Source organism: Silene latifolia, chromosome Y (assembly GCF_048544455.1).
Source record: "Silene latifolia isolate original U9 population chromosome Y, ASM4854445v1, whole genome shotgun sequence".
Taxonomy (NCBI): Eukaryota; Viridiplantae; Streptophyta; class Magnoliopsida; order Caryophyllales; family Caryophyllaceae; genus Silene; species Silene latifolia.
The window spans coordinates 83595444-83667532 of record NC_133538.1 but is presented as its reverse complement, the minus strand read 5'-3'; the positions used below and the strand labels follow the sequence as shown (position 1 = coordinate 83667532).

The window sequence follows — 72089 nt, the reverse complement described above, 5'->3', positions numbered from 1 at the left end:
AGAATTAATGGGATCAAGGAAGGTAATAATAATAATAGAGTTTAGTAGTTCGTATGAAACTCGGGATTCTGGGTGCGGATTTGATGGTGATTATATTGATTACAATGATGGATTGAATGTTGATAATTTGGCCATTTGGGCTATCAAGGGCTTAATTAATAGCCTGTTTGTGGATGATGTGCCGATTTCGAGTTCAGTAGCGACAGTAGAAGATGGCTACGAAATTAACTCGGTTAAGTATTTTTTAAGCTTATAAAGCTTAAATAGCTAAGCACAAGTCAACAACTTCTATCCAAGTCTTGCTATTGCCAGTTTTAAGCTTAAGACGGGTTATACCATTTGTTGATAATTAAGTCTTGCTTAAGACGGGTCATATCACTTGGTGATAATAAAGATAAAACTTTGACATTTACTAGGCAACTTAACATGTGATTTTGTAGGTATTTCACCCGTTTTAAGTTTAAGACTGTCTTAAATGAGAATTTGTGACTTCTAAATATTATTATTATTACTCCTAAATGGAGTGATTTCCAACAAGAATAGTCTTCTATATGTCTAAATAAGAATTTTTGTATGTATGCCCTATTTGTTTAAATACATCTACGGAGTATTAGCTAGACATCTAATGAGCTTTTGTCTCAATTTAATTTGAGTACTCTACCATAACACTTACAAAAAAGAGGTTTTGGTTGTGATTCGTAAAATGTGTTTCAAATATTTAGTGCTCACTGTTGATAATTAATTAGGAGTCATTGGTATTTTGTGTTGAAAAACTAATTGGTCCAATCTTATAGGCAAAGGAGGGAATGAATTATTCATTAAGCATTTGTATTTGAGTGTAAGTTACAAGTATATACTTATAACAAGCCACTCGGAGTAGTATTTATAGACCACTTCCAAGGTACCAATTGGCTAAAAATTAAATTTTGTATTCATATAAGCTTAGAGAGTTAGAGGTTCTACCTAAATGTAATATTTTGAATTATTTTACACAATTACCCGTGTAAGCAGTTAATAGATCCTAAAATCAGTTGTATGCTCTAGAAACCGAGCTATATAATAAAGTTTTCGAGTTTTGTTTTAAAGAAGTCAAGCTATACCATAAAATTTCTGAACTCACTCACTTAAACATAAAAAAAAGTTAACTTTAAGAAAGCTCAAAAAAATTACACATAAGCTCGATGAGATATAACTTGGTTGTATGATGCTATTGTACCACTTAAGGTATAATGTTATTTGTGCGTGTAAGGATGTTTAGTAACACTATATTTATGTGGCTTTTTACGATTAAAAACTACAGTTAAGGAACATAGTTATTATAAAACCGACTTACAAAAGTTGCTCAATTGTACATAATGTTTAAAATCTACTTTATCTAATGGCGGACAGTTTCAGATATAAAATGAATTATTAACTTTGCTTAAGAAAGTTGATGTTGGATCTCAAGAATCAATATGTATAACCTCATCCGCTTATCCAAGAAAGTTTTGCTAATATTCTTCACATTATAGATTAGATTCACCGAAGTTCTACTTCTAACCAATGTGTACGAGAAGTGGGTAAATAGTCGTCCAAAAAAGCCACTTTAACCTAATATCTGAAGTCGCTAATTCAAAGAAACTGTTACGATATTACCCGGGCAACGCCCGGGCATGAAATCTAGTTGTTTCAAGAATTCAGCAACTTTGGGATTTGGGAAAAAAATTAATTGATCTGCTATAGTGTTATGTGTTCGTTTGTGCATGCGAATCTATGTTTGGTTCAATTGTTGACGCACCATATATGATCAGTGATGGGGATGATTGATTAATTATGTAAAGTATGATGCATATGCATGCGTAATTGTGACTTTACGGGCTTGTCTGGAATCTAGGAAATAATTTCGGGGGTAAATTTTAATTGGGTAATAATTATCGGGGAAGTTAATTGATGATAGGTTGGGTAATGATTATTGAGTAGATGTTTTACTCCCTTAATCATTACTCAGGGGGAGGGTGGATAATGTATTACCCTTTTATGAGAGTAATAGATTCAGGAGGTGGATAATTACTCTCATGCCAAACATGGAAAATCCCCTCCTTTTACCCTCAATCCAAGCAAGCCTTAAGAGTTAACATGTTTTCAGTAATTATGATACAGTCTACGGAAGTACGGATACATGTTTTGTTAAGGATTAAGTTCATAGCATGTTCTTTGACATTGCCTTCTCGTGCATTGATACAATGATATTACCTAAAATTGCATTAAGTACATCATGGTTTGGGATAGTAAATCATGGATCTGTTTTGAATTCAGACCTTTAGTCGTGGTTAGTTGTGGTGTGCCATTAGGCAATTTCGTAGCAATTTTGTCTATTAGGTTTGATAAGGTGATTATGATTTGTTCGAAATTTCGGTTGCAATATGGTTATGCGTTTGGTAACTTGACAAGTGAAATATTACTTTATAAGTAATGAATGTCTAATTGAGAGACTATTTATCACTAAAGGTTTAAGTCACTTGTTAATTAAGGACTTGTATTTTCAGATTTAATAATTGGCCAGTCAGATTTATAATAACGGGTCTAATATTTTAGGTTGTTTGATCGACACAATAAGTTGCCAAAGTAACCTCTATTGTATAAGTTGAATGATTTAGAATATTATGACTACAGTGTGTGATTGAGTTTCAGGCGGATAATGGTCAGCCCAAAGGAAGGCTATTATTTGGCCGAAATTCAGTCATGCTTGTGGTGGTAAGTATGTAACAATTGTAAGGTTTCCATGTGAATATTAAGTCGACCCAAAGGAAGGCTTAATGTTTGACAGGAATTTATTGTTAATACTTGATCACTACACCCAGATGACCACTTACAAGTTAATTTTATGTCCAAAGACTAAACTTAATGTTGTGCTAGGTTTCTTGTGATGATGGGGATGCCAATATTGAATCTGAAAATCAAGTTAAAGGAGTGTCATTATTTTTATGACACTCATAAAGATTATGCCCATAAAGTTTTAAGGTGAATAAATTCAATTTTTTGGTCTAGTGTGTGTAGTTCATGCGAATAATGGTCGGCCCAAAAGAAGGCCATTATTTGGCCGAATTGCATATACGTTGGGTAATAAATATGTGATGATTATTTGGATTTTCTTGTGAATATTAAGTCGGCCCAAAGGAAGGCTTGGTATTCGACGTGAGTTTATCGTCAATATTTGATTACAATTACTAAAGAGTAGAGTCTTTAACCAGTTAGTATTTATGTCCAAAGACTAAATATTAATTTTGTAAAGATACTTTAATAATTTAAATTTATTCAAAATATAAGGATATTATTTTGTTCATTTAATTGACATTTATGCTCATTATATCTGTCATATTCGGTTACATTCTTAATTCGGATGAGACTGTTGGAGTATGTCTCCTCAACAATAGTATTATTAAAACTCATGATAAGAATACACAAAGGGATGATTCATTTTTATACGTCAACTGATCAACATTAATCGGTAATGATTGACTGACTAGAGTTTGACATTATTGTCGTTTGACGGTGGTGATCAGTTGAACCCTTAAGGTCACACCTAAAGGACAATTCCCTTAATAGATAAAATTAATTGTATAATGATACAGATTAATTAATTCCTTAAAATTGAACAATTTACATAGGTGAGTAAGAATATGAATCTTATTGTAATTCGATTTAATGAGATTCGTTTTAGTATTAAGAATGTTATATTACTAAAATTTTGTTTTATGAAACAATTAAATTAAGGATGAACGGTTAATTATAATTGCAATATATATGTTGTAGATTATATTAACATGAACCATTTTATTTACTTTTAATTATGAATTACTAGTCAATTGTTGTATATAATTAAATTAATATATGTAATGATATTTAATTGTTAAATATGCATTAATATTATTAATAACATGTCACATGTCACACATTATATGACAATATGACAAAAATAAAATGGACTCCATATTAACCATGGGGCACCAGTTTTATGGGGTAGTTTTAGGTTAAATGGTAAAATTGTTTTTAGTGGTAAACACAATGATTACCTTCTAAACCTAAAACTACACCCTAGTAATTTTGAGAAAAACAATTGATAAAGCAATATGGCATGCATTGGCTCTCTCTCGCCCTCTCCCATGCCACCGCCCCCCCCCCCTCTTTACCCTAATAAGAATTGTTCTTATTTTCCTTCCTCCCTATCTCTCTAAAATTAGTTTTAGAAAAGAAAATTGTTCAAGATCTAATTTATAAATGACTAGAAATAGTAATATAAAATAATATTAGATTAATTTTAAGGTCTCTAATTGATATATCTAATTAATATATATATATATATATATATATATATATATATATATATATATATATATATATATATATATATATATATATATATATATATATATTAGATTTAAGGGGTTGTCTTGGTGCAATTAAGAGGAGGTTCTCATACTATTGAGACAAGGAGGATAATCCATTTATTTTGAGCTCAAGAACAAGTAAGAAAGGTGTTCTTCCTTGTGCCCTTAAAACCGTTTTGAATATTATAAGGAACATTTTCTTTACTTATCTATTTATATATATTGTTAAGCATGCATAAGATCATCATCTAATTAAAAGAGTTATTTAGATCTATAATTAAATGATTTTAATTAGAGGGTATAGTATCCTTTCAGAGACCATTTATTAAATGAATGGTAAGAATGTAAATACTTATTTTGGGCCGCGATAATCTTAACATTACTTTAAGAATAATGTATAATTGCTACTCATAAGGATTAAAGTATCGTGTGGACTCACGTGATTTGAGGAGTAATACATTCAAAATGCATGTTTAGTGATTATATAAGGCGACATTAAGGAAATATTTAAGGGCATTATTTCAGTTAATTCAGTTAATTAAGAAGTTGCAAAAGTCAAACTCAAAGAAATAACAACAAACATAAGGTTAGATTTTTTTTTTAGTCTTCGGTTGTTAGAGTTTGGACACATAAGGAAAATCTAGTACCAGTTTTAACGCTTGGCGTGTCGGTAAAGTTAAGCTTCTCATTCGGTTTGTCTAAGGTTAATTTTTATATCCAATCATGTTTGGTGGGTGAATTTGGTTTTTCCACCCACATAAGTATTGATGCAAGTATAATTGAGATGTTACAAGCCAATTGATGATGAAAGATTCATCTATGTGGGGCATGTCATCATCTAAGTTATTTGAGACAATCAACTAATTTAGTTATCATTAATGACTTGTTCCTTTATTTGAATTTGGAAAAATCATTTTGGTACCACCTTAGGTGGAATTCGGATATTTTTCATATGGGTAAATTTGGTTCTTTGTCCATTGAGAAATAATTAATTTTGTGTTTTCCAAATTCAAATATTGATGAATCCATCATTGTTGATAGCTTTATATAGTTTAGATTTTAGTCTCTTTCAAGTAAGCTTGCATTAAAGTTCAGTGCATATAAAGAATAAGTCAGAAGTGACAATTTCTTTTCAGTATGACAAATTATAAGGAATATTAAGGTTTTGTGTCAAAATGAAATTGTTGGCCCCTTTACTTTGGTTTTTCCATATTTAAGGGGATAAAAACAAATTAAAGGGAGATTAGATATCAAATGATTTCAGGTGTCTTATTATTAACATATATAGATAAGTGAACCATTTTATACTTAAGTATTAATAGTTTAAATTATTGTGTTGATTTGTAGACCGAATTTTTGCATGGATATCTATATCTCATTTGTGAGAAGTTTGAAGTTCTTGACGTTTTTAGTGATGTTTGACTGAGATATATTTGCTCAATAAAGTATTAAAATATGTCATTTTTATCATGTGTAAATATTTTAACAAAATGACTATTCAGGATAACAACGTCAAGGTTATTTTTAAAGAATTGCTAGAGATGTTCGATCTTTTATTTGATATTACACCATATGCGGATTCCTACTATGGATGGTATAGTATGTAAGCAAACAAGATCTTAAGAGTTGGTAAGGAGTCTGATTATTCACACTCTTTTCCATATTACTCCGGTAATAAGTTTTTAAGATTGCAGCTATCTTTGGATAAAGTTCTAACAATAGCATTGACAATTTAATCATAGTGTAAATAATGTACACATCTAGTATGTCCAGCTAATTAAGGTTGAAGTTAAAAGTCATAAGGTTAATAGTTGGACTTAAGGATAGTCAATGACTATTTTTGTTGGATAATACTTAAGGGTTAAGGGTAATAAAGTCATAATCCCGCTATTAGGTTGTTTGAGACGGAAATTATGGGGTTATTTGAGGATATTGAGTTTGAGTGGGAGAAAAGGTTATGGACATTGTCTTAAATCTCCTTGTACATGATCGATCATAAGATCAATTCGGTAGAACAAACTCAAATACCTCACGAACCAATTTGTTAGATGACCCACTTAATAAGAATAAATGCAACTACATTAATTACATTGTTCCTATATGGATAAAATGGGTAACAATGTAATGAAGGACTAAAAGTTGCAATACGAGTTAGATAATGGAATGGTAGAGATGATTTAATCGCGTTTTGCCACACCATTGAAGGTCCTAACTCATATAAGTGGATTGATGCCATAAAGAAAATAAGTCATTTGATGAATAATGATATTTGGACTTTGTTCCATTACCTAAAGTTGTGAAATATATTGGTTTCAAATATTCATTTGTTACCAAGAAGGGTGTAAAAGATCATCGTGTCGGTATTGACTATAAGGACTTTTTGGCATATTCGTTTTTTTTTTGGTTATATTGGATGAATGTTAAAGGTTTGTTTTCCAATGGTGACATTGATGAAACTATTCAGTGCGGTAACTAGAACTTTGATTCAGTAGATTCAAAGTAGATTTTCTGCAATAAGGGAATTCACCCAATAAAGCTCAAGTAAGGTTTTCCGTCATAAAGATTACAAATCTGTCATGCTGTCATCTTACTTGCTTTAGATGAATATGGTAGATGATTGTAGATACTCAAGATCAAGTAGGAGTAAGTAAATATTTCTAGTTAATACCTTTTCAGTAAAGGAGACAAATTAGTCTCAAATGCCCTAAAGGAAATATTTAGAAAATACAGTAATGCTTAAACTTATGTGATTCAAGAAATATTTCACGTGGCTAAGCAATGTGGTATATATTTAGTTTGTACGTATTCAGATATCGCGTACATCCTGAGTTTATTTGATAGATATTAAGGTGATACAGATTAGGATCTTGGAACCACTAAGGGCAGCCAAATATATTGTTTGTTATTTATATTCGGAACAAAACATTATTAATAGGAGATCGATTCAGGTTGAGATTATTCAGTACTTCGACTCCTAGTTGGTTATAAACATTTTTCTTGAGGTTGCGAATTCGGTACGGTATTGAAAGACCACTTAAGTAATTTATGACAAATGTGCATTCTAATAACTTTACAAGTGATGTATTGTTTAAGAAACAATTCAGAGTGAAAAGTTGTCACTTATACATGTTGATACAAACTCCATTTTGCGGATCCCCTTACTAAGGAATTACCACCCACGGTCTTTCTTGAGCTCATTGCTCAAATGGATGTGTCGGTTTTAAGGAAATTCAGTTTAAGTGGGAGTTTGTCATGTTAGACACATTAAAGTTTACGGTTATTAAGTTCTGCAGAAATAATGTTTTCGGTTTACGGTTTCACTCTGTGTAATTTTTTGTTGATCTCGATCACTAAGGTGGACCAGTTGGAAATATGCATATAAGGATCACATTTGGATGCTATTTTCATGCTGCACTCCCATGATCGATTCATGTCATTGGTTATATTGACATATGTGACCATTGAGGGTCCTGCTGCGACAAACTGGAGCAAAGGCCGCTTTGATCCTATGTTGGTGTGATTGATGGACCGAATTGCTTAAGACGGTTGGATGTTTGATAGCATTTTTGAGCTCATAAGGTTATATTGTAAATACAATTATCAGATGTCACACACTCACACATATACGAATGTATTTGGCCCAAGTGGGAGATTGTAAGAAATATGGGCCTAATACAATAATATATGTAGACAAATTATTAATTCGGTAATAATTGTATTTATGCGCTATCAGTTAAGGTTAGCTAAAATATAAAGTGATCCACTATGGTGTATTAAATATGGGCTTATTTACGTCTTAAAAAGTATAGGCATGTCTTTTATCTAAGTGTAGATACCCATTAGGTTTGTTAATGCATGATGGGCGTATTAGACTAAGGAGACTATATATAAGTCACCTGGGTTATGGTCCCTGGTAGCACACAATAACCTAATTTCCTCGCATCCCATCAGTAGAGAGATCCCTATTGGTATGTGTGTCTACTAGAAGACCTAATCCGAAGACCGTCCCTCCAGGCGGTTCATCCCAACCATTCGTCATGTAATCAGGTACGCTTCCGCTCTACAGTTTATACCAAGTAATTTAGTATGAAGTTTATGGTCTCTATTCGGATTAATTCTAACATAACAGACTATATGTTTTCATTTTATTTTACGACTAAAGTGCTCATATTAAAAGTTACCGAGTATTACATTTCCAAATTGCGGTTGTCACATTTATTTTGACCATAAGAGAGTACAAATGTCACCATTTGTATTCATGTTAACACCCGCTCTTTTCGTATAATAGCTTTAAAAATATTTTGAATTACTTAATTTAATTAATTTTATTTTTAAGCATAATTTTTATAAAGGTTATACTTTTAAAGCTTAGTTTATATAAAAATATTTATTTTAGTCGGATAGTAATAATAGTGATAATAATAATAATAAATTCCGTCTTAAGTTATAGTAGACTTGAGACGTATTTCCGTCTAGCAAAAGATCGTCACATTTCTCTTGTGAGACTAGTTTAACCCGGACCAATCACAAGTCGACAACACACTCACCTATCTTTTTACACATCACTAAAATAATCTTTTTTCCCTCACTCACACACTCTTACAACCGGCCACTTACTTCCCTCCTCCTTTCTATTTTTTCGAACAGACAACAACAACACAGAGTACACAACAAACATGGAAGCTCCATTGATACTCATCCTTCAACCTTATATTTCTCCTTCATTTCTCGACCGTTTTCTTTGATTTTTGCGCCATTCTCTTCCCCTTTCCGTTCTTCAACTTTCTAGGTAAGAAAGTTCCACTCTTGTGGAGGTTTCGAAATCCGTCACCTTATGAAAGTTTTGATTTTTAGCTTTAGTATTACGTTTTCTTGCTTTAGGTGAAGAATTTGAAGACACGGAGGGAGACTCTTATATTGTGGACCATTCACTTGAAGATTAGAGAGCTTTCGAGGTAACGGTGATAGGTTACTCGACAAAGTGTCGAAATTTCGTCCCTTATCTCGGTTTTATACTCCTATTTGTCTTAAAGTTTGGTTCTTTATGCTTCCCTCATATGTGTGGTTGAATATGTGGATTTTTTTAGTCTTTTTACATGCTTGTTTGAAGTAGTTTTCATAGCTTGTTTTCCTCCATGAAGTTTTGGGTATGGTGGACGTTTTGGCCGAGTAGATTTCCGTCTCAAAAGACGGGTGGAATGGCCTGTTTTCACGGTTTTCTTGAGCATTGTTGGGGTAAATTTAGTGGTTGTTTTTCATGTGTTAGTTATGCTTTGTTTCCGTCTCAACCTTGCTTTCATTTCCGTCTTCATTTAGATTCGAATGGACTGTTTTGAACTCTATTTTGGAGCCGGGAATGGCGGCCTTTAGAGCTGAAATGTGGTACGATTTTTGTGGTCTTTCGGGACTGTTTTGAGCTTTCTTGATACATGTCAAATTCATCTTGTTGTTACTTATAAATTCCGTCTTGGTTATGTTTAATAACTTGTGTTAAAATGTCTCGATATGGTCCGTGTTTGGCATGGTTTTTGTGGCTATTTATGGGTTGTTTGGCAGTCGTGGAAGAGTGGTTGTGTGGACTGTTTATGGGCTGTTATTGGTGGATAAGGTGGTGTATGTAGGTGGTTGCTATAGGTAGTAATATCGATGTGAATTCCCGTCTCAAACATGCTCATGAACTTGTCTTGTTATTTATATGTATGGTTGCATTGAGTAAGTGGTTGTTGTAATGTGTTGAACCGTCTTTGTAGTGGTGTGGGCCACGGTGGGGCTGACTGTAGGGGCTGGCAGGGGGCCTGGCTGGGTGGCCGTGAGTTGGCAGTATGGCCACGGCCTGGCCGTTGCTAGGGTGGACACGGGTTGGGTAGTTTGGTTAACCACCTTGTTCCTCTTCTTCCTTCATTTTATGTTTTTATATGTTTTATAAGTTGGGCTTGTATGCATTTTGTAGTTGTTGGGCCAACCCAATATCATGTTATAAACTTATGAATGACCCATTTGTAGTTAGTTACATTTCATCTCGTATTTTACATAACGTAAATTATTCATTACCGCTTGTTATATTTTATTTAAATGACATGTATATTTATGAAATAAAATGCTTATCAATATAATACAAGTATGAAAGATTTATTATAAATAATTAATTGTGAGGAGTCGTATTTTCGTGAAAATGTCATAATGCTATCTTACATGCTTGATTTACCTTTATGCCTACTTGTGCCGTTCTGCCAAGTACGGGTTTATCTCATTTTCTTCCGCCTCTTTCGGGCCGTTCTGCCGAATGTGGGTACTCGACTTCCGTTCTATCGATCGAGTCTTGGATGCGGACTGTTCTGCCGCATGTCGAATCGGGAACCGTTCTGTCCCGAGAGTCTGGCCAGATTTAGACTAGGACCGTGTTACTATGATCATTAGGGTCGTCCTACCAGGTAAAATTATATTTAATGAGTGTAGTAAAGGTCTTGCATTATTTGGATGCTTGCATTGGTCATATCTCCTTGAAATACGTGCTCGTGGCTAAGTGATCGTGTTTACTCTCTTTATTATCCTTCTTCATTTATTTATTGTTGTTTATGCCTTACCTACTTGTTTACTTCATCATTTCTCCTTATCTTTGTTGTCTTAAACATGTATGATCCCATGTTTAGTTATGATTCAAGTCACTCATATCTTGTTTAATGTGCTTTTCTATTTATATTCTTTGTTATGTTAGTTTCGAAATTTTATGGCTGGGAGAACCTTGAGTTATTTCCCACTAACTATGGCTTTCATGTTTACATAAATGACAGGTTTGTGAAGATGCATATGTGGGGTATAGACGTGTGAGCTAGCGAGTACCTTGGACTAGTAGATTACTTATTTACCATTTAAACTCACCTTTTTCGTCTTGTCATTCGAGGGATATATTTTCCCCACTTTTTGACTATCTTATTTGTATGAACCTAAGTTTTTATTTTCGCAGACTCTTTTTTCGTTGAATGTTAGTGACTCCCGCATGTTAAGCCTTATCGTCTATTAAATAAAAGTTTTAAAATTTCCTCATTTTCTGCTTCTATATTTATTGGTTTTACCTTCCGCTTTATCGCGAGGCGTCACACGTATGCTATCATTTTAAGACTAAGGTGGTCACATTAAAAGTTATTACATTTTCAGACTAAGGTGGTCACATTTTTATGAGCATAAAAGAGCATATAATGTTACCATATCAGAGCATATTGTTAGCATTTGAGATTATATATATAGTTTTAATTAAATGTTAACAATTTCGGGTTAAATGGTAACATAACACAAATTTAACAAAGAAGACTAATATGTGACCACTTAAATAGTAAATTACTACAAAACTATTTTTCAGCTAATTTGCACACTATCCATCCCGTTTCATTGTCAAATAGTACTATCTGACCCGTCTTCAGCTTGTGACGGATAGTGCATGTCTTCAATGAGAATTTATGTTAATTTTATACGGATTAGTGTAATACCCGGATCTTTTGAAACTTCCAAAAGGAACCTTGGGATGAGTGATAGGACTTTAGGCTTGACGAGAGACTACTTGTGAGTTGTGAGTGAGGTAATGGTTGTGCACGCAGTGGGCCAAGTATGACCTATACTAGACCACATGTGAGTATGCTAGACCGAGTGAAGGGTGCAGTGGACCGAGTAGGTGGCACTCAGTCGAGTACGGGCAGGACTCGATCGAGTGAGTGGAACTTGGCCAAGTGGTGTGACACTCGACCGAGTGCACTGTGTCAGATCTAAGCTTGGATTTAAAGATTTTCCACCCTTCTCCTTCCTTTTTTCACCTTGTAAGTAAGATCTACCCTTTTTCTCGTTCTCTTATGAACCCTAACTTGGGGGGAGGGGGGTGATCGGCTTATTAATTAGTAGTTATTAGTACTAACGTGGGTAATAAAAGGGTATTAATAAGGAAAAACCTATACACCAGTTCGTTATGGAGTATATAAAGAATTAAAAAGAAAGCAGTTACTGCCGATGGTAAGCCCCCCAAAGGGTATTAATAAGGAAGAACCTATACACTACCCTTCTCCTTCCTCTTTTCACCTTGTAAGTAAGATCTACCCTTTTTCTCTTTTCTCTCTAAAAACCCTATGTAATACTACGGTTTTATGAGTCTCTGGGTACTCTATCGAGTGGGCCTTACTCTGTCGAGTAAGGGTGTTTTAGTTTTTAGAAAAGTATTATGCCTGTAGGATACTCGATCGAGCATCCTGGGTACTCGATCAAGTAAGTGGCACTCGATCGAGTACGTCAGCTACTCGATCGAGTAGCTTGGTTTACGGATAATGTTTTGTCGGGTTTTGTTAATAATGCGAATTAGTATATAAACCTTTCCGTCACTTTCATAATACACTTTTATCAAACCTAATTACTTCAAAAGAGATTTCAATCTACGTACTTCGCATCTTTCGCATTATTGACAAATCCCGGAGCTTGAGAGGTCAGAATTCATCATCCTTTACATTCTTGTGATCCTTGCGTCGAGGGTAAGATCTACGTACCGATTTTATAGTATTTTATTAAGTTTGTTTAAACCCTAATTTGGGGGTTTCGTTAGTTTTTATGATTGTTAGTAATTATGTGATCATATGTTAGGAGGAGGATTCGTAGAGGAGGCTTTTTGATAACAGATGTTGAGATCGTCTGATTGTATTGCATTCCAGGTAGGGTTTCCCTACTCAGTATTAGTCACATGATGTGTTGGTTGTGCTTTGTGATTGTTGAGTTTTATCGTACAAGTATTGTGACAGTTGTTGGGTTTGATTGCTGATTAGTAGTTGTGTGTGATTGTATCTGTTTGTGTTCTTCGGGGTGCGTCCCTGGCTGAGTGGAGTCACTTGCGGGAGTGGCTTCACGCCCATGATTCGCCTTCTGTGGAACCCGCCACAGAAGGGATGTTCACATTAATGGATTTGGGTTTATCGCTCGACGGAGATGAGCGGGGCTTAGGTGGGAACGGCTGCGGTCCCCCATTGGCGGCGAGGAGTAACCTGTTGCGATGAGTACTCTGGCAGGGCTACACACTTTAGTGTGTAGTCAGTATGGTGGAGTTGGTGATGGAGTTTGGAGTATATCTGTGACGATTGAGCTGTATTGTGTGTTGTTTTGTTAAGTTATGTAAATTGTGTGATTAGTACTGACCCCGTTTAATTGTTTTAAAAACTGTGGTGATCCATTCGGGGATGGTGATGGTGAGCAGTTGTTGAGCAGGTATGAGTCGAGATACATGGGATAGCTGGGATGTGTAGCCATCAGATGATAGAGTCTTCCGCTGTAGTTTTGATAGTTTCTTTAGACAGTGTTTTGGGATCATGTAAACCGTATTTTGGCAGTTGGTTTTGGATTGTATTTACTCACTTAAACTTTATACTATTTAAATGTTGTTTCTTTATTATCTTTGATTATCATTGCCTCGGAAAACCGAGATGGTGGCAGCTTTATATCTGAGTGGTCCTGGTAAGGCACTTGGAGTATGGGGGTGTCACAAAGTGGTATCAGAGCGACGATCCTGAAACCTGTAACTAATGAATCTAATGAACATAGGGAGTCAATTAAAATGAATCCGGGGTAAAGGTTGTAGGAGCTAATGCAAAGACTTGGGAGACGTCCTAAAGTCTTGAACTCGCCCTACAATTTTGAACCGGTCACATGGGGGGGGGTATATGTCGAGTCCTATGTGTTGTCTTTTGGTTTGTGATGCGTGTCCTAAATATTATATTTTACACCCTCTTTTACACACATTTCAGAGCTCAATTATGTAGTTTATGCTACTATTTTCCCTATTTCCGTCTACTTTCGTGTTTTTGTGTAATATTGCAGAAATGTGAAGAATCCAGCGGAAATCGAGCCGAATCCGTCCCCGAGTACTTGGCATATTATTTGACATGAAGTATTTACTCAAGAAACAAATTTGGTGCGCGTTTCAAGGTCTGAAAGATAGATTTGCGAGAGTTTCAGAAGCGGATTACCGACTATAGTGGTCTATAGACTGACCTACGCGGTCTATAGTGTCGAATCTTTGAGCAGTCTGCAGGAAAGAGGAGCAGTCGATCGACTGATGCCTTGGGTCGATCGACCAGAGCACGATTATTAGAAGCTTCTATACAACGCATCTTAGTCGATCGACTGGTCTTTGTGGTCGATCGACCGCTATTTTAATCTGACGCAAATTACAAGGACGAGAAGTTAGAAGCCCAATTGTAATTAGGTTTTAAGAATAAGAATCACGCTATATTCTTATATAACGTGAACCCTATGTTTCAGAACAGGCATCGGGTTATTCTAGGGAATTAATTAGGGTTCATCACACAAAAAAGGTTGAATTTTGATTATTCCATTAGTTTAGAATAATTTTCGTCAATAAAGTTTACTTTTTGCATTTGGTTTTGGTCTTTACTCTTCAATTCTTCTTTGCGGTATTCTTCTGTTCCTTTGTTCAATTTTGTTGCTTTAATTTTTCCAAAGTTTAGAATTGCTAGTTTAGATTTCCCAAAGCCAAATTCTCGTTTCATGTTAGTTATTTATTTAGTTAATTTAATTATGAATTCGATTGCTTTATCTGTTAATTTTATTGCTGTTATTATCACCATCATGAGTAGGTAAATCCTTTGTGTTAAGATGTAGGGGACCTGTAGTGTAGGCGGCGTAGATTTCGTAGACCTGAGTCGCGTCATGGTCGATTTTGCCTTTACAGTCGATCGACCGACTCGTGAGATCGGCTCCGTTTTAATTAATTTAATTGCTATATTTGACGAATAGAGTGCACACGACTAGTTGAATGCTTAGGAATTGACCGACCCGATAGATCGAAAGATGGGGAGGGAAATAGACTACTTAATTAAGACGACTAAATTAATAAGATCGAGAGATAAGTTAATTTAGGCTTTTAAATCACTTTTCAGGGCGAGAGTTAGTACTAGTGATATTAGGGACCCGTAGCTAGATCGAAAGATGCTACCTGTTAAGAATGGACCGAGAGGACTTCTTATTTTCCCGTCTTACGTGATTATTTCAGACTTACTTAGGATCTATAGTCGAAACTACGGTGAACCGACTATCTTAGCATCCTTTTAATATTTGTTTTCATCTGTTTTCATCTATTGCTCATTTATTTGTTTCAAGTTTAATTTTAATTTGATTGCCTTTAGTTATAGAATTGTTCAAATCAAACCCCCCTCACAACTGTTACTTTAGACTAAAATTAGACAACTATTAATTGCATCGCCTCTCTGTGGTTCGACCCTGACTGCCACTAGCTATAGTTGTAGTTTGGATTATAAATTAATCTTTGATACTCCACGACGGTATCAAATTTTGGCGCCGTTGCCCGGGAGGCAATTGTTTAATTTTTAGTTTTTTTTATTTTAGTCTTTTTCTTGGTTTAAGGGACATATGTTCCTTAAACTATTCTCATATTCTACTTGTAGTTTCTTCTTATGCGCAGGTCACAGGGTGGTGAATTACGACCGTTAGATCCTGAGATCGAAAGGACTTTGCGTGAGTTGAGACGATCATCTAGAGTATTGCCGACAGAGGAAGAGCTTAGTACTCTGTCCAGTTACTACGAAAACGAGTTATTTGAGGAGGATCCACCTTTGTCTCCTATTTCTACTTCTTCAGCTGAGACCGTTACATCTCCGGATATGGCCGAAGAAGCAAGTATAGCCAGTCACTCCGAGCCAAAAGCTGAGAATCTCTATAAGGGATTCGCGTTGCCAGCCGAGACGGAAAGAAAATTTGAAGCAAAACCGTCCTACATCAACTTGGTTGAAAAAAACCAATTTGGGGGAGCTGCGAATGAAGATGCAGCTAAACATATGGAGATATTCATTGACTACTGTTGTTCCATACCCCCACCAGCAGGTGTGACCCAGGACTAGATAAAGGAGACGATGTTCATATTCTCGCTCCGTGATGCCGCTAGGGAGTGGTACCGAGATCTGGATCGAGCTGCTAATGAGATTACCAATTGGAATTCGCTGGCTCTAGCATTTTATAAGAAATATTTCTCTACATCGAAGACCAATGCGATTAGAGCTCAGATCACAAGCTTTAAACAAGGTCCTGATGAAGATTTTCATGAGGCATGGGTCCGTTTCAAGAAGCTGGTGCGATCTATTCCACACCATGGGTTTGAGAAATGGTTTCTGTGCAACCAGTTCTATAATGGTCTTTATGATGATCAGAGAGCTGTCCTAGATGCTGCTGCTAATGGGAGATTTCAAGAAAATAGCGGTGAGACAAAAGGGTGGAAAATCATCGATGACCTAGCCACCCATAAAGCTGAGCATGGGAATTCTAGAGGAAATCAGAGAAGATCAGCTGAATCTCCTGCTGTAGCTGCAATAGAGGCTCTTACTGCGAGATTTGACAAGCTAGATTTTGGGGGATCCCAAAAAGGTGGGATATATAAAGTTAATGCTGTTTCAGACGGTCCATTTACTTGCAAAAGATATGGAGGAGAGGGACATGTTTCGGAGTTTTGTACTAGTTCGAATGGAACATGTGCTGCCTTTCAACACTTAGGCAGACTGGTACTTATCCCGATCCCTTTATTGTCCACCCCAATTTGAGGTGGACTAACCAGAATGTCCTTAATCCAGGTCCACAGCAGCAGCAGCAAAGCTATGTGCCTCCTCATAAGTAGCAGCAATATCAAAAGCCTCCCTATGTGCCTCGGCAGCAGCAATTTTAAGGTTCTGATATTTCTGAATTGAAAAACATGGTTCAGAATTTGTCGGGTTTGCTGCAAAAGGAGTTTCTAGCTAGAGAGACTTCTACAAAAATGTTGGAGAGTCAAATTGCCCAATTGGCAAGCAAAAGTGCAACTAGAGCTCCGGGGCATTTACCGTCGCAGCCAAATAAAAAAGAGACTCTAAATGCGATTACTTTGAGGAGTGGCTCTACCCTTGATGGGCCCGCTATGGTCGAAGATGTTACCGGAAAAGATGGGGCAGAACCGAGTAAGAAAAAGGCTGGAATGAACAATAGCAAGAAAAAGACGATCAGCAGGTACATCAGTCGATCGACTGACATACCTGGTCGATCGACCAGCTCGGGTAAAAGTGAAGCTTCTGGTCCTGCGGAAGCCAGTCGATCGACTGACTTACATGGTCGATTGACTGAAGGTGCTGCTGATTGTGAACCTTTTCGTCCTCCAATGCCAGATAACTTGAGGGACTAATTATTTTGGGGTACGACGACTCCGAAATTATCGAGGCAAGATCCAAATGCTGATGGGTCAGTTCCGGTTCCAAAGTATGACCCTACGACGGTTAATGGTTCATTCCTGAGACGGTCTGAAGAAGGTTCGAGTTACAACAAGGACAAAGTAGTGGATTTTCAGCCTAAGTCCACTAATGCCGGTATGAGAGACCTAGAGGAGAGGGCTAAGTTGCTTCTTACAGCCCCATACCCAGAGAGATTGGTGCCGACAAAGGAACAGGTATCGTTTAACAAGTTTGAAAATGTTATTCGTAGTTTAAATGTGCAAGTTCCTTTCTTAGAATTAGTTAATCAAGTGCCTGCTTACATGAAATTTACGAAGCAACTGTTGTCTAAAAAGAAGTCACTTGATACTGTGCAATCTGTCGCACTAACTGAGGAGTCATGTTCCTATTTGACTCACACTGCTCCACATAAGTTAGAAGACCCATGCAGTTTTTTAGTCCCATGTAATATTGGCACCTTTTCTATTGAGAAGGCCTTGTGTGACCTAAGGGCCAGTATTAGTGTTATGCCTTTGAGTCTTGCTAAGAAATTGAAATTGACTAGGTTTGCAGTTACTAATATGACTGTACAGATGGCTGATAGTTCTGCGGTCCAGCCTATAGGAGTCTTAGAGGACATTCCTGTGCAAATAGGAAAGTTCTTTTTCCCAGTTGACTTCGTTGTGCTAGATATACTCGAGGATGCTCACATCCCTATCATTTTGGGTAGACCATTTCGCACACCGTCGGGTGCGATTATAGATGTTGGCTCGGGGACATTGACCTTTAAGGTGGGGAAACAGTCCATTGTTTTTGCCCAGACCTATAAGAAGAAGGCTGCTATGTACCCAGTAACTTGCAATGTAGCTAAATCTTATGTTGTGTTGCCTGATATGTCTGCCTCTATGCCTATTTCTGCTATAACACCTCCGCCCCAGTTTGGGAGCAAATTGGAGGAAGATCCCTCTGTTTTGACTGTTGCAGGGGCTGGTTTGGGGGCACCTCGGCTTGAGAGAGTGGGAATCACAGGTTGCTCCAGTTGTGAAGGAGCCAATCGTTCAAAGAGGCGGTCTTGGATGTCTTAGCTATGGCACATATGAGGAGCCAGTCAAGGTGACGGAGTCCGATTTGGATTTTGACAAGCCAGACGAGGTCATTGATTCGGAAGATGTTAGAGATGTTGATCCGTTGAGTTCTGCGGATATCGGAGTTGTTAGGAGTGCAGCTGAGGAGGTGAGCACTGTAGAGGCTACTTCTTGTAGCCAGAAGCCGAGCAAGTGGGCCATTCCGTGGCTAATCTTGATCAACTATTAGTTGATTAAGACTTTTTGAAAAAAAAGCAACATTTTTTTTGTTAGACTTTTTATTGCTTTGGTGTGCGCGAGACTTCGCTTTAATAAGTTTGCTTAGGATTTAAAGACTTTATACTATTACTTTGGGTTTTGTGCAATTTTGGGCGCGTTATTATGTGTATTTGCAGGTTCTTCTACCATATTAGCTCAATTTATTGAGCTAATTCGAAGAAATCGGAAACTTACAGCAGGTATCTCGGTCGATCAACTGGCTTGCGTGGTCGATCGACTGTGTCGCGACTCCAGGGGCTTCTGTTCCTGTCACCCTGGTCGATCGACTGGCTGGTATGATCGATCGACCGCCATCGCTGTTGTACCTGTTCACGACCATTCCCCTGTTGTGTTTGGTCGATTTGCGGAGTTAAGGGAGTTTTTTCTCCACTTTATTCTCCGATTCATTTCTATTTTCTTCTGTTTTTTTTTATTTTGCACATAATTTTGCGTTTCGTAAATTGCTTTCTCGGAATTACGCGCGGTACTTTCGTTTCTTTTCAGGTACTTATGGTAGCACTGTTGGCTACTGAAACCTCCTAGATCACGCTGGTTTGGAGAGGTTTCCTGCTGCGCTTAAAGTCTTGTGAGTTTCCGAGTCCTTCTTTTATGCCAATTTTAGTTATAATTCCGCAAAATTCCAATTTCCTTTGCTTATCTTTCTTATATGATTTCGCACAATGGGGACATTGTGTGATTTGGTTTGGGGAAGGGTTTTGCATTGCATTCATTCTGTTTTGCATTCACGTTTACATTTTTGTCTTGCATTGTTGTTTATTTTCCTCTTATATACAGAAAATCAAAAAAAATTGAAAATTTTCAAAAAGTAAAAAAAAAAATATCATGTTTATTTTAGCATATAGGTTGAGTCGAAACGGTAGTAGTTCAATGATGACATTGCATTTGCATTTGTTTATGCCTAAGCCGTGCTCATTAACATGTTATTAGTAGAATCATATATGCATAGTCTACGAGTTTTCGTTAATTTATTCGCTGAATCTTGAGACTTGACTTAGATTTTTGGCAAACTACATCATTTTCTGAGGTTTAGAGCTTATAACTGGTGACATTCATGACCAGTTTATTTAAGATGTGAGTAGTTATTCCTTATAAGGCATGTTACATAAATTTGCATAAATATGAACTTGATCTACTTAATACCCGTATGCATTCGGTTTATGGTTTGTTGACACATGTTGTAGAGGTCCCATTTTCTCATTTTACCCATAAACCTCACATAGCCAAATTGCCTTCTGTCCCATAAGCTACATACTATATTTAACCTACCTTATCTGAGCTAGTATTGGTAGTTGTGGGAATGTGTTTATTACATTTTGGTTATATTGCTCTTTATGAGAAGTTTGGTGGAATGTTGAAAAGGAGGAAAGAAAGAAAAAAAAAGAAATGGAAAAAAAAGAGAAAAAAAAATGAAAAGCAAGTTCGACCTTTGGTCGGTCGACTGGACTCATGGGTCGATCGACCGTGAACAGCAGAAGAGGAAGAAAAAAATCAAAATCGCATAATTCAAAGTCTTTATTAGATGGAGATTTTTGCTCCCATGTTGTATTTGTATCTTATGGGGAGTTGACTAATTGTGGAAATTGTGAGATTAGTGCTTGATATTTAACACCGCTTTATCATTTAATCTTGAGCTGAAGTTGGAATATTTTATAGTTTGGTTTTCAGTAGTTACTAGCTTGGCTTTAACTCCTCATATCCGAATTTATCTTAGCCCCTTCTTACCCATTACCTCACATATCCATATTTACCTCGGCATGTGTCATGGTCATTTGTTGGTTGGAATGCATATGTACGGTTGTAGAGATCATTTTCATATTAGATTGCAGGTATGTTCTTATAGGTCGTAGTTATGTGAGTGTCATTACATTATTACTTCTTTCTATCTTTTACATATATTCACCTGTGCTTATGTGTGATTTGAGCGACCCGTGAGAGTCCATAATGATAAGTCTTTATAGTTGACGGTTCAGCAGTTTTTAACGACTACATAACTCGTTTGCATGATTCATATTGCTAATTGATTGTTAGTTGTTGCATTAAACTGGTTTAGGCTTTGCAGTTTGCATTTCGCTCTGAGATTGAAATCATTCCATTAGGTCCTAGGGTCGAGTCTAGTTCTTGCTTGGGGACAAGCAAGGGTTTGGTTTGGGGAAGTTTGATGCGTGTCCTAAATATGATGTTTTACACCCTCTTTTACACGCATTTCAGAGCTCAATTATGTAGTTTATGCTACTATTTTCCCAATTTCCGTCTACTTTCGTGTTTTTGTGTAATATTGCAGAAATGTGAAGAATCTAGCGGAAATCGAGCCGAATCCGTCCCCGAGTACTTGGCATATTATTTGACATAAAGTATTTACTCAAGAAACGAATTTGGTGCGCGTTTCAAGTCCTGAAAGATAGATTTGCGAGAGATTCAGAAGCGGATTACCGGCTACAGTGGTCTATAGACTGACCTACGCGATCTATAGACTGTCAGAATGCTGAACAGAAGTCTGCAGGAAAGAGGAGCAGTCGATCGACTGATGCCTTGAGTCGATCGACCAGAGCACGATTATCAGAAGCTTCTGTACAGCGCATCTTAGTCGATCGACATTGAAGATGAGTACAACATTTCATCCTGCGACAGACGGTCAGACTGAGAGAACAATCAAGACTCTTGAGGATATGTTACGAGCTTGTGTGATGGATTTTGGTGGTAGCTGGGAGTAGAGATTAGATTTGATTGAGGTTTCTTACAACAACAACTACCACACCAGTATTGGCATGGCACCGTTTGAGGCTTTATATGGGAGGAGATAACGGAGTCCGATTTGTTGGGACGACAGTGCTGAGGCAGTGGTTCTAGGACCAGAAATGGTTGAGCAGATTAAGATGATCAGAGAAAGGATGAGAGCGGCTCAGGATAGGCAAAAGAGTTATGCAGATCTACATCGCCGGGATATAGAGTTTCAGGTTGGGGACAAGGTTCTTCTGAAAGTGTCTCCTATGCGTGGGGTTATGAGATTTGGGAAGTAAGGCAAGTTGAGTCAGAAGTTCATAGGACCTTATGAGATCTTAGACCGGGTTGGAGAGGTTGCTTATCGTTTGGCTTTACCAGCTGCGTTGGAGAGAGTGCATAATGTGTTTCATGTATCTCAGCTGCGGAAGTATGTGAGTGATCTGTCACATGTGTTGGAGGTAGAGAGCATAGAGCTAGATGAGTCCTTGTTTTATCTTGAGGTGCCTAAGCAGATTCTTGACCGGAAAGTTAGGAAGACTAGGAGGGGTGAGACAGTTTTGCTTAAGATCCTTTTGTCTAATCATGAGGTAGAGGAAGCTACATGGGAGGCAGAGGAGGCCATGAGAGAGTGTTACCCTTTCCTTTTTGATCAGGTATGTATGGTTACGGGGACGTAACCTTGTTTCTTTTAGGGGGGTAGGAGATGATCGCAAAGAGTTTTACACCCTTTTTGTGTTGTGTCGGTATGTTTTGTAGTGGTTTGAGTCGGGTTGAGTTTGGTTGGTAGCATGTTTTTATGTCGAGTTTTATGTTAGTTGTTGTGTCGGGAGTGTGGTGGTATGTTTTGTTTTGTTGTGATTTGAACTTCGGGGACGAAGTTCTTTTTAAGGAGGGAAGACTGTAATACTACGGTTTTATGAGTCTCTGGGTACTCTATCGAGTGGGCCTTACTCTGTCCAGTAAGGGTGTTTTGGTTTTTAGAAAAGTATTCTGCCTGTAGGATACTCGATCGAGCATCCTGGGTACTCGATCGAGTAAGTGGCACTCGATCGAGTACGTCAGCTACTCGATCGAGTAGCTCGGTTTACGGGTAATGTTTTATCGGGTTTTGTTAATAATGCGAATTAGTATATAAACCTTTCCGTCACTTTCATAATACACTTTTATCAAACCTAATTACTTCAAAAGAGATTTCAACCTACGTACTTCGCATCTTTCGCATTATTGACAAATCCCGGAGCTTGAGAGGTCAGAATTCATCATCCTTTACATTCTTGTGATCCTTGCGTCGAGGGTAAGATCTACGTACCGATTTTATAGTATTTTATTAAGTTTGTTTAAACCCTAATTTCGGGGGTTTGGGGGTTTTGTTAGTTTTTATGATTGTTAGTAATTATGTGATCATATGTTAGGAGGAGGATTCGTAGAGGAGGCTTTTTGATAACAACTATTGAGATCATCTGATTGTATTGCATTCCAGGTAGGGTTTCCCTACTCAGTATTAGTCACATGATGTGTTGGTTGTGCTATGTGATTGTTGAGTTTTATCGTACGAGTATTGTGACAGTTGTTGGGTTTGATTGCTGATTAGTAGTTGTGTGTGATTGTATCTGTCTGTGTTCTTCGGGGTGCGTCCCTGGCTGAGTGGAGTCACTTGCGGGAGTGGCTTCACACCCATGATTCGCCTTCTGTGGAACCCGCCACAGAAGGGATGTGCACATTAATGGATTTGGGTTTATCGCTCGACGGAGATGAGCGGGGCTTAGGTGGGAACGGCTGCGGTCCCCCACTGGCAGCGAGGAGTAACCTGTTGCGATGGGTACTCTGGCAGGGCTACACACTTTAGGGTGTAGTCAGTATGGTGGAGTTGGTGATAGAGTTCGGAGTATATCTCTGACGATTGAGGTGTGTTGTGTGTTGTTTTGTTGAATTATGTAAATTGTGTGATTAGTACTGACCCCGTTTAATTGTTTTAAAAACTGTGGTGATCCATTCGGGGATGGTGAGCAGTTATTGAGCAGGTATGAGTCGAGATACATGGGATAGCTGGGATGTGTCGCCACCAGATGATAGAGTCTTCCGCTGTAGTTTTGATAGTTTCTTTAGACAGTGTTTTGAGATCATGTAAACCGTATTTTAGCAGTTGGTTTTGGATTGTATTTACTCACTTAAAATTTATACTATTTAAATGTTGTTTCTTTATTGTCTTTGATTATCATTGTCTCGGGAAACCGAGATGGTGACAGCTTTATACCTGAGTGGTCCTGGTAAGTGATACCCGTCGTGAGGTGTCAAAAATAAATTTATAATTTCCAACTACAACTATAGCTAGCGGCAGTCAGGTCGAACCACAGAGAGGCAGACGTAAATTCTAGTTGTTTAAATTCAGTCTAAGGTAACAATAAGATGGGGGGTTTGATTGGATTGGTCTATAGCTAATGAGCGATAAAATAAAGTAAACTAAGCAAATAGATGAAATCAAATATAAAAAGAGGTACTAGGATGGTTGGTTCGTTATAGCTTGGCGACAAAGATACTAAACAGTCTAAATCGAACACAAGTGAGGCGGGAAACAAGAGGTCCTCTCGGTCCACTCTTAACAAATAGCATCTTTCGATCTCGCTATAGGTCCCTAATATCACTAATACTGACTCTCGTCCTGAAAAGTGACTAACGGTCTAAACTCTACCTATCTTTCGATCTCAGCACAGTTTAGTCATCTTAATTGGTGATCTAACAACTTTCCCTATCTTTCGATCTAATGGGTCAGTCATAAATTAAGCATCTAACTGGTCGCATGCATTCGATTCGTTAAATACATCATTAAAATCAATTAAAACGAAAGGTAACCTCACGTGGTCAGTCGATCGACCGGGTAAGGCAGTCGATCGACTGACACGCGATTCAGTCCAATTTAATACTACGCCGCCTACGCCATAATTTCCCTACATCCTAGCACAAACTATTTAGCTACTCATGCTGAAGGTGATAACAACAATAAAACTAGGGCATAAAAGTACTGAATTCATAATTAAAGCGGTAAGACAAACAATTAACATGCAACAATAAAATAGTTTCGGGAATCTAACTAGCAATTCTATACTAATAACGAAATAGAAGTGAATTGAAATAGGGCAGAAGAATACCGAGAATAGCCGAAGAACGATTAAGAACAAGAGCGAAAATTCCAATGCTAAATAATATTCCAAACCCTAATCAAACTCAATGTTACTGTGTAAAACTTAATGTAAAAACTTGATAAAAATCGGATCCCTAAAACTGGTGTTCTAAGTTACGTTATATAGCAAACATACGTAACTTTTATTTCCAAAACCTAAACTCAATGGGCTTGCGCTTCCTCGGTCTTTTAATTCTCGCAGGATAGCAGATTGGTCGATCGACTGACCATGGCGGTCGATCGACTGATCTTCAGTATACAGTAGCTTCTGGAACCCGCAGGTTGGTCGATCGGCTGATGGGAGTGGTCGATCGACTGCTTGAGCTGCTACTTGACTTCTATAATCTCGTGGATTTGTCTTTTGGGCCTTGAATTGCGCACCAAGCTCGTTCCTCGGGTGAATACTTCACGTCATATGCAATGCGAGGATACTCGGGGATGATTTAGCTCGATTTCATTTGGATTCTTCACATTTACGCAATAATGTACAAAAATACTAAGTAGACGGAAATAGGGAGAAATGTAGCATAAACTATATAAATGAGCTCTGAAATGCGTGTAAAATGGGATGTAAAACATCATATAAAAGACACGCATCAAACTTCCCCAAACCAAACCCTTGCTTGTCCCCAAGCAAGAACTAGACTCGATCTAAGGACCTAATGGAACGAGTTCAATCTCAGAGCAAAATGCAACATGTAAAGCCTAAACCAATTTAGTGCACAACCAACAATCAATTAGCAAATGAATCATGCAAACGAGTTATGGAGCCGTTAAAACTACTGAACCGTCAACTGTAGAGACTTATCAAATTGGACTCTCACGGGTCGCTCAAATCACTCATAAGCACAGGTGAATATATAAGAGGATAGAAAGAATTGGTTTTGTAAAGACTCTCACCTAACTACGACCTATAAGAACATGCCTGCAATATAATATGAAAGCAATCTCTACAACCGTACATACGCATTCCAACCAACAAGAGACCATGACACATGCCGAGGTATATATGTGGATATGTGAGGTAAGGGTAAGAAGTGGCAAAACATTTATGGAAAAGTGGAGGTACAGGTAATCAAGCTAGTACCGAAACGGAACCATATGGCAACATCCAACTTCTTGCTCAAAAACAAATGAAACGGTGCTATAGCAAGCACAAATCTCACAATCTCCAGGTATAAAAGTAATCAACTAACTCCCCATAAAATATGAATAACACATGGGAGCAAAAATCGCCAAAAGATAAAGGCTTGAATTATGCGAATTGATTCTTTCTCTTTTTCTCGAACCTTAGTCGATCGACCAAAAGGGGCAGTCGCTCGACTGCACGAACAGTACATAACTCTTTTTTTTTTCGAATCATTTTTCATTTTTTTCTTTCTTTCCTGCTTTTCATCTTTCCAATAACGTCTCAACAGAGCATATGCCACCAAAAATGAGTAACAACCCCAAGAACACAGACTACTAGCTTGACAAAGGACAGGCTAAATGTAGGATGTAGTGAATGGGACAAAAAGGGATATTTTTGGCAGTGTGGAGTTCATGGGCAAAAAATGAGAAAAGGAAACCTCTACCACATATGTCAACTAACCACAGACCGAATGCATACAGGTATTAAGCAGATTAAGTTCATATTTATGCACATTTATGTAACATGTCTTATAAGGAGTACTACTCACATTCCTAAAAAAACTGGTCATAGATGTCACCAGTTATAGGCTCTAAATCTCAGAAATATGATGTAGTTTGCCAATTTTCAAAGTCAAGTTTCAAGTCCAGCAAATAATTAACGAAAACTCGTAGATATGCACTTATACGATTCTACTAATAACATGTTAATCAAGCAAGGCTCAGGCAAAACAGGTGCAAAATGCAATATCATCCTTGAAATACTACCGTTCCGACTCGACTTATATGCTAAAATAAACGTGCATTTTATGGAAATTTTTGAAATTTTTCAATTTTTTTTGAATTTCGTATATATATAAAATGAAATGAACAATGCAAAACAGAATGTAAACGTGAATGCAAGCGAATGATATGTGACGCAAAACCCTTCCCTAAACCAAATCACACAATGTCCCCATTGTGCAAAATCATGTAATGAAGAAAAGAGAAATGGGAATTTGCGGGAAAATAAATAAAAAAGACATGAAGTGAAAATCGGGAACTTACAAGACTTTAAGCGCAGCAAAGGAAACCTCCCCAAACCAGCGTGAGCTAGGAGGTTTCAGTAGCCAGCAGTGCTACTAAAAGGTACCTGAAAGACAAATAAAACCCACGCATAAAATCGAGAAGACAATTTTTGAAGCGGTAAAATTGTGAACAATTGAGAAAATTAGAAGAAATAAATAATTGGACGGAAAATAAAGTGGAGTAGAAAACTCCCTTAAGTCCGCATATCGACCAAACACAGCAGGGGAGAGGTCGTGAATAGGTACAGCAGCGTCCTTGGTCGATCGACTAAGGACGGCAGTCGATCGACCAATGTGTCAGGAACAATAGCTCCTAGAAAGTGCAACTCAGTCGATCGACCAATGTAGCCAGTCGATCGACTGAAAATACTGATGTATTCCTTATTTCTTCGTATTTGCTCAATAACTTGAGCTAATGAGGTCTAAAAACCTGCAAGTGCGCAATAATACACGCCCAAAATTGCGCAAAACCCAGAATAAAGTCTCAAACGCATAAAATCCTAAGCAAGCAAAATAAAATGCGAAGTTTCGCGCACACAAAAGCAATAAAAAGTGTCTAACAAAAGCAAATAAAATGTTTGGAAAACATGTGATCAACTAGTAGTTGATCAAGAACGGCCACGGAATGGCCCACTTTGTCGGCTTCTGACAACTAGAGGTAGCCTCAACGGTGCTTATCTTAGCAGCTGCACCCTTCTTAGCTTCCACGTCCGTTTGGCTCAACGGATCAACACTTACATCATCTCCCCAGTCAATGACCTCTTCTTGCTTATCAAAGTCCAAGTCGGACTTCCGTGCCTTGACCGGTTCGTCATCAACTACCTCATCAATGCCATAGCTAAGGCAACCAAGACCTCCTCTTTGAATGATCGGCCTCTTTACAGCTAGAGTGACCTGCAGCTCTTTCTTCCCCAAACCAGCTCCTGCATTATCAGAAATAGACAAATCTTCCTCCAATTTGCTCCCAATCTGGGGCGGAGGGGTTACAACAGGAATAGAGATAGGTAAATCAGGAAGCACAAAGTACGATTTCTTGTCAGAAACCGTGTTACAAGTCACATGCCACATGGGGTCCTTTTTCTTAGCCGGTTGAGCAAAAACAATAGAATGCTTGCCCACTTTAAAAGTCAGGGTTCCTAGACCGACATCTATGACTGCACCAGCAGTGTGCAGAAATGGCCTACCCAAAATAATGGGAATATGGGCATCCTCAGGCATGTCAAGTACCACGAAGTCGACGGGGAAGAAAAACTTCCCTATTTGGACAGGGATGTCCTCTAAGATTCCTATTGGCTGGACCGCAGATCGGTCAGCCATCTGTACTGTCATATCTATCTCTGCGAACCTAGTCAATTTGAGCTTCCTAGCTAGACTCAAAGGCATGACGCTTATACTAGCTCCTAAGTCACATAATGCCTTCTCAATAGAGAAGGTACCTATATTGCAAGGAACAGAAAAGCTACCCGGGTCCTCTAGCTTGTGAGGTGCAGTGTGAGACAAGTAAGAGCATGACTCTTTAGTTAATGCGACAGTATGAACATGTTCAAGTGACTTTTTCTTAGACAAGAGTTGTTTCATGAATTTAGTGTAGGCTGGCACTTGATTAACTAACTCAAGGAAGGGTACTTGTACATTCAAGCTACGAATAACTTTTTCAAACTTACCTTGAAAGATACTGTTCCTTTGTCGGCACTAGTCTCTCCAGGATATGGGGCTGTAAGAAGTACCTTAGCCCTCTCCTCTAAGTTGCGCATGCCGGCATCCGTGGACTTAGGGTGGAAGTCCACTGCTTTCTCCTTGTTAAAGCTCGAACCCTCCTCAGACCGTCTCATATGTGAGCCATTAACCGTCATCGGATCGAACTTCGAAATCGGGACGGACCCATCAGCACTCGGGTCTGGTCCTAACACTTTCGGAGTTGTCGTGCCCCGAAACAAATGGTCCCTTAAGTTATCGGGCATCGGAGGACGAACAATCTCGCTATCGCCAGATGATCTTGGTCGATCGACCACTATCCTCGATCGATCGACCGAGGTGTACGATTCTAGAAGTTTGTTGTAACCCGCGTATCGGTCGATCGACCAGGTGTATCGATCGATCCGATATACCGTAGACGCCTTTTTCTTTGAATTATTCGTTACAGCTTTCTTTTGACTCGGATCCGCCTCATTCTTTTCAACAGCGTCCTCGATCATGGAAGGCCCCTCCAGGGTGGACCCACTCCTCAACGTGATGGCGTTTAGGGTCTTCTTTTGGTCGGTTTGAGTCGGTAAGTGTCCCGGAGCTCGAGTGGTACTCTTACTAGCCAATTGAGCAATTTGGCTCTCTAGTAGCTTCATCCCGGCCTCTCTTGCTTGGGACTCTTTCAAAGAACAAGTTCTTGAACTCGACAAAATCGAGAACCATGGGATTGTTGTTTTCTTTGCGCGCACATAAGGAGGTTTTTGATATTGTTGTTGCTTTTGATGAGGGGGCACATAGGGTTTCCGGGCTGCGGAGGTGGAGTTGGATTTAGGACATTCGGCTACTCCACCTCGGGTTGGGATGAACATTAGGCTCATAGTAGGTGTTTGTCTGCCTATAATGTTGAAAGGCAAAGACAAGACTCAAAGGGACTAGGACAATTCTTGAAACGTGTCCCTCGGCTCCGCACCTTTCACTGCACGAAAGGACCGTCGACACAACATTTACTTGGTAAATACCCCCTTTGAAGCTCCTCCTAGTTCATACTTGTCAAATCTCGCAGTGAGAGCTTCAAGTGCGGCTACAGAAGGAGATTCAGCGCTCCTCCTTTGATTCCTCCTCGGAATTCCCATACTCGACCTTGTGGGTGGCTAGATCATCAATGATCTTCCACCCCTTGGTTTCTCCCAAATTCTCAAAAATCGGTCACTCGGTGGCAGCATCCAAAATAGCCCTCTCGATCGTCATACAACCCATTATAGAACTGATTGCACAAGCTCCATTTTTCGAACCCATGGTGCGGTATGGTTCGCACCAACTTCTTAAAACGGACCCATGCTTCGTGAAAGTTCTCGTCCGGCCCTTGTTTAAAGCTCGTGATTTGAGCTCTAATTGCATTGGTCTTTGAGGCAGAAAAATACTTCTTGTAGAATGCCAAAGCCAATGAATTCCAATCGGTGATTCCATGAACGGCTCGGTCGGATCTCTATACCATTCCTTAAAGCATCACGAAGGGAGAAGATAAACATAGTCTCCTTGATCTGGTCTTGGGTCACGCCGGTTGGTGGGGGTATGGAACAGTAGTAATCAATAAATGTCTCCATATGCTTATTTGCATCTTCATTTGCGGCTCCCGAATGGTTTCTCTCAACCATATTAATGTATGAAGGCTTTGGTTCGAACTTCTGTCATCTCCGGTAATTCGAACCCCTTATATAAATTTGCAATTGTCGGCTCGAATGACTAGCTATACTCGCTTCCTCGACCATGATGGAATTTACGGAGAAGTGACTGTCTCGGCTGAAGAAGTGGAAACGGGTGAAGAATGTGGATCTTCCTCGAACAGCTCATTCTCGTGATAGCATGACAGAGTACTCAGCTCTTCCTCTGTCGGTAATACCCTTTGTGATCGTCTCAACTCGCGCAAAGATTTCTCTATCTCAGGATTGAATGGTACTAGTTCACCACCCTGTGACCTGCGCATAAGAGGAAACTACAAAAAGAATATAAGAAAAGTTTAAGAAACAGAAGTCCTTTAAACTAAGAAAGACTAAAAATAAAACAACTAAAAATTAGAACTATTGCCTCCCCGGCAACGGCGCCAAAATTTGACACCCGTCGTGAGGTGTCAAAAATAAATTTATAATTTCCAACTACAACTATAGCTAGAGGCAGTCGGGTCGAACCACAGAGAGGCAGACGTAAATTCTAGTTGTTTAAATTCAGTCTAAGGTAACAATAAGGTGGGGGGTTTGATTGGATTGGTCTATAGCTAATGAGCGATAAAATAAAGTAAACTAAGCAAATAGATGAAATCAAATATAAAAGGAGATACTAGGATGGTCGGTTCGTTATAGTTTCGGAGGCAGCATACTAAACAGGTCTAAATCGAACACAAGTGAGGCGGGAAACAAGAGGTCCTCTCGGTCCACTCTTAACAAATAGCATCTTTCGATCTCGCTATAGGTCCCTAATATCACTAATACTGACTCTCGTCCTGAAAAGTGACTAACGGTCTAAACTCTACCTATCTTTCGATCTCAGCACAGTTTAGTCATCTTAATTGGTGATCTAACAACTTTCCCTATCTTTCGATCTAATGGGTCAGTCATAAATTAAGCATCTAACTGGTCGCATGCATTCGATTCGTTAAATACATCATTAAAATCAATTAAAACGAAAGGTAACCTCACGTGGCCAGTCAATCGACCGGGTAAGGCAGTCGATCGACTGACACGCGATTCAGTCCAATTTAATACTACGCCGCCTACGCCATAATTTCCCTACATCCTAGCACAAACTATTTAGCTACTCGTGCTGAAGGTGATAACAACAATAAAACTAGGGCATAAAAGTACTGAATTCATAATTAAAGCGGTAAGACAAACAATTAACATGCAACAATAAAATAGTTTCGGGAATCTAACTAGCAATTCTATACTAATAACGAAATAGAAGTGAATTGAAATAGGGCAGAAGAATACCGAGAATAGCCGAAGAACGATTAAGAACAAGAGCGAAAATTCCAATGCTAAATAATATTCCAAACCCTAATCAAACTCAATGTTACTGTGTAAAACTTAATGTAAAAACTTGATAAAAATCGGATCCCTAAAACTGGTGTTCTAAGTTACGTTATATAGCAAACATACGTAACTTTTATTTCCAAAACCTAAACTCAATGGGCTTGCGCTTCCTCGGTCTTTTAATTCTCGTCTGGGATAGCAGATTGGTCGATCGACTGAGCATGGCGGTCGATCGTCTGATCTTCAGTATACAGTAGCTTCTGGAACCCGCAGGTTGGTCGATCGACTGATGGGAGTGGTCGATCGACTGCTTGAGCTGCTACTTGACTTCTATAATCTCGTGGATTTGTCTTTTGGGCCTTGAATTGCGCACCAAGCTCGTTCCTCGGGTGAATACTTCACGTCATATGCAATGCAGGATACTCGGGGACGGATTTAGCTCGATTTCCATTGGATTCTTCACATTTCTGCAATAATGTACAAAAATACGGAAGTAGACGGAAATAGGGAGAAATGTAGCATAAACTATATAAATGAGCTCTGAAATGCGTGTAAAATGGGATGTAAAACATCATATAAAAGACACGCATCAGTAAGGCACTTGGAGTATGGGGGTGTCACACCCTAGCCTTCAATCAATCAAATCTGGGGCTTCCATCGACTATTGACCGATGGTAAGCCCCCCAAAATAGTTTTATTTATCAATTTTTAGTATGAAACTTTATGAATTAATCCATAAAAGTCTCCTTTTTGGTGAGATCCGTTGTTCGTCTCTATTTTCGGAGTTCTTTCAGTCCTTGTCTTTCTAGGTTTTAATTCTATTGGAAATATAGATAAGAGCGTCTTGGTCGTTCCTCATACGGTGAAGATGGGGAAGATCGGTTTCGTAATGGATTGTTATATGGTATTACATATGTTGTCGATTTGTTAGTTGCACTCAATTTGGTCAGATGAAATCGTCTCTCGTCAAGGCTCAAGATTCTATGATCCTCTTGTGAAAAGCTGTTTGTCGCGACATGATAGAGTATGTGCTTTGCTGCAATTCAAGTTTACAGATCTTTCTTTGAACGAGATTTTATTTTATTTGGTTCTAGTTGAGTTGTATCCGGTCAAATTTGACACACGTTGTAGATGTCGTATGACTATTTATTAATGAATTAATCCTTTCTTTCAAAATAAAAAGGGTATTAATAAGGGGTTATGTATTATATAAGAGTATAGGATGTATTGTGATGGTTATTATGTGATTTATGTAGGATGCGACGGCTTTATGAGACAAAATCATGTTTGTATCGAGTTGCTTATGGAGTTTGCTAAAAGGTAGGGTTTTCCTACTCGGTTTTGGTAATATGAATGCTTAATTAAGTGTCCATTGTCATTGTTTTCATGGTTGAGGTAGTAATGCATCATATTATGATATTGGGAATTGTTGCCAGTCTCATGTTGTTGTCGGAATTGCATTACAGCATGATAATGAGATATGTTGACTTAAAGAGTCGAAATATTTATGAAAATTGTTGTTCATGACATATTTGGGATTGTGTCTCATGAGGAGTCGCATAATTGGCTTGTTGTGTTGCATATTCCATACATGTGATTATTGTGTATGTTGGAGGATGTGGTGGAGTTGTGATTGTGATACACAGTTGTTGAGGAGGCGTAAGGCAGTTCAGGAGACCATCTTATGCATGGGTTGCCTCTTGGAGCTTCCCATTCCAAGAGGGACGTGCACATTTATGACTTGAGTACAGAGGGGCTCGTGTGGTGTCACGACGCCTGACAGGCAGGGGCGGAGCCAGGATTGAAAATTTGGGGTAGCAAAAGTAGCGTGAAGCCGTGAACACAATAACAACATAGAATTTTTTTATAAACATTTTTTTATTGTCAATAAGAACTACACTTTCAATTTGAAAATACGAAAAAATGTTTTCGTGATAATTGACGTGGTTGTTGTTGACGGGAATGACTATGCCTCAAATCCTAGGTAGTTAAGACCTTTCATCAAGTATTTGTTTTGCGAGAACAATTCGTATGACCATTAAACGTAACTAATAGAAAAATGATACAACATGTAATAGACTAATACGTAATAATTTATATAATCTAATGAGTTGAGAATTTTTTTTTTAGGGAAATGGAGTTGGGAATTAGAAAATAGGATATTAGGAGAGATATTATTTAGGTTAACAGATAATGTCGGTACCATATACAACTCAGCACGTGAAAAAAATTGTTTATTGTAGGAGTTGAACCCGCATCCCCTGAGAGATGTACTTGTACTTTACCACTAGACCATGTACATCCTGATACTACCTTAGAAACGTATTATTTATTTATCCTTTGACAGTTATCAGGGATTTATGGAGTAGCAAAATTTCATCTTCTTAGTCAAATTTTCGGGGTTTGGGAGCCGCTACCCCATGCTACTAGGTAGCTACGCCTCTGCTGACAGGGGTCCGGTTAGTGCCCGAGCTCGGTACCACGGACATGTCACGAGTGTCTGTTTTACGGGCTGCGGTCCAGTTATTTGGTGGGCGGTGCTGCAGTGCTGCGGTGCCATTATCGGGATATACGGAGATGGAGATTGTGCCTCACGTGTTCATCATTGTCTTGCATATTCGTATTCATATGTCATTGCATAAGTATTTGTATTATCGAACTGAAGTGTGTTGGTTGTGTGTAATTGTCGCCTACTTTAATTGGGATGACCTGTGATGAACCATATTATATTTCCGGTCATATGAGGAGCAGTTTGAGTACAGATTTTGATTTGGTAGCGAACGGGATCACGGGCCGAGACACGGAGTTGGAGTCGAGTGCATAGTCGTATTGTAGTCGGTATAGTTGTAATAGTGTTCATGTGTAGAAATCACTTGTATTATTCATTTATTGATTATTATGTAATTCATTAAACATGTTATTTATATAAAATGTTACTTAATTGCAGTTCCGATTCACTTACTCGGGAAACCGAGATGGTGACACCTCCCGATTGCCTTGGCGAGGTAAGAAATGGGTGTTACAAGGACTATTAAGACGATAAAGCTCTCATTTTTATTTCTTATAAGTAATCATACGTAAACACCGTGACGCTAAATATATTCATTTTGAATCAATTACTTTCTAATTTTCTTTTACCGTCGTTTTGAAAAAAGTTCCAACATTAGACACTGATCGAAAACTCAGAAAATACGGATTATATAGTAATGTTCAAAATAGTATTCGTTACAAGAGAAAAAATTCCTCTCTCTCTAAAAACCCTAGCCTCAATTAGTTATACGCGGGACTTCCATTGATTATAAATCGATGGTAAGCCCCAAAAGTATTTTATATTTCAATCAATAGTATGTAGTGTTAGAATTATTAATCTCATTAATTAACATATTCATATATGTGTTATTTTAATTTAGTCATAAAATTAAAACTAGATCTTATGCATGCAAACTAAAAAAACAAGAGAAGAAATCGTCTTTCTTACTTTGGGATTTCGGATTAAAGAGCACAAGTAAGATCTCCTTCTTACTTGTTCTTGAGCTTTCCTTAAAATGGATGAACAAAGGATCCAAAGTAGAATCCCTCCCAAAAGTGAATACCCAAAGAAATCCCTTAATAACTAATATTATTTGTACTAGAAATAATACAAGTCTCACTTAAAGATTGACACAAAATAAATTTGTTCTCTCTTGTGTATTTCGGCCAAGAGAGGAATGATTTGGGAGATTTTATTTCTCTAAGTTTTTACAATGTGTAGAGAGTAGAAATAATTTCTAACACACTAGAAATTATAATATGAGGTAATGAATAATTAAAGAGAAAACATTGGTATTTCTCTAGTAAGAAAATCGGTTAGGGTATGGGTAATGAGGGAGTCAATGCATAAAAAAATTGTTCTTCTCAAAAGCTAGGTTTGCATGGCTACTAGTTAGATCTAATTATTGTGTTTTCCACTTAAGATAAAAACACAATATAAATCTTATACTCCCTCCGTTATTTCGGCACACCTAAAATAAAATGGGTAGTCCATTTTATTTTGTCACTTGTCAATTTTGTCACATGTAACATATTACATGACATGTCACAATGTAATGTATTTTTAACATATTAAAAATCAACATACTCATAAAATATGTCATTTACAAAATCGACTAGTAATTCGTAATTATTTGTACCAAAACGGTTTATCAAATTATAAATTACAACGTCTTGTATTTATAATAAATTATTCATTCAATTTCGATTTCAATTGTTTCGTAAACAATAATTTTATCCAAGTAATAAAACAATTCGATTACTTATACCGTATCTAATATAATCGAATTACAATAAGACACATTAATCTCACTCACAAATCATCCGTCAATTTTAAGCAATTTAATTAACTCGTATCGGCATACGATTAATCAAATAATCAATTAAGGGTATTTCCCTATAGGTATGACCTAAGGGGATCAACTGATCACCACCGTCGCACGACAGTAATGTCAAACTCTAGTCAGTCAATCATTACCGATATGTGTGGACCAGTTGACTTGTAAAATATTACATCTCACATGTATTCTTAAAAATGAGATTTAAACATGTGATCATCATGATCAACAGTTATGATCGCATTATTGTCGGAGGACACATATTCCAACATGTAGATCTATCTTCTATTCAATAAAAGTCTTCCTTTTGGTGAGAATCGTTTTTAAGTCCCTTATTTCGGGGTTTTTAGATTTATTCGTGGGTTTAGTCTCATCAGTAATATAGTCAAGAGTAGTTCGTTGATGGTTCGTAGCGTGTTCTTTCAAAGGGTACAAATGATTTGTCAACGATCTTTGGAACCAGTCGGAGATAAATTTTATCTCATAAATCAAACGAAGGATTCCCTCAAAAGCTACATGAAGATAGCGATAATAAGACGAGTCGAATTGTCAGATGATATTTTGAGATCCCTAGTTTATAAGAATTTTTTTTTTTTGGTTCCCATTAGATTTGTTTTTGATTATATCTATTCTTTGTAAGTGCCGTATGACGTTCTATTAATGAATTGTTCTTTTCTTTTAAAAAAAATAGTTTTCGTTACAAGCTGAAAACGGGCCAAATATAGTCATTTTAATGACAAACTGCTATAGCCTAAAAAATTACTCATGTAACATTTTATCTAAAAATTGTTACATTTTTCACCTTAAACGAGTCATATTTTACCTGTCTTTACCTTGTGAAGAGATGTTCCCCGTCTTTACCAAGACTTGTTTTTTTTTTTTTTATTATTGATAAGGTAAGAAAACTAGGTTGATCCTCTAGGGTAGGAACAACCTATCTCATCCTTTCGAATGAGTGAGGTAAGTTGAAGCCACCGGCTTTCAAACCACTTTGAAAGAGTTGGACATGAATGTCCAATAGAAGCCATGAAATCAGCACTTTACGAAAACAATGTTTAATTATCATTTCATCGAAGAAATGAAGGTGTAATTTTACATACTTGATAATACTATAGATTTTCCAAGGAATTTATCAAGTAATACAAAATGAGTTAATAACATACTCCCTCTTATTCGCTATAATGTTCCCTCTTTTCCGAAACGGATTATTCAAGTAATGTTTCTCCTTTCCTTTTTTTGGTAACTTTTACTCTTATTTTATTCATCTATCTTCTATCACCAAACCCCACACAATTCTTTTACTCCTATTTTATTACTTTTCTTAATGTTTTGGCCCCACAATTTCTTATCTAACTCCTAATAATTTATCTTTCTCTCCTAACACCAACCCCACAAATGTCCTTACAAATGTCCTTAATTAATTTTTAATAATATTCCTTAAATATCGTACCAAAGATAAAGGGGAACATTATAAAAAATTAGAGGAAGTATAAATTATCACTCTCCACACATAATTTTGAGATTACTAAATCTTTAGCGAGACTTGTTGGCGGACAAGTAGTGACTAGTGAGACTAGTAAGTAGTCAACTGTCCAAAAGAAATAAACGGTATTAAGGGGAAAAATCGACCAAATATTATGAATGTAAGAATATTGTCCCTATTTAGAAAAGTCGTATTTTATGCACGTAAACGATGATCTCTTTCAAACTTATACACTGTCTTTAAGATTGAAGGGTAGATTCAAGAAAGCAACACCTATCTAAGTATCTATCTATACTGATTTTTCTGGGTTGTATTTTTACTGAAATACCCAGAAAAGATTTGATCAAAAAGTAGAGAAGAAGAGATTTTGGAGAAAAAAACAACAACAATGGGGGATTCAAAAACAGTGCATTCTCCTTTGGTTACTTATGTTTCAATGTTGTCACTTCTCACTCTTTGTCCTCCCTTTGTCATTCTTCTGTAAGTAACTAAGTATTGCCACTTCTGTTTTTTTTTTTGTTTATTGCACCGTACTTGTGTTAGGCGGTTTTACACAAATTTATCGTAAAATGGGATTTTTTAGTAACCACTATTACCCACTAATAGGGTTGTGATTGGATCCGTTTTACAACTATAATAGTGTATAGACTAACTCTTTATGTGTGATTGTTGGTTTATTGAGTATTTATGTGGGTTGGTGATGCAAATTAAGTTTGATTTTTTATTGGTTTGGATGAATTTGATCTGAGATATGTTTGGTTTAGAACTTTAGATATTAATTGGCAATTTGATTTATGGGATTTGGGTGTTTGGCTAGTGATTAAAGTTAGTATCTTGGAATAGTGGGTCTCTCTTAAGACCGTCTTGAATATGAAATTGATCGGATAACATTTGGAGTATCTCTTGGACTGACTAATTGATGTTCATTACTAATAAGGTATATGGGGTGTTTTTATCTGTTTTACGCTTACAACCGTGTTAAATATGGATTTGTGATCTCGGAATCTTATTGATGGGGTTTGGTGTTGGTCAATCTACAACTTGTTTTTAAAGTATATAATTTTGTTTGGAAGTCTTGAGGGAATTTGTCAATGCAAGTTATAGTGGAGTTTTATGCTCCACTAATCAAATTTATTTAGAAGTTTAAACAGTTGAAGTATTTGTTTATTTCCTACGAGTTTGTTTATTTGTTGTTGTGTACTCCTTGTGAATTTTGGTCTCATGTGCGTTGAAAACACGTAATTTAGCATGACGGCAGCTTTGAATCTTGTTGATGAAGACATGAAATCTAGTAAGAATACTAGGTGGGACGAGATAAAAGTGCAGAAATATTACGATCCACGAAGATGCGTAATTTGTCCATGTGCACAGTACAAACTGATATTTTTGTGATTTTATGAATAGGAAGTATCTAATGATGTCAACTATTAATGTTTTGTCATCTGATGAACACCTAGAAACTATGTTACACTCAGACTCGGCTTCTAAGTGCATGTGTATCATAGAGTCGGACTCTTGTAAGCTACTGCCAGCGATCTTTATTATGTAGAAAAATTGGTGTGTAAATTCCTTGAAAGTCATATTCCGTCATATCTACTTTTTTGCAATACTTCACTCTTGTAACTTGCAAGCCTTTGGAAAGTTCTTGGACGCTTGGATCTAGAAGCAATGAATCATCTTTCAGCTGATAGGCCAGGAATATATGTTTTGGCGAAGGAATAGGGCAACATTACATAGGGACTGTGCCACCGTGGCGAGTGACTAATGAAAAAAATAAATTCATTCAGCGTCTCACAATGGTGACGGATTCTAATTTCCTAAGTGCTGAAAACTGAAAAGTACTATATTGTTATGTGAAAATTATTATGGTTACTTTAATCTATATGCTCTACCTGAAGTTAATAGAATCTGAGATGCTATGCTGGTTTTTTACAACACACCTAAGTTACAATTTTTCGTCCAATGCAGATGGTATACAATGGTGCATGCCGATGGTTCCGTCTTACAAACATGGCAAACCTTGAGGGAGCATGGGATACAAGGTTTTAATGACATATGGCCAAAACCCTCAGTTACTGCGTGCAAAATCATCTTTTGTTATGGAGCTTTTGAGGCGGCCCTTCTGCTACTCTTACCAGGGAAGAGAGTAGAAGGCCCTATATCTCCCAAAGGAAATCGTCCTATCTATAAGGTCTGCCATATGCACGGCTTGATATCGGCATTCTTTTCATTTTCGTTATGTACAGATATTTCTGTATGAAATTGTTTCTTCTTATGCTACCAGATTTATTTCTGGTTGATCATGTGTAGCAGATACTGAAATAATGTTGATCTTGGTTCTATTGCAGGCAAATGGCATTGCAGCCTTCGTTATCACGTTGGCCACTTACATTGGGCTTTGGTGGTGAGTACACGGACTAATCTATCTATTATCAGCTTCTTGTATTATCCTTGTACATCAATTAAATAGTTTGAATGTTTTGAACGTGCCAAAATAGTGCAGTATCTTTGTTAACGATTGTTGGTGTAAAGTGCAAGGAGAAATCAGAAGTTGGGTGCTCTGAGTTCCTGTGTATGAACATGTCAATTGTCATTATTGCGTGGTGTTTTAAAATCAAAAGTATTAACATGTCAAGGAGAAATCAGAAGTTGGGTGCTCTGAGTTCCTGTGTATGAACATGTCAATTGTCATTGTTGCGTGGTGTTTTAAAATCAAAAGTATTATCTCCATCCCAGGTTTACCATTTGACTTGTGGTCAACCATTATCAACTTTGTTGTGAGAAAATTGTTAAGGTTTGCGTTGTTTGACCACTTATTTCAAATGGGCGCAATGTAAATGTGATGGAGGGGGTTCCTTATTTGATCTAACTGGTTAATGCTCTCTGCAGCGTTCATGCTTTGATGTACCATAAAATGGATGTTAACTGTTAAAATTATTCTTAAGATTTGTCCATTTCTGTAGAGTTATACTACGCCCAATTTTGTGTAGATTCTGGGTGCAGGACATAGCTTCATATCTTGTTTTTTTTTTGAACCAGCTAAGCAAAGTCAAATATTATGCACCAGCTGCCCCCCTCTTTCTTCTCGCACACATTTTTACTTGAAAGTGAACTTCACATCCTTGTAATTTTTTCTGCTGTACTATACGTTTTTGCGTTTCTTTGCATTACAATATAGCTGTCAGTTGATGCAATGAGATATCCCTCTTATTTAGCTATTTTCACTATTTGCCAGAACCCTTGAGGCGCTAGGGTAATAATGTTATTGTGTACTCCTATGCTGGGCGTTTCCATTAAGAATTATGATGGATGTCATTCTCTGTATGAAGATTTTTTTTTTTTTTTTTTTTTTTTTTTTTTTTTTTTTTTTTTTTTTTTTTTTTTTTACATTTTTCCGTGTTTTCTGTGAACTTTCATGCTTATGAACATATTTTCTTTGAATGAAAGGCTACATGTAATATCAGGATGAACTATAGTGTTTACCTAATTTGTTGATCTGGTTTCAGGTTTAATATATTCAATCCAGCCATTGTGTATGATCATTTGGGCAAGATTTTCTCGACACTTATATTTGGAAGCTTCATCTTCTGCATTTTCTTGTACATAAAAGTGCGAGTTACCTAAGAATTCAATTGACCATTGGTTTCCTTCTTATACAAAGTTACAAACCATGTTTGTGGTTCAAACTTCTAACACAATATTGGTCTGCATGCAGGGGCATGTTGCACCGTCCTCCACCGATTCTGGTTCTTCTGGCAACTTCATTATCGATTTCTATTGGGTGAGTTTCATTGAACCACATAGTAGAAGCATGTACGCAACTGTAGTCCGTAGAGTTCATTTCCTATAGCCTATCAAGCCTTGCTCATAATGGTTGCACCTCTTAACAGGGGATGGAGCTCTATCCACGAATTGGTAAGAACTTTGATATAAAAGTTTTCACAAACTGCAGATTCGGGATGATGTCCTGGGCAGTTCTTGCTTTGACCTACTGCTTTAAGCAGGTTACTCGCTTTTCATAATTTGATTATCAACGTGTATACTTGAATTCTGCCATCTATCTATCCAATACATTTAGGAATTTGAATGCGGCCTAGAAGTTTCTTTTAGATGATCTGGTTATTGTAGTCCAGAATAGGAGTAAGTGAGTAACCTTATAAATAGCATGAAACATAGTCGGGGCTAGACTATATGCTAGATCATTTGGTAAAGAAATTGCTGTTTGATTCTATGAGTATTTAAGGTTGAGGCTTTATTATAGAAGTACAATGGTGGTTTATTCATTTCAGTTTTATTGAAAACTTTTCTTAACGAATTGAAACAGCTATATAATATCCTTGTTCACATCATGATCCCTAATATTCTTTATTTTTGGCTAGAAACTCGAGTCCAGCCTAACTATGTCTAGTGTAACTAGTTTGCGCTACAGCCATGAAGTCATGTTCTTCTGCGAGTTATCTATTGTTTCTGTCTACAGAGATGATATGGAAACTGTAGATTGAAGCCTAACGCTTAGGTTAACATTCTTTGCTGAAAATAGTTACGAGAATTCAAATAATATAGTGGATATATGTAGTGACTTGTGACGGCCGGGGTCGTGGTCAACATTTACATAAAAGGGCAGCATCTAACAGAGCTTTTAGTGCTCCTTAAATTCTCTTACCTTGCTATTGACTCGGTAGAAGCAGAGAAGGGTGACCATCACCATTAGATAGTAAGGAGAGGACTCTGGTAAGTAGGTAGAGTGAAGACCTGACGAGAGATCTGATGTTCTCCTGGAGCTTGGTTCATCAATTTTTGAGAGATCGATAGGGATTACGAGTCTTGTTACGACTACGACTAGACTAACTTCATGGTTGTCATTAGTCAAAATTGTATTAACTTCCATTGGTCAACATTTTTGTTTTTTTGTATAGGCCTATTTAATCGCATTGATGTATTTTTTGTTGGGAAGTGCTAGGGCGACACCGGGTCTTACTGAGTTTGTGTAACACCCTAATTAAATTAATAAAAAAATTATAATTAATAATATAATTTATTTATTTAACAAAAAATTTAAAAGGGCAAGGATGTACTTTACAATTAAAATTAATTTTTAATTCTATGAAGATGTGATCGTCTTTGATAAATACTACTCCGTACATCATCTTTACGGGCTGTGGGATTTGGAGATACAATTATTTATGCATTTGCTTCAACATAATTTATTTCCAAAAATCAGTGTACATAATACTATAGCTTCATGCATAGAGTTAATCACCATAATTTCATGCCATTGGAAACGTATGGTACCTTCATCTTGTTATCATCAAGCTAATAACATGTTCTATAAATTTTTTGTATCATTGTCATCATCCATCATTGTGATTCTTCAAGCCTCGTTTATAATTTACATTGCTAACCATGAAAATTATAAGTACCATATTAACATAAACTTGCAAGTATTATATAAATATTTTTTCTCTGAGTAAATATTCCTCAAGTAATTTTAGTGATCAATGATGATCAATAATTTTACTCAACTAAATCATACCTAAATCCCTCCTAAAAATTTGCATCAAATCTTGGTGGTGGTTACTTTGATTATTTAATCAACACAAAAATATGAATTTCCTATAATACCCTTTATCTTTATGTAAATGATTAAACTGAAAATATTAACGAATTTACGTTTATACCCTAGGTGTTACTCAAACTCAGTAACACCTGGTGTCGCTATATCGTTTTCCTTTTTTGTTTAAGTAAGCAACTTTATCTTGGTACTGATACCTCGCTCTTTTATTTTCATGCAATTGCAACAGTATGACCTTTATGGTAAGGTTGCTGATTCCATGGCAATAAATGCTATCTTAATGATTGCATACGTCGCAAAGTTCTTTTGGTGGGAAGATGGATATTGGAATACCATGGACATTGCTCATGACCGAGGTTTGCTACCTTTGTGCTTTGCTTCTTTTTTGTTTCATGAGATTATTAGTTTGCTTTACATTGTTTGTTTAGTGTCTCTATGTAGGATTGTAGTGTCTCTAACTTTTTAGGCCATGCATGTTGGGATTGAGATCATGGTATCCAATATCGGCTGTAATGTATCGGCATTTTCGTAAAGGATTTTCAACTTTACAACAACAACAACAACAACAACATCAGAGCCTTAATCCCAAAATGATTTGGGGTCGGCTGACATGAATCATCCTTTCGAACCGTCCATGGGTTAACGCACGCCTCAAAATGCGAATAAAAAGAGAAGATGAAAAACAAAAGGGAAGAACAAAATGATTTTCAACTTTCCATGACAATATTTTCCAGATTATGAAGAATTGCTAAAAATAGTAGAATTTAAATGATAGTAATGATATAGCCGATATTTGACCGATAGTAGGCTATTAATGCGGATACTAGACAAATCCAATCTGAAAATAGGTTAGGCCTAGTTTGCATGGTCATATGAATTATGAATGCTGATGAAAGTGGCAAGATATTATGATTGCTATTGGAGCAATAGTGTCTTGCAGTCTTGCTTCTCGGTTTCTTGTCCCATCACATTATAACCAATTAACCACGGAAGGTTCTTACGACTTTTTGATATATTTATGATAGATTAGTTCTGTAGTCTGAACCTATCTTGTGATTTCTGAAATTGATTTTGGCAGCTGGCTTCTACATTTGCTGGGGTTGTCTGGCATGGCTTCCGTCTATTTATACTTCTTCAGGCATGTATCTGGTTAAACACCCTGTGCATCTCGGAACCCAAGTAAGTTCCTCGTTAAGTCATTGGGATTGTCTTATTGTAAAAACCTGGGAATGGCAGCAGAAGTAACTGAAAAATATATCTCACATTATCGTGTTTTAAAGCAGACATTATTTCGGTTCCTCTGAGGCCTAACATTCTGATTACTGCTTCAGCTTTCAGTTTCCATTCTCGTGGCTGGAATCTTGTGCATTTTTATCAATTACGACTGCGATAGACAAAGACAGGAATTCCGTAGGACGAATGGCAAATGCTTAGTTTGGGGAAAAGCTCCATCTAAGGTGCTCCACATATCTTGGCTTCCCTTGTTTTTTCTCCATTTACTTTATTTTCCATGTTAAGTAATTCATGTACAGTAATGGTATATATTGAAAATCTCGTACAGATTGTAGCCTCGTATACTACAACGTCCGGAGAGACCAAAAACAGCCTTCTATTGACATCAGGCTGGTGAGTCTTATATTGTACTTCCTCCCGTAATCTCATTTATAGTGTCCCCATTTGACCTTGCTGGTCTAAAGATGTCAACTTTGACTAGAGTTAGGTTAGTGGGTCATAAATTAGAAAAAAGTAAATATAGTTCTGTGAATATGTAGCAACGGAATTATTTCGTAAAGAGAAGTAGCAAAGATTGATCAAATGAATTAATTCATTACTGTGTTTATAACTTTATATGACCTATCTTATCTGTTTGATTTACATTCATTCTCAGGTGGGGTTTGTCTCGACATTTTCATTACCTCCCTGAAATTTTGGCCGCTTTTTTCTGGACAGTCCCAGTTCTTTTTAATCATGTAAGGCAAATTTAAAGGATTTGTTTTTCCTTTTTTTTTTTGTGCGTGGTGGTTTGATTTTATCCCCCTCAAAACTGTCCTGATTTTGCCATTTCTCTCTATCTTTATGTATTTCAAGTGTTGTGTTGTGCTTACTTTCTACAGTTTCTTCCCTACTTTTACCTGATCTTCCTCACCATCCTCCTTGTTGACCGAGCTAAAAGGGATGATGATCGATGCCGATCCAAGTAAGTCAATGGACAGTGCATTGCTTTACCTGCGTTGTATAAGACGCTATGACAATTATTGTTTAACTGTCTTACAGAAAACCTAATTTTGTACTCATTTAATTAACTGATTAGGTTGATCACTAAATTACTACTATGCCGGTGTGACAAACTGACAATAAGTTATTGTTAAAACCGTCTTACACAAAACCTAAAATGAGTACTCGTTTCATTAAATATGATTTGGTGATCGCTAAATGAGTACTTGGCTGGTGCGACAATAAGTTATTGTTAGGCCATCTTGCCAAAAAAAACTACGTAAAAGTGTACTTGTTTTCAAAACCGAGAGTTTCATTGTCGCAATTTCCCAAAGAATCTCCGTAATAGACATGTTTCATGTCTATAAACCGCTAATATGAAGGGTGACTGTTTGCAGGTATGGCAAGTATTGGAAATTATACTGCACGAAGGTTCCTTACAGGATCATACCGGGAATCTACTGAGAGTTCCCTTTTGTACGATCAAAAGTCTTTTCTGTTCATACTCGTCTAGTTTGCGCAGCTTCTTATGGAACACGATAGTTGTATCATGGACGATGCTGTATTTTGCTGGATGTAGAGTCCCAACAGTTGTAGACTTGTAGCCGTTTTGTACAGTTTATTTATAGCAACATAACTATAAGAAGTGAATATGAAGAGAATGTTTGATTATATTTGCCTGAGTGTTTCCAACGTAGCATACAACCCTTTTATACATATTGTACATTAGGTTAGCTAAGATCCAGAGGATCTTCTATACTAGAAATTAGCAACTACCTATCAACTAAAGGCTAAAGAATAGGTAACAATATACAACCATATTGACTAAATAACTAAAGAATATTTACATATTTTAATACCCTCCCTTAGTCGAAGCGGGAGGAGGACGAATGCTGAGACTAGACCGGAAGTCATCAAATAAGAACTTGGGTAGGCCTTTAGTAAATATATCCGCAAACTGATAACGAGACGGAACATGAAGCACTTTAACCTGGCCAAGAGCAACCTTTTCCCGGACAAAATGAATATCAATTTCAATGTATTTCGTGCGTTGGTGATTGACCGGGTTCCCCGATAAATATATGGCCGAGACATTGTCGCAATAAACGATGGTGGATTTTTGTAATGGACATTTAAGTTCAAGTAGCATGTAACCAACAAGACTCGGCAACGACAGTAGCTACACCACGGTATTCGGCTTCAGCACTAGAGCGCGAGACGGTTGCTTGTCTCTTAGAAGACCAAGAAATTAAATTATTACCCAAGTATACACAGTACCCGGATGTCGAGCGCCGGGAATCCGGACAACCACTCCAATCGGCATCAGTATATGCAATGAGAGACGAAGTGGATGACACGGATAAATGTAGCCCATAATGAGACATACCTCGGATGTAGCGAATGATTCGTTTTAGGGCACCGAGGTGAGCTTCGCGAGGGTCATGCATATGCAAGCAAACTTGTTGGACAGCATACGATATGTCAGGCCGGGTAAAAGTCAAGTACTGAAGAGCACCGGCCAAGCTGCGGAAAAGAGTCGGGTCCGTGACTGGTGGACCAGCTTCGGCGCTTAGCTTGGAGCTGGTGTCGACGGGAGTTTGTGCAGGTTTACAGTTAGACATATGTGCCCGGCGAACAATATCCTCTGCATACTTAGTTTGTTGAAGGAAAAGTCCCTGATCATGTCGTATAGCAGCCACACCGAGAAAAATATTAATTGGGTCGAGGTCGGTCATTGCAAATTCAGCGCGAAATAGGGCCATTATTTTGTCGCGGAGAGCAATGGTAGACGTGGTTAAAATAATGTCGTCAACATATAGAAGCAAGTAGGCCATGTTAGCACAGTCGCAAAAAATAAATAATGAGTTATCGGTTTTACTATTAATAAACCCAATGGAAGAGGCATAAGTAGCAAACCGATGGTACCATGCACGAGGCGCTTGTTTGAGGCCGTAAAGGGACTTCTTGAAGAGACACACATGATCGGGCCGATTTCGGTCCTTAAAACCGGGTGGCTGGTGCATATATACCGTTTCGGCTAGGTGTCCATGTAGAAAGGCATTTTTTACATCAAGCTGATGAATGGGCCATTTTTTGGACACGACAAGACTAAGGACGGCACGGATAGTGGCGGGCTTGACCACGGGACTAAAAGTCTCGTCACAATCTACTCCCACCTGTTGAGACCTGCCATTGACAACAAGCCGAGCTTTGTATCGCTCCAAATCACCATTAGCTTTAAATTTATGTTTGAACAACCAAAGACACCTCGTTATATTGACATTGGGAGGTCGAGGCACAAGAACCCATGTCTTATTCTTAATGAGGGCATCATATTCATCGTGCATAGCGTGATTCCAATTAGGGTCATTAAGAGCAAGGATATGACTCTTGGGGACGGGTGATAAAGGGGTTGTCGAACATAGATTAAATTGGTGTTTGGGTTTAAAGATGTCATGTTGGGCTCGGGTGGTCATCTGTGGTGATAGTGTAGGTATGGTCGAAGCAGGGGTGCTGGCGGTAGAGGAGGAGCTGCTGTCAGGCGAGGCAGAGCGGCTGTTTGGCGAGGCAGGGCTGTTGTCCCCAGCCGTGGTATTGTTGGGAACAGGGGACACGGGACTACGAGGGGTGTTTGGGGGGATAGTCTGGATTGTGGGACCGGGTGTGTGTGGCGGAGGGCTGGCTATTTGGTGAAGAATATAAGGCGATGTGTCATTAGTGAGAAATTGATAAGAAGAAACGGGCAATTTGTCTTTTGTAGCAAAGGGAAAATGTCGACTCATCAAATGTCACATGCCAAGCTATAATGACTTTATTAGTAGCCAAGTCCAAACATTTGTAACCACGGTGAGATGCCGGATAGCCGAGAAACACGCACGGGGTAGCTCGTGGGTCAAGCTTGTGGATGGATGTGGATGGTTTGTGAGGGTAGCAAAGGCAACCGAAGGTCCTAAGGTGAGTATATGAAGGGACACGATGGTACAGACTCGAGGTAGGGGAGTTGTATTTGTTGGCTTTGCTTGGTAAAATATTATGAATGTAGGTAGCCATGGCTAAGGCATGATGCCACATTGAGGGGGGCATATGGGCGTGAATGAGGAGAGTTCGCACTATGTTATTTATAGTTCGGATTTTGCGCTCCGCCTTCCCATTTTGAGGTGATGTATGGGGGCATGAGAATCGAAATAACATGCCTTTAGACTCAAAAAATTTTTGGAGAGGGGAGTTATTGTATTCACGGCCATTATCGCACTGAAGGGTTTTAATAGCAACATTAAATTGGGTTTTAACCATGTTATAAAATGTGGTGAAAACATGACATACATTTGATTTATTGGTGAGGGGAAATGTCCACAAAAAATTAGTGTAGTCATCAATAAATAAAATGTAATAACGATGGTTAAGAGAACTCAAAACGGGAGAGGTCCAAAGATCCGTATGCAAAATATCAAAGGGAGCAAATGTTTGAGACAAAGACGAAGAAAAAGGTAATTTAATGTGCTTCCCTAATTGACAAGAATTGCAAATAGAAAACTTATTCATAGGACGACAAGGTAAGCTGTTTTGAGTACATAGAGAATTAAAAACGTCGGGGCCCGGATGACCTAGTCGTCCGTGCCATGTAGTAGGCGACACAGCGGTGTAGGCTTGTGGGTGTGAGGCATGGTTCGTGGCTGGGTGTGACGCATGAAGAGGGTAGAGGTCCCCCGTGCTATTGCTTCTCAAAATCGGCATCCCCGTCTTGAGATCCTTCACAGTAAAACCAAATGGGTCAAACTCGACGGAAACATGGTTATCGACAGTGAATTTTCTAACAGACACCAAGTTTTTAATTAAATTTGGCACATGGAGTATGTTATTTAACACGAGGGGCGGGTGAGGGGATGCAAGAGTCATAGCACCATAACCAATAATTGGAATCATGTCACCATTACCGACTACAATATGACGATTTTTACTCAAAGAAGAATAAGAAGAAAGGTTACCATTATTGGATGTCATGTGCGACGACGCACCTGTGTCCATATAATAGTTGTCATCCGGCTGCTGAAGTCCGAGTGATTGCATCATTGCAGCTATATCCGTCGGAACAAAGGCTCCTGGAACATTAGCATTACTCGGTTGCGCAATGAATGCCTGTCCTTGCTGGTTTGGTCGAGGCCCAAGGATACCCTGTTGGGACCGAGAGGTAGCACCAGGCCACCCGACAGTGGGGTAAGGGCACGGGGGCGCGGTCCAGCCTTGTGGTGGCGTTGACGGCCGCGAATTGAAAGGCACCCAAGTCCACGTTCCCTGCTGCTGCTGCTGTTTATTTCGATTATTGTTGTTGCGACCACTGTTATTATAGTTTCCATTGTTGCTGTTCTTTCCAAATTTCTGGCCGCGATTATTACGCCCTCCTTTACCGCGATAGTTGTTCGAGTTCGAATTCCCACCACTTTTAGAATTATTGGAGTTGGTTTGGGAATTAGAACCCGCCTCTTTGGAAGTGTCAGACGCCATGAGAGCGGTGTCCGCGGCAGGAGCAGCGAGAATCTTTTGGTTGTTTTCCTCAAGAGCGAGCATCGACCGAGCTTTGTAGAAGGGCGGCAAGGGATCAGCTTGTTGAATGATGGTGGCGATCCCCTTGAACCCTTCTGAGACATGGGTAACCAATTGAAGGACAAGACGACTTTCGGAGACGGGGGAACCAACATTAGCGAGTTGGTCAACAATCATTTTAAGGGCTTGGCAATACGACGACACATTCGGAAAATTATCCATGTGGGTGTTGGTAAACTTTTGTTCCAACATAACTGCCCGAGTGTGTTTGTTATCATTGAAGATGTCCTTGAGACGATCCCACGCGGCTTGAGCAGTAGAGCCGGGTTCGAGTATCGTGTGAAGGAGATCGACCGAGATAGTGCTATATATCCATTGCTTAACAATGGCGTCAAGACGGGTCCAAGTCGCATCTTTATTGACCACGGTATCCTTTGGTGGGACGACATGATCAAGTACATCGAAGGCACTGGCCGTGTTTAGAAATAACTCTGCCCAAGACGCGTAATGAACATTTTCCGTCTCGAGGGTAATTTGCACATAATTTTTGATGTTGGATACAGAATAAGCGGGATGAAAAGAGGGTTTGGAGGATTGGGGTATGTCGTTCACCATGATTGCTGTGAGGAGGCAAGTAAAACAGAGGAGATGAGCGGAAGAGAAGAAGATCGAGATAGGGCTGATACCATATAAGAAGTGAATATGAAGAGAATGTTTGATTATATTTGCCTGAGTGTTTCCAACGTAGCATACAACCCTTTTATACATATTGTACATTAGGTTAGCTAAGATCCAGAGGATCTTCTATACTAGAAATTAGCAACTACCTATCAACTAAAGGCTAAAGAATAGGTAACAATATACAACCATATTGACTAAATAACTAAAGAATATTTACATATTCTAATAATAACCCAATCTGAGATGACGTTACTTTGCATACTTAGATGAGCGATTGCATGGTTTAAGCGTCATGTATGTAAGACAGTTGAAGCAAGTCGATTTTTTATATGTTGCTCTTTTGCAACAAATGCGCGACCTTCTAAGTTACACTTAGAGACTAAAACCCTATACAGGATATTAGGTGATTGAATTCTCTATCATGTTGCTTCGGTTGGATTTTGACTATCATTTAATGATGTTTGGGACATGAAGGATGTTATTCAACGTGAGATGTTGATTAGGTGGGGGAAGAGTCATAGCACCACGACCGACAATAGGAATCAAACTACCATTACCGACTACTATGTGATGATTTTTACTTAATCGAGAATAAGAAGAGAGGTTAGCATTATTGGATGTCATGTGTGACGACGCACCAGTGTCCATATAATAGGTGTCATCCGGTTGTTGAAGCGATAACGATTGCATCACCGCTGCAATATCAGTGGGAACAAACGCTCCCTGAGTCGCACCAGCAGTTCCTGGTTGAGCAATAAATGCTTGAGCAGAACGAGGGCCAAGAATACCTGGTGAGCGCGAGGTTGTGGGAGCGGTCCAGCCGGATGTGGGGCATGGGCAAGGCGACATAGTCCATCCTTGCTGCTGTGGCGCCTGCCATGGAGACAGGGGAACCCAAGTCTAAGTACCTGATTGTTGATGTCCATTGCCGCCGCTATTTTTACCACCCGAGTTCTGATTGGAGGAGCCACCACCATTGTTGCGACCGCGATTGTTCCTGCGATTGTTACGATTACCCTTCCCCTTATTAGAATTGGACTATCCATCTTTGGAATGAGAGGAGGTGGATCGTGAGTCAGAGTCAGGGGAGTGTGTCTGGACATGAAGGGCCGTCGCCGACGAACTCGAGGAGGTTTGTGCTCGGCGTTTTCTTCGAGAGAAAGCATGGAGCGAGCTTTGTAAAACGATGGGAGAGGGTCGCTCTGTTGAATAATAGAAGGGATCCCATCAAACCCATCAGAAACTTTGGTAACCAGTTGAAGGACAAGACGGGTTTCAGAGACCGGAGCACCAACATTAGCAAGTTGGTCCGCGATCATTTTGAGTGCCTGACAATATGACGATACATCGGGATAATTGTCCATATGGATACTGGTGAATTGCTACTCCAACAGGACTGCCCGAGAATGTTGATTATCAACGAATATATCCTTGAGACGGTTCCACGCTGCTTGTGCCGAGGCTCCAGGTTCAAGAATGGTATAAAAAAGATCAAGAGAGATAGTACTGTAAATCCATTGTTTGACAATGGCGTCGAGACGGTTCCACTGAGCGTCTTTGGTGATCACAGCATCCTTTGATGGTTCGATGTGATCAATGACATCAAACGCTCGAGCAGTGTTAAGGAATAGTTCTACCCAAGACGCATAGTGGACATTCTCAAATTCGAGGGTGATTTGAACGTAGTTTTTGATGTTGGAGACGGAGTAGGCAGGGTGAAAGGAAGAATTTTTCTGAGGAGTATCGTTTGTCATGGCTGTGATTGAAGGGAAGAAGAAGAGAAGAAGAGGCGGAAGAGTGTTGAGAAAAGGATCGAAGTTAGGGGTGATACCATATAAGAAAGAGATTTTCCCTTGAATAAATTCATTGTCAGGCTACCAATATATACATATGATATCCTAGAATTAGTCAACTAATTACACAAATCTTGCCGTGTATAACTCCTAGGATCAAGCTAATGAAGACTAAAATAAGGCTAAGGAAATATGCTAAATATATGCAAAAATATATTTACCAAAATACAATAAACAGAATATATGGTAGTATATTCTAATATATCATGATACAAAATCGAGACATACTGCCTTTGAATATCTGATACCAGAACATTTTGAAAGAGCGTTTTTCAAATTTGACTTATATAAAAAGGGTAATATCGCTAAATTCAATAAGTCATATTAAATCATCTTCTATGAAAAACTAATCTAATAAACATTCTCTCATTTTCACCATAATCTTCTTACTCAGACTTTTTGTTACTGAATTTGCGACTCTATTTTCATAAATTTTGTAGTGTTCTTTGATGTTTTAAGGATAAGATAGTGTTGTTATACATACAGGGGCGGAACCAGGGGTAGGCTACTTGGGCTAAAGCCCGAGTAGTTTCTGAGGAGGAAAAAAATATATACTGTTTGAATAAGTAGGGAATCACTAGTAGCCCTGTGTTTTGGTGGTATTTTACTTGGTTTTCACACAATCACCCCAGGTTCGATTTTCCATAAAGAATATTTTTTCCCATTTCTTTACAGAGTGTTTTTGTTTGTGATTATTTTGTACATCTGTTGTTCTTTCTTTTATTTTTTGTTTCCCATCAATTATCAACCATTTTAAGGCTATAACAGGTGAGATATGAGATGAAAAATGTTAATTATATACTTTTCTCATGATAAAAACGGTACGGAGTATACAATTTTCAAAATTTATCTCATAATTTAAAAAATATGTACATTCTTTTGGAAGGGAATATGAGTACATTATTTTAATTTAATTTCACTAAAATTGTTTACAAGCACAATTTTAATAGTTCTCTATCAAAATTGTTAGAATAATTATAAATTAGCTCAATTCAACATAAGTATTATAATATCGATGATAGTTAATAGCTTGTACTTATTAGTGGCTGTTTATATTTGGCTCAAAGGCTAGAAAACTGATACGTAAAATGTATATCCATAAAACCTTTTTATAAGTATTGACTTACGTACCAAGCCTATATTGTACTATTGTATTACAAATCTCGGGAGAATAATAGCATTTTGTATATTATAAAATTTAGCCCTAGATAGACGGAATTCCTGGTTCCGCCCCTGTATACATAGCTATCAAGTATCAACCACACGTATCTGTTCTTCATTTCCTTACCATGTCTTCATTCCTTGACAAAACACCCATTAAACACACATCTCAGTCTCCCCAACTTACCAAAACCGAGACTATGGCGGAATTCAGTCATTTTGGCATCACTCCCAGCAAGGGACAGGGTGATAGACTTTGGCAAATACAAAGGCCGAATGCTCGGAACGCTTCCCTCAACTTACCTTAAATGGGTTTCTAATAATCTCAGAGCTAGGGACTTTGAGGAGTGGGCCCACCTAGCTGATCAGGTTCTCCAAGACCCGGTTTATAATGACCATGTCGAGTGGGAGTATGCTGATAAGCTACTGAATCGCAATGTGTCAGGCTTGAATTCTAAGTCTGTACGCCCGGTTGACGAGTTGCTTGAATTGAGTCAGAGGTTTGGGTGGGATAATGAGGATAAAGCTGGCTGAGGACGGGTTGATTTTCAGATGCTTGGGACGTCGAAAGGCGTGAGGATTCCGAGAATTAAGGAAGGGAGTAAACCTGCAGAGGTTCGAGATTCTGGTAAAAAGAATGACGTAAAGTTGAGTGTTGAAGAAACGAGAAATGAGAGGCGAGAGAGGTTGAGAATGAGGAGAAGTGTAAGAAATGTGGACGACAGTACGTGGGGTTACAATGTAGGCGAGGAAGAAGGGAGAAAAGGCGGTGCTGAAAGCCGTGCTGGTGGAGAGGTGCCGGGTGTTTATAATCCGTTTCCAGGAAGAGAGACGTTTCTTAAAAAGGTTCTCAATCGGAGAAAAATCCGGTAATGTATTCATATGGTGTATCAATTTGTAGTAGAGAGAAAAGAAAAGTACTCCCTCCTATTTCCTTATATCTTCCCCTTTCTTTTGGGCACAAAAATTAAGAAAGGCGAAGGAAGAAGGAATAAGGTAGAATAAAGTATTGTAAAAAAAAGTTGTGAAATTTATAGGTGAGAGAAAATAATAAAGAATGGATAAAGTAATGAGAGTGTTTGATTTTTTTAGGAGAGAGAAATTAATAAAAAATGAATGAAACTTACCAAAAAATGTGTGAAAAAAGAAAGAGGGAAGATAATAGGAAATTGGAGGGAATAGTATTTAATGTCCGGGTTGTGAAACGTAGCTGACGTTTTATAAAGAATCGTCGACGTTTTATAAACAAAAGACAAAAATACCTTTGCTCCCTCTCTCTTTCACTCTCTCCAACTCCCCATCACCGCACCACCACCGCCATCTACACCACCGCCGCCACACCTGCAGCAACACCAACACCACCTCCGCCACACCTGCAGCAACACCAACGCCACCATCGCCACACTTGCAGCAACCATTCTCGTTTCGTAAATCGGTTTTCCTTCTTTATTGTTGTTGTCGTATTCAATTGTTGGTGCAATTGTTGTCGTATTCAATTGTGAGGGATGCTGCGGACGTTGAATTCAACGTGGTAGAGGAGTGAGATGATGAATGTTGTCGTCATTTAAGGTGAGTGTTAGGAATTGTGCCTTGAATTTGTGTCGAAGACGAACTAAGTTAAGGCAAGAAGAAAGATATTAAAAACGGGCAAAGGGATCTGTCCGAGTTTCATGAGAGTCGCCTATTTATCTATTGAGCTTTGGAATTTCGCTGACTTTGTTTTCACGTAATTAGCTCAATAGAAAAGACGCTGACATCAAGTGATTACTTCCTTTGGAAATCTTAGTGGGCGTGGGACCCACATGGAGTTTTCTTAAGTTTGCTTTTGGACTCTTTGCGTTAGTTTTGGGTACGTGGGTTTTATTAGCTTATTTCTTTATTAGTCTAGATATTTTATCTTGGGTAAAATAAATATATAAAAACCCAAGTTTTACTCTAGGTTAATTAAGAGAGAGTTTTGAGAGCACAATAAAGAGGGTCGATTTGTGAGGTTCTTTCTGAAGAAGAAAACTCAGTTTGTTCCGGACTCTATTATTGGTGTTCGTCTGTCTTTGAAGATCGGAGGAGTTTGTTCAGATCTTGGTAGGCCTCAAGATTGTTTGTCCTTCGTCTTATTGGGGTAGTCTCTTTTGTTCCTTTGAGACTATTATATTTGTTGGTAGAATAGGGTATACTTTTGGCTCATATTGAGCGCGTGTGTACCGGTCTCCTCGCAGGGTGGACGTAGCCAGTTATTTTACTGGTGAACCACGTAAATCTTTGTGTCAACTTTATTTACATTCGTTATTTTTTTTTTTTTTTTTTTGAGGAAAAGACCCCGGAGGGTATTAATTCATTAATGATAAATCAAAGGCTGCTGCAGAATCCGCAACAGGAGGTAAAACATTCGACCAAATAGTTTTGCCAGCTACCCTAGGAAAGATATGAGCTAAAGCATGAGCTACCGTATTGTTTATCCGACTCGTGTGAGACCAAATAACCGAACTAAAAGAATTACAAAGAAGTAAAATATCAGCAATAAGAAGAGAAAACGAGCTTCGTCCATTGCGTTTTTCCCTTAGCGCATCGATGACTTGAAGACAGTCGCTCTCCAACATTACCCGTTGATATCCTCGTGCCCGAGCTTCTTGCAGTCCATCCAACACAGCCGCTGCCTCCGCGAAAAGAGGGTCCCCACAACACCCTACCCCGGACATCTCGACACACCGCTCCCGAACTAACCCCTTCCTCCTCCTTGATCCCCGCATCCACGTTAATTTTTATATATCCTTCAGCAGCCGGCCTCCACCCTTCATGCTCCTCCCCACTTGTATCCTTCGTCCTCTTCCTTCCACGACCTTCACCATACCCCACAATACCACTCACTTCTTGTAGGATGTCCCTGACCCGTTGCACTACTCTATCCGGCTCCACCTGCATTCCGTCAAAGACCACCTTGTTTCTGTGCTCCCAAATGGCCCAGCACCCAATCATAAAGGCCCCATACTCACTCGCCTCAAGCTCCCCCCCATCGACCCTCCACCCAATCACGCGTACTATTCCCCGTCCCCAACCCCTCATCAGTCCCCTTCCCCTCTAAACCGAGAGCATTCCACACCCACCTTGCCACACTGCAATCTCGAAACAAGTGTAAAGAAGATTCGGAAAACGATTGACAAAAACAACATAAAGAAGACTCACCTCTAGTTCGACTTGCAATGTTATCCAAGGTTGCCAAAGCTCCACTGCACAGCTGCCAGAAGAATAGTTTAACGCGAGGCCATACTCGAACCTTCCACAGCCGATTCCACAACCACTTTTCCTTTTCCCAGTTTGACGAGCTCCCCGAGTTACTAGCATCCTCAACCAAACACGCATAAGCAAACTTCACCGAGTATTCGCCATCCTTCTCCAGACCCCAATACCACCCATCTCTCGGCAAATTGGGACTAACTCGCATATTGAGGATTCGTTTGGCTTCGAAGGGCAGCAAGTAACGGTTTTGCATCTCCTCATCCCATCCCCTACCTCCTGGTTTGAGTAAGTCGGCCACATACATAAGTTCGTTCCTCGACCCACATGGAGATATTACCTTCCCCCTTTGGCACCCTTCGACCCACGGCTGTCCCCACACACGCGTATCTCTACCATCACCTATCCTTCTTCGTAAACCACGCTCCAAAACCTCTCGTGCACCAATAATACTGCGCCAGGTATAGCTCGGCCTTTGCCCCACTTCCGCATTCATAAAATCCCTCGTGTGGTAATACTTAGCTTTCATGACCCGAGCCCAGAGACACTCCGGATCAGCCACCAACCGCCACGCTTGTTTCCCTAGGAGAGCATCGTTAAACAGTTCAAAGTCTCGAAAACCAAGACCTCCCACACATTTGGGCCGACACAAGCTCTTCCAAGAGACCCACGAGATACCGCGCTTCCCTTCGCCATGACCCCACCAAAATCGAGACACCATCGAACGGCGGACGCTACAAAAGGTTGTCGGGATTTTGAAAACACTCATCACATAGGTAGGAAGTGAATTGGCAACTGCCTTTATAAGAACCTCCCTACCAGCCTTCGACAATAATTTCCCACACCACCCTTGTAATCTTTTGCTGAGCTTGTCACGGAGAATATCAGTAAGAACTTTTTTTGATCTTCCTACCACCGTGGGCAAGCCCAAATACCGTTCATGCGTCTCAACTTCACGAACTCCAAGCTTGTCGAGCACCCTGTCCCTCATCACTCTAGGGACCCCTCTACTAAAGGACACTGTGGTCTTCTCTAAACTAACAAGTTGACCCGAAGCAGCTTCATATCGCCTAAGAATACCGGACACAATCTCAGCCTCATCCTCCGTTGCTTTCACGAAGAAAATACTATCGTCTGCGAAGAACAAGTGAGAAATAGTAGGGGTTGAGTTCGAAATCCGCAAGCCATGGAGTGACCCATGTTCCACAGCTCGTCGCATAAGTTAGAAAGGGCCTCAACACAAAGAATAAATAAATAAGGCGATAGAGGGTCCCCTTGCCGGAGACCTCATTCAGGGCGGAAATCACTGGTCTGCACTCCATTAATTAGAACCGAAAAAGACACAGATGAAAAGCAAGACATAACCCGAGAGACCCATCCACGGTCAAAGTTCATAACATCCAAAACTCGTCGCAAAAACCGCCACTCAACCCTGTCATAGGCCTTAGCCATATCCAGTTTAACTGCCATAAAGCCATCATTTTGTCTCAAATTTTTCATATGGTGGAACATCTCGAAAGCAATGAGTACATTATCAGTGATAAGTCGCCCTGGGGTGAATGCACTTTGGTTCTCAGAGACGATCTCACCAAGAAATAACTTGAGTCTATTGGCTAGAACTTTAGCAACAAGCTTGTAGACAACATTGCACAGACTAATAGGTCGGAAATCCCTAATTTTATCCGGTGCCTTTTTCTTCGGGATTAAGACAATTTTAGTATTATTAAATTCACCCGGGTCCAGCTCTCCCCTTAAAATTCCAAGCACGGTTTTAATGACCTCCGGCCCAATGATATGCCAAAAAGACTGAAAGAAAAGAGCATTCATACTATCCGGTCCCGGGGCTTTGAGCGGGTGCATTTGGTTCAGAGCCTCAATAACCTCCTCCTCTCGGTACTCAAGCCTTAGGCATGCGTTCATGCGGTCCGTGACCCTCCCTTCCAGCCCAACCAGCGCGTCATCGAAATTGCCCGGATTTGACGAAGTAAACAGCTGCTTAAAATAATCCGTGGCCACCTCCGAGACTTCATCATGACCAGAACGTTCGAGCCCATTGTCATCCACAAGCATACCGATATAATTCTTCCTCTTCCTCTCCCCTGCTCTTGTATGGAAGAATTTTGTGTTGCGGTCTCCATCTTGTAACCATAGCGCCCTTGACCTTTGCCTCCAGTACTGTTCTTCTTGCCTTCTAAGTGTAGCGATTTCAGCGACAAGCTTCTTCCTCCTCCTTACTTCCTCATCAGACCGCCCCCCTTCAGTCAGACGGGTCAGCTGCTTGGTTTTACGCTCAATTAAATTGCTAATTTTCCTTATGCTTGTTTTTTTCCACGCTTGTAATTCACGGGCACAGCATTTTATTGATTCGCCCAACACTCCTCCTCCCTTATTAACTCCACACCTGACCGCATCCTCACAGCCTTCCTCTCCAAGCCATATTTGCTCAAATCGAAAATTCTTTTTCACCTCCATTCCCGTGGCTCTCTTATCGAAAATCAGCTTAATAGGTGCGTGTCGGACCATTCCCGAGTCAAATGAATAAGCTTTGCGTATGGAAATAAATCCACCCACGAACCCATACACATCGCTCTATCAATCATACTTTGTCGATTAGCTTCGCCTGCTTGCCCATTATCCCACGTAAATTGATACCCCTCCCACCCCACATCTTTGAGAACACAGTCATCCGCAGCAGCTTGGAAGTTGTTCATTTGCCATTGGGCCCTGCTCCCTCCCTTCATCTCAGTCGAATAGAGTATTTCGTTAAAGTCGCTGATACATAGCCATGGAAGGTCAGATTGCCCATGAAGGAGTCGTAGCAGCTCCCATGATAGATGTCTATCCGTAACTGTCGGCCAACCGTAGAAGCCCGTAACCCTCCATTCCCTCTCCCCCTCCTTCACCACGACATCGATATGATGGACTGACTCCGTTCGTAAAGTACAATCAAGTTCTTTATTCCATATAAAGGCTAGGCCACCAGCTCGCCCCATACAATCAACCTCAATCCCAAAAAAAAACCATCTAAACTCTCTCGGACCCTCCGCATCTCACGACCACACAATTTTGTTTCACACAAAAATAGTATAGTCGGGGCTTCCTATCGTACCAAAGCACGAAGATTATTTACAGCGTCGGGGTTGCCCAAGCCCCGACAGTTAAGGCTTAGGAGATTCATTGGGCCCAGCGGGGTTGAGCACCCTCAACCTCCGCCTCAGATATTAAGACGTCCCCATCTGTAGAAAATTTTTGTTTCTTACTGCCCGCACCCAACTGTTCCTCACCTCGGTTTCTCTTCCCTGTTTCACGGCCATCTCCACCATGATTCCTCTCCACTACCTCCCTTGCCAGCCGTGCCCAACTCATGAACCCCTTCTTCATCGTATGCACACCACCATCCCCATCAGTGCCCTCAGAATCAGCGAGTACACACCCCTCCTTCTGTGAACAAAGATCAACGGACCCAGTACCAAAGTCCTCTTCCCTACTACTACTGTAACACCCCCATACTCCAAGTGCCTTACCAGGACCACTCGGGTATGAAGATATTACCATCTCGGTTGCCCGAGGCAATGATGATCATAAGACAATAACGAAACAGAGTTTAAATAACAAAATAGTTTAAAGTGATTACATGATCAAAACAAAAACCAAAACTGAAATACAAGATTCTCAGACGGTCTACTGCTAACACTATCAAAACTATAAAACATCGTCTGACAGAGCGGAAGACTTCTAACTGCCACGTGATGACTCATCCCAGCTATCCCATACGCGTCATATCATACCTGCTCAATAACTGTTCACCACCCCCGAATGGATCACCACAGTTTTTAAAATATTAAACGGGGTCAGTACTAATCACACAATTTATATAATCCAACAACACAACAAACAAGCAGCTCACACGGTCACACACACAATCACACCCACTCCAATCAATCTCGGTCACCGACTATCCACTGGACCAGCCCTGCCAATGGGGGACCGCAGCCGTTCCCACCTAAGCCCCGCTCATCATACCGAGCGATAACCCTGTCCCATTAATGTGCACATCCCCTTCCGTGGCGGGTTCCACGAAGGGCGAAACTAGGGCGTGAATCCACTCCCGCAAGTGACTCCACTCAGCCGAGAACGCATCTCAAGAACCAGAGACAAACAATCACAACCATTAGACAGCAATCAAAACCAACAACCGTCACAATACGAATACGATAATATTCAACAACCACAACACACCAACAACACATTATGGGACTAATACTGAGTAGGGAAACCCTACCTGAAAAAGCAACACAATCAGACGGTCTCACAGCTTATATCAAATTTCCTCTTCTACGAATCCTCCTCCTAACATATAATCACATAATTACTAACAATCACAAAACTAACACAAATCCCCAATTCCCAAAATTAGGGTTTAACCAACTTTAAGGAAATACTATAAAAACGGTACGTAGATCTTACCCTTAACGCAAGGATCACAAAGGTATACAGAAAGGTGAAATCCGACCTTCCAAACTCCGGGATTTTCCAACAATGCGATTGAAGCGAAGAACGTAGTTTGATTTCTCTTTTTGACAGTAATTAGGTTTTAAAAGTGTTTAAAGAACAATGACGGAAATAATATATACTTAATCGCATTATTAACAAAGCCCGAGAAATCGTCCCCCGCAAACCGGCTACTCGATCGAGTAGCTTAGGTGCTCGATCGAGTGCCCCCTTACTCGATCGAGTATCTATGTTACTCGATCGAGTACCCAACAGGTCAGAAACTATTTTAAACTGCAACTCACCCTTACTCGACAGAGTAAGGCCTACTCGATAGAGTACCCAGAGGCTCATAAAACCGTAGTATTACAGTCTTCCCTCCTTATAAAGAACTTCATCCCCGAAATTCAACCCATACCTAAAAAGAAACATACTAACTCGATCAAGACACAACAACCAACTAAGAACTCAAAACAAAACCCCCAACCGACCAAACATGAATTCGTAACCCCGACTCCACCAACTATTCCTACTTCCACAACATGGCTCACGATATCGTACCAACTCGATTATATCTCTCTCGACCCTAACTCCATACACTACCCACACAAACGCTGCTAGCTCCGTAAAATATCATCCACTAGATAATCCAATATCAAGATACTCATAACTTCAAACGGAATGTTACATTCTACCACCCTTAAAAGGAACTTCGTCCTCGAAATTTACTTACACTCATAAACATCATCTTGTCACTATCAAAACTCTCGAACTCCTAAACATCATCATCCAACCCTTACCACTATCGAAGTATTCTCACACTCCTAAGCATCACACTACTACAAGCACGGCCATGGCCTTTTAACAGTATCATCCACAAAACAAATCCCTCCTTTACGCTGCGCTAACACTCTACTTCCAATTATATTACAACATGCACAACCATGAAATTCTCTTTTATTGCATCCTACTCCTCTTAAGACAAATGTTACGTCCTCGTAACTCACTAATATTAAATCCTTAGTTATATCATCTCATTATCCTCATCACCACCACATGTCAAAGATAACCGCCTATAACCTCATTTCCATAACCATTCCTATTTCCAAGGCTCTCTTACTTAAACAGTTCTCATACTTCAAATCACTCTGCACTCCATCTAACCAATACCACAAAATCCTTAGCATAACCAATACTCCAACTCTTCCACATTACCACAACACGACATACCTCTCTATATAAACTATATCAACTCCTATCGTCAAAAGCATAGCTCACGATTCACACTAGTGATGTACGCTCATTCCAAATCCTCAAGTTCTTTTCTTTCATCACTGCAAAACTCATACATGACTTAACATGACACTAAATCCAAACACCCTACCCTCACTGTCCCAACAAAAGATTATGAACCACCTGCAGCTTTCAAATCAATACCACACATGTTCTACGAATCACTTGCCATGACTATGTGCACCGATGTCTCATCTACAACAAGATCAAATGTACTGTAACAACTTCTAACAACTGTGTCCCATCAACAGAATATCCCTATGCCATGACAACCACGGAAACAAAGACACTCTCTTTCATATCATACTCTACCCTCATTCTCAGACTGAAACTGGTAAGAAACATCAACAAACAAAACAACCGTCTATCTGTTCAACCAAAACTTACAAGGAACAGTAGCAAACAAAACAACAATCTATGTGTCCAAACTGAAACTCACAGGGAACAACAACAAACAAAATAACAATCTATGTATAACTGGTATACACTTTCGAAACTCGAATCATAATCATCCCGCCTACTCCACCACAACCGGTGACGACATCGCAACACCGTCACCAACAGCCACACCGCAGTGCGAAAATATCCGCATCACAACACTAAGTACCGTGCCCGAATCACCACCCGAGGCACAACAACCACATCGATAGACATCACAACTACATACAATTCCCATAAACACTGACTCAGAATAACTTCTCAGACAAGAAAAATTTACTCAAATCCACTTACTAAATCACAACGCAACATATTATATAAATTAAACAGATAATAACCTCATGAATATCATCCCCTTACCATATCACATATTAACATGTATCATGAATACATACAAGTATAACCAGTCACGCCAGATCACTCAAATTATTACCTTTTTGGATATCATTCAATTAGATTAGCATACCCAACATGCATTACAGAACATTCAAATAACAACTTTATAATAATCACACCATACCACTTCTTATGAGGTCAAAACCTCACACAAACATTTATATATATCACAACCCCGTAATCACATCCAACCACTCAATCCTGATCACGTAAGTTACCACTCGATAAAGGGTACCTGTCACCCGAGCTTAACTCATAAGCCCCTCATAACATATTCCCCCATTCACATAACCATCACCTCATGCCAAGTATAACCATACCATTACTATTCAACGATTAGCTCCCGCCTCATTTAACCACATATTATACTTCCTTACAACCATACATTCAATCCGGCCTCTACAAAATCAACTTCATTAGAATTGATATCTTTCTTATCTATCATCACCCTTAACCACTAGTGGCAACACCTCAACACTACCGTCGTTCGGACACTAAGCCTCTTACACTCATCTCTAAACTTCACGGTTTCTTTCCTATCTTCGGTTAATCTCCCAAATAACGAACATCAAGCTATCAACAAAATTTACCTCAACATTATTCCCAATACTATCCCCAACTGTATCGTCATCTAACTCTCCGCCAAAATCTCATAGAGTGCAGATACTAAATCAACCTCTTACTCCCTTAATTCCACGAAGCTCATGATTAATCATGTTGACCTGAAACTTCTGCATAACCATTAACTCACTTACTCTTGGTAGGATCATACATCCCGATGATTCCTTACTTTTATATCACATAACTCCGGTGAACATTTTTCTCAGCTTACTTTTATCCTTCTTTTCTCTTTATACTCAACAGTTCCATTTAATATCTCAACTCCTTATTACTTCTACCTAACCCCTTTAGTGCTCCAATTACCATCTCATCGCTCCAAAACTCAAATCTCATTATTTTATATCGATATCACCTCACTCTTTCTTACCATGGATCTTCTCTTATTATGCTATTACTCACACTTGTCACTAATCTATCCATAAAACTAACGTTCACTGTATACCACTCTTCTGAACCCCTTTAAAACGAACTTTCACTACATATATCCTTAACCCACACGACTCCTAACCATCTCCCTACATAACTCTCATCTCAAGCTGCCACTATCCACATCCTTACTTTGAATCTTTTTATTCTCACGTTCCTTAGACTCACATCATCTCTTGCCCATATTCACTTGCTTTTACGTTACTCAACACACAGTCATATCACTCATCTCATCTCAGAAAACATGCTCTATGTCTCAATTAAGCCATAACGATCTTCCTTTTCTTTTTTCCACTATCTATCACAACCACATATAACTCATGTCCTCCCACCGAACTCATACTCACCACAGGTGCCACTCCTTACATCATAAGATTGGGTAACTTACGCATCAGGATTAACATACATATAAAACAATGCATAAAGAAGCAAGACAACACCTTTGAATTAAACATGATATGCAACGAAGTCAAAAGATAAGCATATGACCCAAAACAGGGGTCACTAGATCGAGTACAGGCCACTCGATCGAGTAAGGGACTTACTCGATCGAGTAGGTGAAGGTCAGAAGCACGTAAAACAAATCACCAGGGCTACTCGATCGAGTAACTAACGTACTCGATCGAGTGCCGCCTACTCGATTGAGTACCAAGGCTACTCGATCGAGTACCCTACACAATTCTCAGCATTGTCCAGTTTTCGTAAAACAGTCATAACTCACTCATTTCTTGGTCGTTTTGGGCGTGTGACCTATCGTTAGAATCGTAAAAGAACAAGCTATCACCTCCAATTGGAACCACATTAAAATCATTTATGAATATCAAGTTATAACAGTTTAAAGACACCCTCTCTATAATCGAAAAACACAACTACTTGATTTTTACTTCCAAACGACTTAAACAACAACAAGGTAGACAAAAACAACTCAGTAGTCATAAAACTAGTATTGCCAATCACATGTTACTATCTTCAAAAGTCAAGCAACAACATCCATCATGCACATATACTATTTAACTTATTAATCATGTACTAACCGCATGCTTTAAATTTTATAACTTTTCGTAACCCAAAACATTCTCATACATTACAAATCCTATTTCCATGTTACTAACGCAACAATATTACAAATCCACTTCATCGTCTAAACATATTCATATTCACAAAATCCATATTCTCATGCAATTGACACTCATCTTTTCCAAGCTTTTCATCTATTTCAACCACATTTTTCATCTACAAGTGCATATGATACCACAGTAGACAATTATATGAACTTATTATCTAACTTTACGCAAACAGAATTATGTAAAATCATATCAAATCCCCTAATCACAAGTTACTAGTATGTACACATTATAAATCATTCATCCTGCAACATCATTATTTATCACATATTATCACATATGAACTACTTCCTTTTTCCACCACATCATTCGTCATTCTCACATACTTTTCCAACTATTCCAATCAAATGGTAAACCAACTATCATCCAACATGATTTCAACCAACAACATACAAAATCACACTTATTCATGCCACACATCACTATATTGGTACACAATTCACAAAATAAACACATAGCGATCCCGACTCATATCCCATGGTGACCGGTTCAAAATAATAGGGCGAGTTCGCGACTTTAGGACGTCTCCCAAGCCTTTGCATTAGCTCCTACAACCTTTACCCCGGGTTCATTTTAATTGACTCCCTATATTCATTAGATTCATTGGTTACAGGTTTCAGGATCGTCGCTCTGATACCATTTGTAACACCCCCATACTCCAAGTGCCTTACCAGGACCACTCAGGTATGAAGATATTACCATCTCGGTTGCCCGAGGCAATGATGATCATAAGACAATAAGGAAACAGAGTTTAAATAACAAAATAGTTTAAAGTGATTACATGATAAAAACCAAAACCAAAACTGAAATACAAGATTCTCAGACGGTCTACTGCTAACACTATCAAAACTATAAAACATCGTCTGACAGAGCGGAAGACTTCTAACTGCCACGTGATGACTCATCCCAGCTATCCCATACGCGTCATATTATACCTGCTCAATAACGCTCACCACCCCGAATGGATCACCACGAGTTTTAAAACATTAAACGGGGTCAGTACTAATCACACAATTTATATAATCCAACAACACAACAAACAAGCAGCTCACACGGTCACACACACAATCACACCCACTCCAATCAATCTCCGTCACCGACTGTCCACTGGACCAGCCCTGCCAGTGGGGGACCGCAGCCGTTCCCACCTAAGCCCCGCTCATCATACCGAGCGATAACCCTGTCCCATTAATGTGCACATCCCCTTCCGTGGCGGGTTCCACGAAGGACGAAACTAGGGCGTGAAGCCACTCCCGCAAGTGACTCCACTCAGCCGAGAACGCATCTCGAGAACCAGAGACAAACAATCACAACCATTAGACAGCAATCAAAATCAACAACCGTCACAATACGAATACGATAATATTCAACAACCACAACACACCAACAACACATTATGGGACTAATACTGAGTAGGGAAACCCTACCTGGAACAACAACACAATCAGACGGTCTCACAGCTGATATCAAAATTCCTCTTCTACGAATCCTCCTCCTAACATATAATCACATAATTACTAAGAATCACAAAACTAACACAAATCCCCAATTCCCAAAATTAGGGTTTAACCAACTTTAAGGAAATACTATAAAAACGGCAGAAAGGTGAAATCCGACCTTCCAAACTCCGGGATTTGCCAACAATGCGATTGAAGCGAAGATCGTAGTTTGATTTCTCTTTTTGACAGTAATTAGGTTTTAAAAGTGTTTAAAGAACAATGACGGAAATAATATATACTTAATCGCATTATTAACAAAGCCCGAGAAATCGTCCCCCGTAAACCGGCTACTCGATCGAGTAGCTTAGGTGCTCGATCGAGTGCCCCCTTACTCGATCGAGTATCTACGTTACTCGATCGAGTACCCAACAGGTCAGAAACTATTTTAAACTGCAACTCACCCTTACTCGACAGAGTAAGGCCTACTCGATAGAGTACCCAGAGTCTCATAAAACCGTAGTATTACAGTCTTCCCTCCTTATAAAGAATTTCGTCCCCGAAGTTCAACCCATACCTAAAAATAAACATACTAACTCGATCAAGACACAACAACCAACTAAGAACTCAAAACAAAACCCCCAACCGACCAAACATGAACTCGTAACCCCAACTCCACCAACTATTCCTACTTCCACAACATGGCTCACGATATCGTACCAACTCCATTATATCTCTCTCGACCCTAACTCCATACACTACCCACACAAACGCTGCTAGCTCCGTAAAATATCATCCACTAGATAATCCAATATCAAGATACTCATAACTTCAAACGGAATGTTACAACTACTCTGTTCTTCCTCCCTCCCCACCCTCCCCTGCCGTCCTCTTACCTCCTCCATCCAGGCACACATCTCCTATTTTCCCTCCCCCAACTGTCAGACTCTCATCAAGCACCCCTGCCCCAGTGTCATCTCTGCCATGCTGTTGCGTAAAGGAGCTAGTAGCCATTTTTTTGGTCTTCAAATCTATAGCAATGGCTTGCAATTTATCTATCATCTTAGCTATATCATCATCCCTGTTTTGTAGCTTCTCTACATCAAACTCTACTCTAAGATTACGCCTAGCTCGCCCTGGTCCATCAGAGCATCTTAGTTACCTTCCACGGGGATGCACGTAACCAGTCACCATATCGTAGTTCACTCTCGTCATATGGTCCGTCATCGCAGTCTTTCTCACCATGCCCTATATGTTCGCACCCATAGCAATACAATGGCAGTCGCTCATACTTAACATCGAAGTTAACCACTTGTCCACCCTTCATTCTAATTGGGACTGATGATTTCAGTGGTGTACGGACGTCATGAAGAATCCGTATACGAACAGCTCTGTCAATCTCATTATTAGGCCCTAATTCCATGGCTATGTATGATCCCAGTGATGCCCCAATTTTCTGTATGTTCGACGTACTCGCACGCCCCGCTATAGGTAGGTCATAGACACGTGTCCAAATCGGGAAAAAGAAGAGCGATACATCAGTAAGTTTACCTTCACGGTTCGGTTCGTTGAAGCACCATAGGAACTTATCAAAGTGCCATGGTTGTCCCTCCAAAACCCTAGCTTTATCCCTTTTCGTACCAAATCGAAAGACAAACAATTTCTCCTTTGCGTCGATCACGTTCCCTAGCATAGGCTTCGTGGGATTCCAGAGCCGGATCATTGATTCAATGACTGCTTTCACATTGATCGATTTGGATGCCCATATCTTCCCCACCAATAGCAGCTTCTCCTTCTCTTGTGCCTCATCGAAGCCCTCCTCCCATTCGAAGACCCCCCCTTCAGTATCGTCATCCTCCCCTATCGGCCGTTTCCCATCCTGAATACGACCTCGCGTTTTGCTATCCATCTGGCCCTGCATAGAAGAAACAAAGAAAACCAATAAAAACATGCAAGAAAAACGATTATCTCACAATCGAAATCGTGAGATAATCCTCGAACAAGAGGATTGACGCTAAGAAGAAAATAGACAAACCCTAGGAGTATGGAAGGAGACGTTGAGTTTCATTGTCCGCCATGGATGAGACGATGAATCTCAACGTCTGGCTGGACATGAGACGATCAGACTCAGACTCAACGTCTCAATAGGTCGGGTTTCATTGTCTTAACCTGCGGCAGACATTGGGTTTTTTTTTTTTTTTTTTTTTTTTTAAAAAAAAAAAAAAAAAAAAACTTGTATGCAATTGTTAAATGAATAAGTCTTATGCAATTGTTAGATGACGGAATTAATTTCGATGTTTCGTAGTTAGTCACGGATTGTTGTATGCAATTGTTGTATTATTTTTTTTTCAATTATTTAGTTATTTGGGAGAAAATAAGGTAGAGAGATAAAATGAGTAAGGGTATTTTTGTCTTTTTTTTTAAAACGTCGACGACGTTTTGCAAATAATCTTCATTCTGGATCAATAAAGACCGTCTCTATGAGTTACAAACGCTTTACACATTCCGTTGTTTCTTTGATAAAACTTAAAAATTTATGACAATTTAGTTGTCTTTGCAAACTTTAGATGATGTTTCCTGTTGCTGTGACCTGTATCACGATCGATTTATAAAGGTTTGAGAAGTTTTAGCTAGCGCGTTTTAATAGGGTATCGATTTTAATTGTTCAATCGACGCTCATGATTACGGTTTAGGCTTCATGTCATTATCTATGATTTAGGTGGTCATACCATACGCGTAGTAACTTGCAGAATTAAGCCCTTCTATAATGTTGGTTTTTTCTGCATATTTTAATTGTACACCAACATTTTGAAGATTATTTTTGATTAGTTGACGTGTTAATTTGGATCATATTCTTTTGTACATAATATTTGATTTTTGCAGTACACATTTTAACAGTACACTTATCACAATTCCACTTATGACAATTCTATCCCTCTCATTTCTCCATCTCACTTATCTCTCATCTATCCATCTCCACCACCGTCGTCGATCACTGGCGCCAACTACAACCATATATTATAACACCGTTATAAACCACCGATGTCAAACATCACCGTCCTACACACTTCGCCTCACCATCTAAGTACCGATGTCGACATTTAACTACTAAATCAGAATTACCAAATATTGATTGTGTAATTGTGTTATTTATGGTCTAGGAAACTCTCCTATGCAGGGAGAGTAGTGCTTATTCAGTCTGTGTTGAGCTCTTTACACAGCTACTGGGCAAGGATCTTTATTTTGCCCAAGTCTATCATCTCTAAAATTGAGGCAATTTGCAGGAAGTTCTTGTGGCATGGTAGTGATAAGAAAGAAAGTCCTGCCTTAGTTTCTTGGGCTCAAGTGTGTCAACCTAAGAAGCAAGGTGGATTAGGTTTCAGAGATCTTACTGTGTGTGGAACATTGCAAATGTGGGCAAGTATGTTTGGTGGATTGCCAAAAAGGAGGATCACCTTTGGGTGAGATGGGTGCATGCTGTTTATATAAAACAGTCTTCCTGGTGGGACTATAATCCTGGCAGTGGTTGTAGTTGGGCTTGGAGGAAAGTGTGCCAGGTGAAGCAGCTTCTCAAACCTTATTTTTTATCCTTGACAAGTATGGAGCATTATACTATAAAAGCGGGGTATCAGTGGCTAAAACCTGATGGGGCTTTGGTGACATGGTTCCCTTGGATGCTGAATGATTGGATTATACCTAAACATTCCTTTTGTTGTTGGTTGATAGCTCATAGGAGGCTCTTGACTCTTGACAGGCTAATGAAAATGAATATAGTGCAGGGAAATACTTGTTTCATGTGTGGGTTGCAGGGAGAAAGCATTGATCATCTGTTCTTTTTATGCCCTTTTAGTGCTCAATGTCACCGCCTGGTTGCAGAATGGTGTAAGGTCCAGTTGCCAATGCAGGAATGCATCACCTGGTGGATAAAGTATAGACAAGCAGCTGCTTGTAAAAAGAAGGTGCTGGCAGTGGTTTTGGCGTGCCTGATGTACCATTTATGGCATTGTAGGAACTGTTGTAGGCTTGAGGGGTATGTTCTGAGGCCAAAGTGTCTAGTAGGAAATGTTATGTCTGATGTTAGAATGAGACTAGCTCAATGTGATATCAAAAGTCGTAGTAACTCTGCCTTGAATTGGGTAGAGTACCTTTGAGGTAATTGAGTCTAGTTTTCGACTTGTTTGATGGATGTGTTTAGAAGTTGTATGTATGGGACAATCTGATTATAATGAGAACTTACAATTTCCCCAAAAAAAAAAAAATTGTGTTATTTATACTGGAGATCATGAATTAGTGACGCTTCTCCTAATTCTATGTTTACTCGTGCTTCTCCCAATTGTATTTCTAATATTATCAATCCCTTCTAAGTATTGTGCGTTTAATTTGGCGGTGGGTACGCCACTATAATAAGGCAGCTATCTATTAATTTGCAAGTAGCATAACATCCAGCATGGACTAATAATGCCAGAATTTGTGAAATGAACATAAAGAGCATGTATATTGATACGAAAGTTATAAACTTTCGTTAATTCGCGGAAGCCAACCAACACACCTTAGCCACAATAACACCAACAGCAACACAACACCAGCAGTTCCAGCAATTAACGGAACAATTAACAATGGATTGAAGGTCGAATACGAAATTAACACGAGATGAAAACAGCAATAAGCAACACAAGAATAACGAATCAAAAACAGAGAACAACGAACCGGATATTTGCTTGGATTAGACCTATAATCCAACCAATGGTGATCGATGTTGCAAGACCTATTGCTAGTCGATCTAGTTTAAGCCTGAAAACGCGCTTTATTAAACCGGGTTTGGAACGAACGCGTCGAACCGAGGTGTTTACACAAACTTGTAAACGTGAAAGCTTCAGCTTTTATTTCTTGAATCAAAACGTGAATTAAAGAATACAAATAAAGTCCTATTTATAAATCAAGCAAACCGTCCTAATGGCTGCTAAACACTTCCCTAAACCTTTCCTAAACCAACTAGA

The 72089-nt window shown here is 39.0% G+C and overlaps 6 protein-coding genes across 6 annotated transcripts; 3 read left to right on the top strand and 3 right to left on the bottom strand.

Moving 5' to 3' along the window:
- Positions 1-37760: 37760 nt before the first annotated feature.
- LOC141626248 (7-dehydrocholesterol reductase-like) lies at positions 37761-46082 on the top strand. Its single transcript, XM_074440167.1, has 13 exons — positions 37761-38093; positions 39582-39804; positions 39962-40017; positions 41120-41222; positions 41329-41394; positions 41504-41617; positions 43415-43541; positions 44264-44364; positions 44517-44642; positions 44747-44811; positions 45074-45155; positions 45300-45382; positions 45798-46082. The coding sequence occupies exons 1-13, from the start codon at positions 38002-38004 to the stop codon at positions 45862-45864; spliced, it is 1305 nt and encodes a 434-aa protein (XP_074296268.1). The 5' UTR covers positions 37761-38001; the 3' UTR covers positions 45865-46082.
- Positions 46083-51069: 4987 nt separating this feature from the next.
- LOC141628440 (uncharacterized) lies at positions 51070-51986 on the bottom strand. The gene is made up of 2 exons (XM_074441585.1): positions 51639-51986; positions 51070-51495 (listed from the first exon to the last, which is right to left on the bottom strand). The coding sequence occupies exons 1-2, from the start codon at positions 51984-51986 to the stop codon at positions 51070-51072; spliced, it is 774 nt and encodes a 257-aa protein (XP_074297686.1).
- An 18-nt stretch (positions 51987-52004) lies between these two features.
- LOC141628439 (uncharacterized) lies at positions 52005-52376 on the bottom strand. Its single transcript, XM_074441584.1, has one exon. The coding sequence runs from the start codon at positions 52374-52376 to the stop codon at positions 52005-52007; it is 372 nt and encodes a 123-aa protein (XP_074297685.1).
- Positions 52377-53912: 1536 nt separating this feature from the next.
- On the top strand, positions 53913-54509 carry LOC141628438 (uncharacterized). The gene is made up of 2 exons (XM_074441583.1): positions 53913-54098; positions 54189-54509. The coding sequence occupies exons 1-2, from the start codon at positions 53913-53915 to the stop codon at positions 54507-54509; spliced, it is 507 nt and encodes a 168-aa protein (XP_074297684.1).
- Positions 54510-59362: 4853 nt separating this feature from the next.
- On the bottom strand, positions 59363-59860 carry LOC141628437 (uncharacterized). Its single transcript, XM_074441581.1, has one exon. The coding sequence runs from the start codon at positions 59858-59860 to the stop codon at positions 59363-59365; it is 498 nt and encodes a 165-aa protein (XP_074297682.1).
- Positions 59861-70691: 10831 nt separating this feature from the next.
- LOC141628434 (uncharacterized) lies at positions 70692-71243 on the top strand. The gene has a single exon (XM_074441580.1). The coding sequence runs from the start codon at positions 70692-70694 to the stop codon at positions 71241-71243; it is 552 nt and encodes a 183-aa protein (XP_074297681.1).
- Positions 71244-72089: the final 846 nt, after the last annotated feature.

Excerpts from the sequence above, each read along its gene's own strand:
- LOC141626248 (XM_074440167.1), top strand. The coding sequence starts at position 38,002 with ATGGGGGATTCAAAAACAGTGCATTCTCCTTTGGTTACTTATGTTTCA. Across the intron at positions 39,805-39,961 it reads GAAATCGTCCTATCTATAAG|GCAAATGGCATTGCAGCCTT; the intron begins GTCTGCCATATG and ends GTTCTATTGCAG. Across the intron at positions 44,365-44,516 it reads CTGTGCATCTCGGAACCCAA|CTTTCAGTTTCCATTCTCGT; the intron begins GTAAGTTCCTCG and ends TTACTGCTTCAG.
- LOC141628440 (XM_074441585.1), bottom strand. The coding sequence starts at position 51,986 with ATGGACAATTATCCCGATGTATCGTCATATTGTCAGGCACTCAAAATG. Across the intron at positions 51,496-51,638 it reads CAATTCTAATAAGGGGAAGG|GCGCCACAGCAGCAAGGATG; the intron begins GTAATCGTAACA and ends TCTCCATGGCAG.
- LOC141628439 (XM_074441584.1), bottom strand. The coding sequence starts at position 52,376 with ATGACAAACGATACTCCTCAGAAAAATTCTTCCTTTCACCCTGCCTAC.
- LOC141628438 (XM_074441583.1), top strand. The coding sequence starts at position 53,913 with ATGCTCGGAACGCTTCCCTCAACTTACCTTAAATGGGTTTCTAATAAT. Across the intron at positions 54,099-54,188 it reads CAGGCTTGAATTCTAAGTCT|ATGCTTGGGACGTCGAAAGG; the intron begins GTACGCCCGGTT and ends GTTGATTTTCAG.
- LOC141628437 (XM_074441581.1), bottom strand. The coding sequence starts at position 59,860 with ATGGGGCGAGCTGGTGGCCTAGCCTTTATATGGAATAAAGAACTTGAT.
- LOC141628434 (XM_074441580.1), top strand. The coding sequence starts at position 70,692 with ATGGAGCATTATACTATAAAAGCGGGGTATCAGTGGCTAAAACCTGAT.